The sequence below is a fragment of the Phacochoerus africanus genome, chromosome 6 (assembly GCF_016906955.1).
Source record: "Phacochoerus africanus isolate WHEZ1 chromosome 6, ROS_Pafr_v1, whole genome shotgun sequence".
Taxonomy (NCBI): domain Eukaryota; kingdom Metazoa; phylum Chordata; class Mammalia; order Artiodactyla; family Suidae; genus Phacochoerus; species Phacochoerus africanus.
This window is the reverse complement of record NC_062549.1, coordinates 55,280,967-55,353,055: the sequence shown is the minus strand read 5'-3', so window position 1 is coordinate 55,353,055 and position 72,089 is coordinate 55,280,967. Positions and strand designations below refer to the sequence as shown.

The 72,089-nt window shown below is 37.8% G+C and overlaps 2 protein-coding genes and 1 pseudogene across 2 annotated transcripts in view; all 3 read right to left on the bottom strand.

Moving 5' to 3' along the window:
• Positions 1 to 2,075, bottom strand: part of LOC125128669 (fatty acid-binding protein 9-like) — a 3,932-nt gene extending 1,857 nt beyond the window's left edge. The window contains exon 1 of the mRNA XM_047782857.1: positions 1,971 to 2,075. Within this exon, the coding sequence (XP_047638813.1) occupies positions 1,971 to 2,043 (73 nt within the window). The 5' untranslated portion in view covers positions 2,044 to 2,075. The remainder of the gene's footprint in view (positions 1 to 1,970) is intronic.
• Positions 2,076 to 16,856: 14,781 nt separating this feature from the next.
• LOC125128806 (fatty acid-binding protein, adipocyte) lies at positions 16,857 to 21,440 on the bottom strand. The gene is made up of 4 exons (XM_047782957.1): positions 21,287 to 21,440; positions 18,477 to 18,649; positions 17,538 to 17,639; positions 16,857 to 17,067 (listed from the first exon to the last, which is right to left on the bottom strand). The coding sequence occupies exons 1-4, from the start codon at positions 21,357 to 21,359 to the stop codon at positions 17,017 to 17,019; spliced, it is 399 nt and encodes a 132-aa protein (XP_047638913.1). The 5' UTR covers positions 21,360 to 21,440; the 3' UTR covers positions 16,857 to 17,016.
• Positions 21,441 to 62,082: 40,642 nt separating this feature from the next.
• The window catches only part of LOC125128668 (fatty acid-binding protein 12-like), a 16,151-nt pseudogene continuing 6,144 nt past the window's right edge, over positions 62,083 to 72,089 (bottom strand).

Here is a 72,089-nt window from a genome sequence, read left to right as displayed (position 1 = left end):
GAATTCAAACACAGTTTTTATTTTTAATTGTGCAAGAATTTTAACACACTTTTTTTTCTTAAAAAAAAAGAAATGCAGTTTTCATTTTCATCTAATCTACTCTGTGTATGACTTATTATAAAGTCCAAGCTTCACTCGTATTTGCAGATAAAATTCAGAGCTGACCATGTAAAGAGGAGGTAGGAAACTGGACAATTTGGCTGAGAGCCTGGCCGTGTTGTTCAGGTTGGGGACAGTCCATTGCTGAACTTGACTCAGAGTAGGTGGGCAGAAGGGCTGACTCCCATCTCTGAGTATTGATATAGAACTCAATTTTACACTCATTCTTGGGCTGACTACAGAGAAGCAGTGTTATCTGTGGGTGACAGAAGAGTGAGAAATAACGTGGCCAAAACCCCGGGCTCCAACACTGCCACTTGTTAGGTTGGCCATGGTATTTCCCTTTGGTAACTTTCAGCTTTCTGAACAGTTAAGTGTGGATAACTATGGTACTCACCTCAGAGGCATGTTGAGAGAGTAAATGATGGGACTTAGCCTGGTAGAATCAGATAGTAAGTGCTCAGCTGTTATTTTCTCTTGCATTCTGCTGAAGCCCACCTCTCAATCAAAACATGGCTACTTTTGCCAAAGCCCCACGTTTCTTCAATGCCTCCAAACTTATTTAATTATTTATTATTTTAAAAAGTGTTTTTAACTCAAAAAAATGGTCTATAAATCCATGAAGAGATAGGGAATTATATTTTTTATTATTTCCTGAGAGAGTTTATACTAAATAAAAAGGAACACATATTGTATTATGAGCTGATTGACTTCTGATTATGTATTGATCAATTTAGTCAAGTTTAAAAAAAGTAAGATTAAAAAATTCTTGACTTAATATACAATTGATTAGAAGGGGGGTTCTCTGAGTTAAATATTTTAAATTATTTAATTAAATATTAAATAATTAAGGTTCTTCTAGCTTTAGTAAATGATTGTTTAGTTATTACAGCTCTGAGTTATCATCAATAATATTTATTCAATTGAATAGGAGGAACCAAAGCATGCATGCAGTTTATGCTTTTGAGAAATACCCAATAGTGAGAAATTCCTTGAGTAAAAATGTTCTAATTCTCTAATAAAACATTTGAAATTCTTCAACATAATATTTTTAAATATCTCCCACATGTGTCAGAACTGTAAAAATTAACCAACTAGAAATTTTGTTTGTTGCTATTGCTCTTTTGAAGTTATAACTTAAAGAAAACTTTGAGGGAGTTCCTGTTGTGGCGCAGTAGAAATGAATCTGACTAAGAACCATGAGGTTGCGGGTTTAATCCCTGGCCTTGCTCAGTGGGTTAAGGATCTGGCATTGCCATGAGCTGTGGTGTAGGTCGCAGATGTGGCTCAGATCTGGCATCGATGTGGCTGAGGTATAGGCCAGCAGCTGTAGCTCCAATTGGACCCCTATCCCGGGAACCTCCATATGCCATGGGTGTGGCCCTAAAAAGACAAAAGAAAAAAAAAAGAAAACTTTGAAACAAATTGAGTTGATAAATTTAATTACAGATAGGTATTACTGTCTATAAGTGTGAAGCTGGAAAGACCTATTTAATGAAATGACCACGCTAAAAAAAAAAAAAAAAAAGACTCTCATAAGAGTAGGATGAAGTATTTTCTAAAAGGATAAATTATTTAACTATATGAATAATAACTAGAAGGAAGTATAGTTAAATTATTTAACTATATGAATAATAACTAGAAGGAAGTATCTGTGAGCCTAGTATTCCAAATAGAGATAAACGTGAGTAATAAAAAAAGGAAAAGTAGACATAAACTTTGTTAATCTCACTTGAATATACCCTGGAATCACAAAAAAAAAAAAGAGAGAGAGAGAGAGAAAAGTGTAGAAAAATTTATTGTAATGTACAAACCCAACCGCATCACAAAATGCATTACCAGTTTTTGAATATTGTAGTGGTATTTCTCACCTAACTCTTTCATATATTCTTCAAAATTTTCACTGGATACCAGCTTCCAGGTTCCCAAGAAATGCTCAATCATGATGAAAGCTTGCTAAGAAGAGGTTCTCACAACCAAAAGACAAAGAAACTTAGGCAATACTTTGCTAGCAGTATCTTAATTTAAAAGGCGTATTTATCATGTGACTTCTGAAATGGCCAATGAGCAGCAGCTAAAGCAAATATTCTAGACACCAGCACTTACTCGCTTTATTTACCTCCAAATAGACAGAAAATTAACATTTTAAGTTAAATTTAAGTCAATAATTATAGCTTCTAGCAAAGAGACTTGTAAGCTAATGGTCACCAGATAAATATTACTTGGAATGGAGGCAATTTTCAATAGACATCAGCATTTTGAACTATGAATGCTGAGTCAATCCTGTAAGAATAGCCCAACAAATGCCTAATGAATACCTGACTGAGGTGTTTTCCCACCTGACCCTTGTTTGGACATCCTTGCTTGGTCCACCTCAGCTGTTTTTTATTTGGACAAGTCACAATGCCAGAGTACCTTCTTCATTAAAATAATATCTGTCCCTCCCTTCCTTGCTGGGTTGATGAACTGATATTAGTTAATGTAACTTAAATGTCTGTGACTGGTTGGAGTGAGGTGTAGGGTATTATGAATATTATCATTGTTGTTAATCGAGAGTAATTGAGGACTTGGAAGAAAAATAACAATTATCATTGATGGTGTTTTGTAATTTAAGTCCTAAAAAAGAGAGGAAGCTGATGCTTGTTAAATTCACCTTTTAGACTCATAAGGAAATCTTGATGTTAAAATATACTACTTTAAATTGTGAGGGGAAGTTTTAAGGAGAAATATGGTATTTTAATATCTGTGTTCTAAAAGAAAGACAAAGGCAACAGATAATTTAAATATCTGTGGAATTACTTCTGAAATCATCTGCTACCCAAGTAATGGAAGTAAACCTTGCAGGTACTCCCTTTACTAAGAAGGATTGGACAGGCAAGCTCTGGATTTATATCACACCCTTGTTTTGAAGAAGGCTGGAAAATTAGAGTGCCAGGCACCAGAAGAAGAATGTTCACACTATTACCTGCCTGCTTCAGATATTTCTTTAAGTCAAAGAACTCTTCATTCAAATCACCTTTTTGTGGAAAAAAAAATTTTTAAGAGGTTGGTGGTTTGGCACCACAAAGTTATATTTTAAGTGGGATAAGGAATTTATTTTGATAAAAACATACAAAGAAAAATGTATGATGCAGTATCCTTATAGATGAAATGGTTATTAAACTATCTGCGGGGCAAACCAGAGGGAACAAAAAGCTAGAGTTAGTTTTAGGAAACTGAGATCCAGGCTGAAAATAAGTGCCTTAGCAGTTAAAAGTATACTCAGAAGCAATGTTCAATTAAAGAATTGACTAGATCTTGCTTTACTGGGTGTATGTGTGTACACACATACAGTATATGTATACTCTATATATGTATATTCTCTCATATATATATATATATTCTCATATATATATATAAATTCTCTCATATATATATATATATACACTCTCTGCTTAAAGATGGCCAGCCTGCCTGCCTGTGTATGTCTGCGAGTAGGGTAGTATGACAAAGATCCCCAATTAGTGTAACCACCTTTGTTCCAATTATTCCACCATTTGTTGATTCTAAAATAAATCCTGTGGCCCATGAGACAAAAGAGAAAGTTAAATTTCTGGCTTTGATAAAATTCCCTCACCCCAAGAGAGAACCAGAGGGGCAGTCCCCAGCCTACCTATATTTCTGTTAAATTTTGCTTTCTCATATGATACATTTTTAATGATTTTATTTTTTCCATTATAGTTGGTTTACAGTGTACTGCCAATTTCCTACTGTACAGCAAAGTGACCCAGTCACACATACATATATACATTCTTTTTCTCACATTATCCTCCATCATGCTCCATCACAAGTGACTAGATATAGTTCCCAGTGCTATACAGTGGAATCTCATTGCTTATCCACTCCAAATGCAATATTTTGTATCTATTAATCCAAGATTCCCAGTCTATCCCATTCCCTCCCCCTTGGCAACGGCAAGTCTATTCTCCAAGTCCATGAGCTCCTTTTCTGTGGAAAGGTTTATTTGTGCTGTATGTTAGATTTAAGACATAAGTGATATCATATGGTATTTGTCTTTCTCTTTTTAGCTTACTTCACTTAGTATGAGAATCTCTGGTTCCATCTATGTTGCTGCAAATGGCATTATTTTATTCTTTTTTATGGCTGAGTAGTATTCCATTGTGTATATATACTGCATCTTTTTTTTAAAATATTTTATTTTTTTAATTGTTTCCCTAATACAATTTTTTTCTACTGTACACCATGGTGACCCACTTACACATAAGTGTACACATTTTATTTTCTCACATTATCATGCTCCATCACAAGTGGCTAGACATAGTTCCCAGTGCTACACAGCAGGATCTCATTGCTAATCCATTCCAAAGGCAATAGTTTGTATCCATTAACCCATATATACTACATCTTCTTAATCCATTCATCTGTTGATGGAGATTTAGATTATTTCCATGTCTCAGCTATGTGAATAGTGCTGCAATGAGCATACAGGTGCATGTATGTTTTTAAAGGAAAGATTTGTTTGGATATATGCCCAAGATTGGGATTTCTGGGTCATACAGTAGTTCTATATTTAGTTTTCTGAGGTACCTCCATACTATTTTCCATAATGGTTGTACCAATTTACATTCTCGCCAAGAGTTTTGGAGGGTTCTCTTTCCTCCACGCCCTCTCCAGCATTTGTTATTTGTGAACTTACTAATGATGGCCATTCTGACTGGTGTGAGGTGGTATCCCATGGTAGTTTTGATTTGCATTTCTCTAATAATCAGTTATATTGAGCATTTTTTCATGTGCTTGTTGGCCATCTATTGTATGATGTTTAGAACTGTTGCACTCATGTTACCAACTTAAAGTTGAGACAAAAACTGAGAATGGGGCAGAGTGGAAAGGAGAGAAAAATTCAAAACCAGTTTATTTCTGGAATCCTTACTGGAAGAATTCACAAATTCCATGATTATTTTTATCTGAGTTTTTACTTGCAGTTTAAGCCTTTGTATATAGCTCCACCTAAATTAATTTGGACTCTTAAAACCAATTCCCCCATGTATTGGGTGATATTGGCCTTGTATACAGCATCTCCCATCTCTCCAGATCCAACTCAAACATCTTTGAAACTGGTTCAGACCTGGTTGATCCCTATTCTGTGCACAACTATACTTGCATAGAAATATCTTAGAGAACTTTTCTCGAAGCATGGCGAGTTACCTTCCAGCTGTCCCCTGAGCTCTTTTGTGAGTGCACTGAGCAAAGGAAATATTTATTATTCACTTCTGTATCCCTAAAACAGTGCTTGGTATATTGTATGTGCTCAATAAATGTTTTGTGAATGAATGACCAAAGGAATAAACAGTATTTTATTTCATTTTAACTGACACCTTCCCTCATCACTAATCTTAATCTTTATAACAGTGAAGAAAGACAAGGTTTTAATACATCATTCTCTCCTGAGCTGTTCACATGACAGGCCTTTTTTCTGGTCATTAGCTGTTACAGGGACTATCAGACTCCTTTCATCCTCCCTCAAGGTCTCATTTTTATCATACAAGTCTCCCTTCTTAAATGAGAAAGTTCTCTCTGGTCCTGCCACCACTATCACTAGCCTTTGGCATTTTTGTTTGATTAATTTTTTAGAATTAAAAAAAGCACCATTTCCTCCAGTAAAAAATAAATAAATAAATAAATAAAATTAAAATGTTCTTAATTGAAGCTATGGTGTAGGTCACAGATGAGACTTGAATCTGGCATGGCTGTGGCTGTGGTATAAGCCAGCAGCTGCAGCTCCAATTTTACCTCTAGCCTGGGAACTTCCATATGCCACAGGTGTAGCCATAAAAAGAAAAAGAAAATGTTCTTAATTGATAATCCCAGCAAAGTCACTAGAATACCATAATTTTCTATAGAACCATTATGTGTCTTATTTTTGTGACAGTTTGAATGCTTATTTCTCCATTATCTCATTTTTTCTATGTTTCTCCCATATCTCATTTTCTATATTGACTTTATTTCTTGTGACATTGTAGATATTAAGTACTTTTTAATACATTTTAATTTGGGGATGATACATTCTCCTCTGGTGAGGGAGATTGGTGAAGTTAAATGTACTAGAATCTACAAAAGTATTCAGAAATATGTCATAATTTATTGCTGTACATAAAATATTTTAGCTGGAGTCACACTAGATTTTTTTTTCTAATTATATACTGTGGTAGAATACACATAACAAAATCAACTATCCTAAACATTTCTAAGTGCACATTTCATTGGCATTAAGTGCATTATGTTGTTGTGCAGCAATCACCAACATCTACCTCCAGAACACTTCATCTTGCAAAACTTAAATTCTATATGTATTAAACAATAACTCCCCATTCTACCTTCCACCCCAGCCCTTGGCAACCACCATTCTACTTTCTGCCTCTATGATTTTTACGACTCTAAGTACTTCATGTAATTGGAATCATGCAGTATTTGTGCATGTGTTCTCGTGTAACTGGTTTAGTTCACTCAGCATAGTCTTCCAGGCCCATCCATGTTGTAGCCTATCTCATAATTTTCTACCTTTTTAACCCTTAATATTATTCTATTGTATGTAAATGCCACATTTTGCTTATCTGTTCATCTGTTGATGGACATTTGGATTGCTTCTACACTTACTTTTTTTCTTTTTATGGCTACACCTGCATCATATGGAAGTTTCCAAGCTAGGGGTCCAATGGGAGCTGCAGCTGAAAATTATATCACACCCACAGTAACACTGGATCCAAGCTGCATCTTCAACCTACGCTGCAGCTTGCAGTAATGCCAGATCCTTAACTCACTGTGCGAGGCCATGGATCACACCCAACTCCTCACAGTGATAACGTCCATTCCTTAACCCACTGAGCCATAATGGGAATCCATGCTTTTACATTTTTGGCAATAAATGAATAATGCTGGTATGAACATGGATCTATTTGAGACCCTGCTTTCAATTACTTTTGGGTATATAGTCAGAAGTAGAATTGTTGGATCACATAATGAATTTTTTAAAGTTTTGAGGAACTGCCCTACTGTTTTCCACAGTAAAATGGCAACTGTACTACTTTACTTTTCCATCAATGATGCACAAAATTCCCAATTCTCTTTAGCCTTAACAGCAATTTTTTATAGTCTTCATTTTAATGGGTGTGAGGCAGTATCTCATTGTGATTTTTATTTGCATAATCACTAATGATTAGCAATGTTGGACATCCTTTCATGTGCATATTGGCCATTTACATGTCTTCTTTGGACAAATGTCTCTTAAAGCTCTTTGTACATTTTTGAATCAAGTTGTTTTTGTCATTGAGTTTTAGGAGCTCTTTGTGTATTCTGGATATTAATCCCTTATCAGAGATATGATTTTCAAATATTTTCTCCTATTTGTGAGTCACATTTTTACTCTACTAATAATGTATTCTGTTGCACAGAAATTTAAATTTTCTGGAATCAAATTTGTCTGTTTTTTCTTTTTTTGCCTTGCCTTTGGTGTTACATTCAAAAAAATCATTGCCAAATCCAATGTTGTGAAGATTTTGCCTTATTTTTTTTCTAAGAGTTTTAGAGTTTTAGGCCTTACATTTGGGTCAGTTCCATTTGAGCTAATATTTGCATATGGTGTTAAGTACAGCTCCAGCTTCATTCTTTTGCATTTGGATATCCAGTTTTTGTAATATCATTTGTTTAAAAGACCATTTTTTACCCATCGAATGGTCTTGGAACAGTTGTTAAAAATCATTTGCTCATATATTCAAGAATTTCTGTGCTCTCTGTTCTCTTCCTGGTCTATATATCTTTATACCAGTGACTTTTTCTTTTTTCTTTCTTTTTTTTTTTTTTTGCATATGGAGGTTTCTAGGCTAGGGGTCAAATCAGAGCTGTAGCCACTGGCCTACACCACAGCCACAGCAACAGTAGGATCTGAGTCACTTCTGCAACCTACACCCACAGATCATAGCAATGCCATATCCTTAACTCACTGAGCAAGGCCAGGGATTGAATCCGCATCCTCATGGGTACTACTTGGATTCATTTCTAATGCACCACGATGGGAACTCCCAGATTGTTCTGATTGTAGTAGCTTTGTAATACATTTAGAAATCAGGAAATATGCATTCAATTTTGTTTTCCTTTGTCAGGATTGTTTTGGTTCTTCAGAATCTCTTAAGATTCTATATGAATTTTAGAATTGGTTTTTCTATTTCTGCAAAGAACATCCCTAGAATTTTGATAGGTATTCCATTAAATCTGTAGATCACTTTGGGTAATATTGACATCTTCCAATCTATGAATATGGGATAACTCCATTTATTTATCTCTTTAAAAACTTTTTAAAACTTTTCTTTGTTTTCTTTGTACAAATATTTAATTTCCTTGGTTAAATTAATTCTTAAGTATGTTATTCTTGATGCTATTGTAAATAGAACTGTTTTCTTAACTTACTTTTTAAATAGTTCAACATAAATTTATAGAAACACAACTGATTTTGTGTTTGTATTCTGCTACTTGGCTGAATTTAATTCTTAGTGTTAACAATTTTATGGGAGGGTAATCTTTCTTTGTATAAGAGCACACCATCTGGGGAGTTCCCATTGTGGCACAGTGGAAATGAATCTGACTAGTATCCATGAGAATGTGGGTTCAATCTCTGGCCTCGCTCAGTGGGTTAAGGGTCTGGTATTGCCATGAGCTATGGTTTAGGTCTCAGACACAGCTTGGATGCCAAATTGCTGTGGCTGTGGATGAGGCTGGCAGCTGTACTACAATTTGACCCTTAGTCTGGGAACTTCCATACGCAGCCCTAAAAAAAGTAAAAATAAAAAATAAAAAAAATCACATCATCTGTAGATAAAAACAATTATGGCTCTTTCCAATTTGGATGCCTTTTATTTCTTTTTCTTCTCTAATTACTCTGCGTGGTACTTGCAGTACTACATTGAAAAAAATTGCAGGAATGGACACCCTTGCCTTTTTCCTTATCATAAAGGAATAACAAGTTTTACTATTGAGCATAACATTCATTGAGAATTCTTTATATATGGCTTTTATTATGTAAAGGTAGTTTTCTCCTATTCCTAGTTTATTAAATGTTTTTACATGAAAGAATGTTGAATTTGAGTTCCTGCCATGGTGCAATGGGTTAAGAATCCGACTGTGGCTGCTAGGGTCACAGCAGAGGCACAGGTTCTATCCTCAGATGGGTACAGTGGACTAAAGGAGCTATGGCACAGGTCACGGCTATATCTCTAATTAAATCCCTGACCCAGGAACTTCCATATGCCACAGGTGAGGCAATAAAATAAATAGAAAATGTCAAATTTTATCAAGTTCTTTCTCTGTATCAATTGAGGTAACTGTGAGCTTTTTTTTCTGCATTATTTTAATGTAATAGTATATTATATTGACTGATTTTCACCTGTTGAATCATCAATTCCATGAATAAATTCCATTCGAGATATTTTTTAGTGTCATTTTATTTATTTTTTATTTTTTTATTTTTTAACCCCACACCTCCCTGCTAAACACACATATGAACATGTCACCACGCTGCCTGGAAGCTTACCCTTTCCTAAAGAAACAAGTCCAACTCCTTAGCTTGGTCAACTGAGTCTTCCCAGGTGGATAAGTAGTGTCACTTTATTTCAACTTGAATGTCTCGATTTTTCCATTACTTTATTTATTTATTTATTTATTTACTTATATATGCTATTTTTTAGGACCTCACCTATGGCATATGGAGGTTCCCAGGCTAGGGGTTGAATCAGAGCTACAGCCAAAGGCCTACACCTCAGCCATATCTGCAAACTATACCACAGCTCACAGCAGTGCCAGATCCTTAACCACTGAGTGGTCCCAGGGATTGAACCCACATCTTCATGGATACTAGTCAGGTTCACTACCACTGAGCCACAAGCAGAACTTCTTCCATCACTATTGAAGGACAGTTTTACTTAATATAAGATTCTTGGTTGACCACATTTTCTTTTAGCAATTTTAACATGTCAGTCCCTTGCCTTCTGGCCTCCAAAGATTCCACAATCAAGTCTTTCCTAAAGGCAGTTTCTGCGGGTTAAATTTTTTTCTTTGAATGGATCATACTGTACTGTTTCTTTGTATGTCTTGTGATTGTTTTGCTGTTGAAAACTGGAAGTTTGAATTTAATAATGTGGCAATTTGGAAAATTAGATTCTCCTAATTTGGAGTATGGTTTGCTGCTTTTTGTGTTTGTTTTTTGATTGCTATAAGCTGGCTTTGTGCCAAGGGCAAGCCTAAGGTATCAATGTAAGGTCTTCTCTTATCTTCTCTGAGTATGCACAATGAATGATTTTCTTTCTTTCTTTTTCTTTCTTTCTTTCTTTCTTTCTTTGGCCATATCTGTTGGACAATGGAACTTCCAGAGCTGCAGTTGCTGACCTATGTCACAACCATAACAATGCCAGATTGTCAGATCTGAGCCACATCTGCAACCTACACCACAGCTCATGGCAACACTGGATCTTTGACCTGATGGGTGAGACCAGGGATCAAACCCACATCCTCATGGATACTAGTTGAGTTTGTTATCACTGATCCAAGATGGGCACTCCCACAATAACTTTCTAATTTCCTCTATATATGAAATTGCTTTTGAATTTCCTAGTCTTTTGTTTGTTTTTTTGAGGGAAGCATCTGTGGCCTGTGGGAGTTCCCAGGCTAGGGGTTGAATTGGAGCTGCAACTGCTGGCCTACACCACAGTCATAACAATGCAAGATCCTAGCCTATATCACAGCTCATGGCAATGCCAGATCCTTAACCCACTGAATGAGGCCAGGGATCAAACCTGCATCCTCATGAATGCTAGTCAGGTTCCCTACTGCTGAGCCACAATGGACCTCCCTTGAATCTCCTAGTCTTTAATTAAGGGTCCAAAAATGAGGAAAGGTAGAAAATGAAGGGAATGGAAATGTGCTGGCCCTTTATATGTCCTAGAAATCATTTCAGTTGGGGAAGGAAGGTGGATAACTTGCAATGATGGAAGGAAGTGCAATGATAGTGGCCACCATCTGTTGTGGATTGAGATGGAGTTGGTATATGAATGATGGATGGATTTATAACTGGTTTAAAGGTCAAAATTGTGTTTTCCATGTATACTGAGCCAAGGGGTATTCATTGATGAGTTATCAAAGTGGTGTGCCTTTCTCTCTCACCCAGAAATTCCCCACTCATAACTTCTGATTAATATCCTGTAACTACATGACCCAGAAGCCATATCTCAAATATGAACATCACCACCCAAAAGCCATCTCGGAGGGTTACACATCCTGAGTCAAAAATTCATTGTCTATTTTTCTTCTCTTCAACAAAACACCTAAGGGATAATTTTTGCAAGTGCCTCACAAACCCTTGATTATTTCTCCTGTCCAAGTGATAACTTAACCTTCTTCTCTTCCACTCAAGAAACAAACAAATGCAAGAATATAGAATAGAGAAAAGACAGTCCCTTTAATAAGTGGTTCTGGGAAAACTGGACAGCTACAAATGTAAAAGAATGAAATTAGAACACTTCCTAACACCATACATAAAAATAAACTCAAAATGAATTAAAGACCTAAATATAAGACTGGATACTATAAAACTCTTAGAGGAAAACATAGGCCAAACATTCTGACACAAACTATAGCAATATCTTCTCAGATCCACCTCCTAGAGTAATGACAATAAAAACAAAAATAAATAAATTGGACCTAATTAAACTTTAAAGTTTCTGCACATTGAAGGAAACAAACAAAATGAAAAGACTGCCCACAGAATGGGAGAAAATATTTACAAATGAATCAACTGACAAGGGATTAATCTCCAAAATTTATGAACATCTCCTGCACCCCAATACCAAAACAAACAAACAACCCCATCAGAAAATGGATAGAGGATCTAAACAGATATTTCTCCAAAAGGAGACGTACAGATGGACAAAAAAAACCACAAAACATGAAAAGATGTTCAACTTCAGTCATTATTAGAGAAATGCAAATCGAAACTACTATGAGGTACTACCTTACACCAGCCAGAATGGCCGTCATAAAAAAGTCTACAAAAAAGTAAATGCTGGAGAGGGTGTGGAGAAAGGGGAAACCTATTTCACTGTTAGGAATGTAAATTGGTGCAACCGCTGTGGAAAACAGTATGGAGGTACCTCAGAAAACTGAAAACAGAATTACCATTTGATCCAGCAAGCCCACTCTTGGGCATCTATCCAGAGAAAACCATGACTCGAAAAGATACATGTACTCCAATGTTTTTTTCAGCACTCTATACAATGGCCAAGACATGGAAACAACCTAAATGTCCATTGACAGAGGTGTGGTATGCAGATAAGGTACATATACACAATGGAATATTACTCAGCCATTAAAAGGAAAAAATAATGGCATTTGCAGCCACATGGATGGACTTAGAAATTATCATGCTAACTGAAGTTGGACAGTGAGACACCAGCATCATATGCTATCACTTACATGCAGAATCTAAAAAAAGAACACAATGAACTTCTTTGGAGAATAGATACTGACTCACAGATTTTGAAAACATTTATGGTTTCCAAAGGATACAGATTGGGGGTAGGAGGATGGGCTGGGGCTTTGGGATAGAAGTGCTGTAAAATTGGGTTGTGATGATCATTTTACAACTATAAATATAATAAAATTCATTGAGTTAAAAAAGAAAACAAATAAAAGAACAGGTTTATGACAAAATATTTTATAGGATATTACTGAATTTTAGTAATTTATTTTTAAAGTAAAACAATTCTTAAACTTTTGGTACTTCATTATTAGTAGTAACTTATGGCATATGTTTCAAGTCATAACAATGACTTAGGTGAAAATCACTATATGTATATTTTTTTTTGTCTTCATAGGGCCATATGCACAGCATATGGAGGTTCCCAGGCTAGGGGTCTAATCAGAGCTGCAGCTGCCGGCCTACGCCAGAGCTACAGCAATGCCAGATCTGAGCCCCATCTGTGACCTACACCACAGCTGATGGCAACACCAGATCCTTAATCCACTGAGCAAGGCCCAGGATTAAACCCACAAACTCATGGTTCCTAGTCAGATTCGTTTCCCCTGTGCTATGATGGGAACTCCAAAAATCACTATTTTAAGCAAGAGCTTAGTTCACCTACCCAAAGTTGATGCATGATTTTCAAGTAAAAACTAAAGTCAATGATGCTTTTTGGGTTTTGGAAGAAGTATTTATAAACCAAAAATTGTAGCTCAATGAGCATAGTGGTGGTAATTGGAGAAAAGAAGGAATATGCTAGCCGATTCTTTCACCTTATTCTTACTGTTTCTAAAGATGGAGTAAGTGTTTTTTTTCAAATCTACTTCAGGATATAGTTGGACTCTATGTCCACATATTCCCTTCCTAGAAGTCCATTTGATCCTACTGCTCTTCCTTTAAGAGTAGAATCTCCTGTATTTTTTCTGTATGGGTATGGGTAGAAGCAATGCCAATGAAAAACTATGGAGCTTCAAAGTGGTCCCAGTCAGGATAAATCAGATAATTGACACAGAAGATATGTTGTGTTTCTACAGACTTGATATTATGGCAAAAATGTAGAGAAGAAGAAGTTTATTCTAGTAAATTTATATTGCCTGGATTTTCTTCTTACTCAGTATTTCCATATCACTTCAAAAAGAGGAATTAAACTTGAATAGTGCATTTTGAAAAATAATTCACAAATACACATACCTGGAAGTGGCACTTTGTAAAGAAGTACCATTAATGTATGGAGAAGGCTTAGAAGGAGGGAGGAAGGAATTCTAGATGGGAAGAAGAAATAGAATAATTCACACACACACCAAAAAAAAAATACAGGAATTCCTGCTTTGATGCAACATGAATGGTGGCATCTTGGGAACCCTGGGCCACAGGTTTGATCTCTGGTGTGGCATAGAGGGTTATGGATCCAGTGTTGCCACTGCCAGGCTTGAGTCGAGACTGTGGCTCAGATCTGATGCTTGGCCCAGGAACTCCATATGCCACAGGGCATCCCCCCCAAAAATAAATAAATAAAAGAGAGAGAGAGAGAAACACTAAGGGGAGTTCCCAATGTGGCTCAGTGGGTTAAAACCCAACTAGTGTCCATGTTGGTGCAGGTTCAATTTCTGGCCTCACTCAGTGGGTTAGGGATCTGGCCTTGCCACAAGCTATGGTGTAGATCATAGATGTGGTTCAGACCTGGCATTGCTGTGGCTGTGGCAGAGACCAGTGTATGCAGCTCCTATTTGCCCCCTAGCCTGTGGACTTCCTTTTTTTTCCTTTTGGTGTAAGTGAAGAAAAGAATGTAGACAGAACAAGAGCAATGATAAAACTAAAAATTATAGATAAGAAAATGCATGTGTAAGACACATTTACATGACATGCTAAGGAGAACTGACCTTCTGCGGATGAAATGGGAGCCACCTAAAGGCTTTAATAATTAAGTGTCTAGGTCAGGTTTTCATGGTGTAAATATCATTCATCAAGTCTACATGGCTTGGAGAAGAGAAGAAAGAATAAAGACAAAGAGGGATATTTGTTAATAATTAAAGGAGAAAATGACAGTGCTATAGCAATGAGAACGAGAACCATTAAATTTTTTAAGTTAATAGATTCAACATGATTCTTTAATAAAATAAATGTTGCAGAGTGAAGAAGAAGTCATCTTCAAGGATGATTTTCAGATTTATGGAATAGACAATTGGATAAAACATTCTGACATTCCCCCAGATGTGGAAAGTAGAATAATGAGCAAGCTTTAAGAGTGGATTGAAGGGGGAAGTAACCATAAGTTTAGTGTAGAACTTGTTGAGTTGAAGTTCCTGAGACAGGCACTTGGACAACTTCAGCTATTTTCTTTTTACAAACTCTCCCTTCTCCTTGGATGATCTCATCATCATTTATGAATTGTTACTACTTGAATACTGAGGGATCCTAGATCTGTATCCCAGCCAGGATTGCTCTTTGAATATCAAATTCCTACATCTATTCCCTACTACATTTATAGACTTGAACTTTGAAACTCAGGTTTCTTACCTATAATTGGGAATACTAAATCCTTCTCATAGTATTATTTTAATAGTAAATTAGGTAAAGAATGCAAAGTGCCTAGACCATAGTAAGTGCTTAATAAATACTGGTTTACCAAGATTTTCTTAATCAATCTCTACAAATATTCTCTTTTTGAATTCTCCAATCCTTGCGTGAACCTAAAGTGGAAGTCCAACTGTCTTTTTTTTTTTTTTGAAAGGAAGCAAATTCTTATGATCAGAAATTTAATTCACCTTTTCTGTCTTCTCCATCTTAGTGTTATGCATACAGTTGGTATACAAAAAAATAATAAACTTATGGGAGTTCTCACTGTGGTGCGGTGGAAACATATCTGAATAGTATCCATGAATATATGTGTTTGATTCCTGGCCTCACTCAGTGGGTCAAGGATCCAGCATTGCTATGGCTGTGGTGTAGGCCTGCACCTGCAGCTCCAATTTGACCCCTAGTCTGGGAACTTCCATATGCTGTGGATGTGGCCATAAAAAGCAAAAAAATAAAATAAAATAAACAATAAACAATAAACTTATTTTTAAAGGAAACATCACAAACAGAATTGTATCAGTTGCAGGACATTCTTTCTGGCTTACTAGAAAATACATATGTGTGGTTTAGAAATGTCAGTCTATGTACATGGATCTCCAGTGTTCTGTAGTGGTGTTTCAAGGCTTCACAAAGTGCAGGAAAAAAAACACACACAAACACAAACATAAGAATGAACACACACCCCTATCTGAGAAAACTTATTCTCATTTTTGTCTGTTTTATATCTTGGGATTCCATGGAGATTTTATTTGAATAGAAAGTTCCAGAACATATTCACTCTTACTTGAATAAAAAGTTCCACTGGTAAGAAAAACAAGAGCGGTTTGGAAACCACTACAAGAACATTTGCATCATTATCCATTACGAGGCTGTCATTCCTTTTCTGGAATAAGCATTATTAGATTATTTAGACTTAACTCTCAAGAGATTTCAGGAGTAGTTTAGTTTACCAATAATTTTTTATTAAAACTTGTAGCTTAGAAAACTTTTTCTACATTCCTCATTGCTACTTTACTTCTCTCTCTGTTAATGTTCTAAGACAGATATACATGAAATGACAGCACTTGGGCCAGCTGACCATGAACTATTTCACACATGTAACAACTGCCTTAGGGGAATTCCTGTTGTGCCTCAGTAGGTTAAGAACCTGTGTCCATGAGGATGCGGGTTCAATCCCTGGCCTCACTCAGTGGGTTAAGGACCTGGCATTGCTGCAAGCTGCAATGTAGGTCACAGGTGCAACACAGATTCAGAGTTGCTGAGGCTGTGGTATAGGCCTGCCGCTGCAGCTCTGATTTGATCCCTAACACGGGCAACTTCCATATGCTGCCAGGACAGCCATAAAAAGAAAAACAATACAAAAACTATCTTAGGTCTCTGAGAGATAGTTATTTGATCCTAGTTATGCTAAAGAAGGACTTCACATTCAGTAATAGCACATATTTATCATTTCATACCTAAGATAATGGAAGATCCATAAACACTAATTTTTTCACCTTGGATTATTATTTAAAAAATCATATTCTACTGGAAACAAAGAAATTATACAATTTTTCTAGTCTCTTCACTGTTATAAGTAAGAAGTTATCTAACACAATGAATAAATCATTACATCGCCTTATAAATCTAAAAAGTTTTATTTAACCGACAAGCATATTGAACAAAATCAGTCTGGGGGAAAATTAGTTGCTTCCAAATTAGTGGAAAATAACAACATATGTCGGGAAAATACATCCAACAGAGTGCTGTAGAGTTCGATCCAAACTTCTGTACAATTTGGCTTATGCTCTCTCATAAATTCTGGTAGCCGTGACACCTTTCATGATACATTCCTAGACACAAAAATAAAGATTGGTAAATCCTCAGGACCAAGCCACTTAGTGTGTTGTTGTTATTTACTAATTGTCTTCTCCAATGGTGGGAAGGAAACGATATTCATCAAAAGATATTTGTCCTGGGATCCTCCCTATGCCTCATATTGTAATAAGCTAGGGAGACTGAAAGATCAAGATGTAAGTCCCACCCCCAGAGAAACTTACAATCTATATGTTGAGTGGAAACATAATTAGAAATGCACAGTACAAAATGGTTCATATTGGAAGAGGTTAGGTGGTGCTTCTGGGGGATAGTATGCCTGGGCTAAGCGTAAAAGCATAAAGGGCAATTGCCTGAGTGAAACCATAGTCTCAAAGAATAAACCTTTTGTACTACAATTGTGATTATCTGTTTCTCTGGGTAGAATATATCATTATGAGAGGACCTAGCAGTAGAATCCAGAACTAAGTAGCTTGAAGATACTCACCACCACCAACTTATCATCTACTATTTTTCTGTTTATGGTAGTTGTCTTTCCATCCCACTTCTGCACCTGTACCAGGGCGCCTCCATCTAAGGTTATGGTGCTCTGTGGGCATAATAAAAAGTGATTACAATAGTGGAGAAAAATAAAATTTAAAAATAGAGCAGCTTTATTTGGAGGAATATTTAGAGGTCATTAATAATTCTAAATTATAAGAAAATATTTCAATGAGAAAAAACTAAGTATCAAAAGCAACAGCATACACAATTACACATGATATAATAGTATACAAATATGCATTTGAAAAAACACCCGTGGGATTTCCCATCGTGGCTCAGTGGTTAACGAATCTGACTAGGAACCATGAGGTTGCAGGTTCGATCCCTGGCCTTGCTCAGTGGGTTAAGGATCAGGCATTGCCGTGAGCTGTGGTGTAGGTTGCAGAGGCGGCTTGGATCCCGCGCTGCTATGGCTCTGGCGAAGGCTGGTGGCTACAGCTCGAATTCGACCCCTAGCCTGGGAACCTCCATATGCCACAGGAGCGGCCCTGGAAAAGGCAAAAAGACAAAAAAACAAACAAAAAATACTGTGAAAGAACATAACAGATAATAATTTTATGTTGAGATAATAGTATTATAGGTGATTTTTTCCCTCTTTTCCCCCACTCTTCTATAAGCGTTTTCTAGCATCATTATTTTAATTCATTTCAAATACTGGTATGACAAAAAATAAATTACATCAGTCATTTTTTGAAATAATGACAACTTCATAAAAAGAGGTAAAATTCAACAACTAAATCTTAGGCAACATGGTTCAGATCTAGAAGTCAGGGATCTTTGGTCTATGAAGGAGTGATTTTCTTCCTTTTACAAGGTGGCTTCTTATAAGCAGCAGTCTTTTAGGAACCAGGATTTTACTCTGCTCTAGTTCCTTATTCCTCACCTTGACTTTCCTGTCATCTGCAGTGACTTCATCAAATTCCTGGCCCAATCTGAAGGCAATCTCGGTATTTTTAAAAGTACTTTCTGATCTAATGGTGATCATATCCCCATTCACAGTGATGATCACGTTGGGTTTGGCCATCCCAGCCACCTTCCTGGTGGCAAAGCCCACTCCTACAGTTGGGAAAAGAAAAAGAGCAAGTTTACAATTTTCTCTCACATCTTTATCTAAGAAGGAATGTGTGTGTGTGTGTGTGTGTGTGTGTGTGTGTGTGTGTGTGTGTGTGTGTGTGTGTGTGTAGATGGATGCACATGTGCATAAAAGGAGAAAGACATCAAGGGTTCCCCTGTGGCTCAGCAGGTTAAGAACCTGATGTTGTCACCACTGTGGCACCAGTTCAGTCCCAGGCCCAAGAGTTTCTACATATCACAGGTGAGACTAAAAAACAAAAACATAAACCAAAAAAACGGGGGAGGGGGAGAAAGTCTCCTGAGAGTTTCTTAAAGGTCTTATTTAAACATCTTCTGCAGGTAAATAAAGTAGGCTAATACTTAAAGAACACTTGAAGCATGATACGATGTAAGTCTATTCTTTAAATTTCCCCCTCAGGGTTTCAGAAACAACTTCTTAGGAGATTCATTGTTACTTTTGAACAAGAATATGTACAAAGATTCTACTGGAACATATGTTTCAAAAGCCGCTACACTCTCAATTAACTGGCCATCTCAACAATGAGGGCAACCACTTGTCACTCAGCTCATGACACACTTGGGCCACATTGACCTTGGCTTCTTAGTTAACAAAAATGATCTAATCCTGAGTCAAGGAAAGAATTCTCAGTAGTATTTTGGGGGCCTGATATAGAATTACTCAATTAAAAATGAATCTGTTGGGGTATCCAAAAATCCCATTTCATGGCATTTGCTGCCAAGTCTAGTTTTCTTGGCTTTTTCCAAATTACATGCAATGAAGATTTTGATTAATTTTGCCAAAACCATTTCCAAACAATATTTCCTACATTCATTACACTTTAGAATGATAAGGTTGTTCCCAATAAATTATAGAAAATATTAAAGAGGACTTAGGCATCGATTGTGAAAACTTTAAAATTTAAGAAATTACTGTTGTAGTAAGTTTAGAAATTAATCCTTTGATTCCCAATCACTTAAAATGGAAAACTCTCTTTAAAAGAAGAGGAATGTATTTTGCATGTGTGACAGGCATGGGATGAATAATTTACAGCCCATCACAGAGAGCACTACCTTGCTGACACTGCATATGTTATACAAAATTTATGATTGTCATAAATGTGTTGGATTAAAAAAGAAAACATGTACACAAATCTAAGCTGCTTCTTTGACTAAAGGCTACTAATAGATACCAAAGTTTAGAAACAGAAGGGATCAAGGAGGGGAATATTGTGCAGAACAAGCCATGGCAGCTCTGATTTAGCTCCTTGTCTGAAAATGGGAACAGGTAGAAAGATAATATGTTGCTTCATCAAGCCCTGGCTCTGCTACAAAATAAGACATCAAAGACAATGAATCAGCGTCGTGAATGGATGCAGAGTGGAGTGTGATTCCAGATGGGCGGAGCTTAGAAAAATCGTACTTTCCACTTTTTTGCTTCTGTCCTCATCTGGCTGATGAAGGCAATATCTGCTTACCGTAGGCAATCAATTAAAACAGCTAATTTCAGGACATAACTTTTTGTCTTTCATTATCATTAACACTTTATCATTTTAAAACAGCATGGTCTAAAATTTATATATAAATACTAATAGTGTAAAATGTTTCTAAAAATCAGCAGTTAAATAATCTCAGATCCTGGCATATCTGTATCAGTACATGTTAATTAGTTTATTGAATTACAATTAGTTGTTATTTTAGAAAGCTTGGTCTCATTCATGCTGAAGTCCCTGATTACCCTCTTGCCTATAAACAAAAAAAAACAGTAGTTAAAGACAAAAAAAATACACCATAAGGTTTAGAAGAAGCTTAACTCTTGAGATTTAGGGAGTACGCCATAACCCCTAAAGATATTGTGAAAAAAAGCCCCTCCCCAGTTTTCAGCCCCTGGATACACCTTGTTTATGATGAGGGTGGCTACCTGAGTGACAGATATCTCACCTCTCCCTTGCTTTGCTTCTGTCACTATCAGGGAACACACAAACAATGTCAACAGAGTCTCAAAACCCGAAAGCCTCCATTATCAACAATACTATGCCATCTCATGTAATTTTTAGTCAAATACTTCAGATCTTTAAGGAACATACTTTCTGAAATTAAGATTTTGTTCTCCCCTTAGATAGCCACACACTTTAATAGATTGACCTTAAAACAATCAAATAATTGGTTAACATATGTTACTCAAAAAATTACATTAAGATGACAGATACAATGCTTTCAGTTTCCAATGGAAAATACTGCATGCTAAGAAGTAAATATAGTTTTATTTCCAAGTTACTGCTTAGTTTATATGCAAAAGGAATGAAAGAACAAGAAGCAAAGAGCCAAGTAAGCCAAAGATACCCAGGTTTAGCAATCAAATAAAATCTTGTCATTTCTGCACATTATAAAAATTCATTTATATCCTTTTTCATATCAGTTCACCTTTAAGGAAGCATTAGTTGTGACTTTGGTCTAGAATGTTTCTAGAAACAAGTGATTCTCAGTTGTTACTTTATAGTCTCTATACAAAAAGCAGTATTTCATGTCTGGCTGGTGCTTCCAGAGTGAAAAACAGCCATAAATTACTCTTCCCCAGAGAAAAAGTTGTAAATCCAGCTATCCCATAATGTATTTCCTTACCCACTTCTTTCATGTAATCATCAAAGTTTTCACTGGAGACAAGTTTCCAGGTACCTACAAATGCATCACACATTTTGTGAGCACTCTAGGATTATTCTTCAAGGTGAGAAAGAAGTCGTAACCTTCAGGAAGGTGCAATGACTCTCTTCAGTCCAGATAACTTCCTTTTAAAGATGCCCAGAACATGTGATCTTAGGAGTAACCAATTAGGAACAATATCATATCATTTCCACCATTACTAGCCTCTGCAGTTTTTCTTCTGAGTCATGTTTTTAATAGAAATTTCTCAACTTTGGTTCTCCCTGGCAGCTGGTCATTGGACTTAGAGTACAACTTATTTTTAGCCGTTAAGAAAATATTTGAAACATTTTTGTTCTGACCATTTAGTGTTCAGTGCATTGAATTTCCTCCTATTATTTTCATACATATTTATCCCAGTGTGGAGTAGAGCAGGCTTATTATCATGGGGTAAATTTTGACTCCCTTTTCTGAAGTCTTTATTAAAATTACAATTGTGTGGTTCGTTAGAATTGAGGAATGTAAGAATTACCTTGAATATTAAGTTATTTGCAGAGGCTTTGGGGAACAGTTTTATCTTAAGAATTACCTGGCAATTAAAACAAAATGAGTAATGGCATTTCAAAGTACCCGAAGCTTCTCATTTCAAATATTTGGGATGGATTTAAAAAAAAAAGAGTAAATCCAATTATCCACTGTGAATCTGGACAGTAGATTTAATTAATAATGATAATTAAACCTCAATGAGAGGATGATGTTGCTTTTTACAGACCCCTTAAAAAAATAGACCCCAGCCCAAAACATACTTCCCATACTGAGAAAATTCATCCAATTCCTGAACTATATCATAAGCTTTAAATTTATCCAGAGCTCAATGGTGTTGCTTTCCTTAAAAATAATGAGAAGTGGTTTGGTCACAAGCCATCAAAATCTAATTTCTTTCTCTCACATGGTGAAGTATTCCTGAGGATGCTTTTCTAAAATAATTATGTATTTCAGCCCCCTTCCCCACTTCCTGCCCTGTACCAGAATGATGGAAGATATTCACATAAATGTACCCAAATTTCAGGAAAGAAAAAAACAAATTAAAATATTACAGAGTGGTGAATCTCTACACCATGTATTCAACTGAGCAGTATCTGCATCAAAGAATTGATTTGTCAGTATCCTGAAATCTTCCCAGAAATATTTGAGACAGAGCCTTCTGTAAACCACAGGATTTTCTGGAGGAAAGCAAGTTGCTATAAAAAATTGATAAAGTCATGTTACAATAGTAATTTTAAGTGTTGCATATGTTAATGGCACAGTAACATATGTTCGCTCACTCAGGACTGTTGCTTAGAGATATAGACTGTGGCTGGTGTACGTTTCCCCATGGGCTTTTGTTATTATATATTCATTGAACAAGAAAATAAAAATGGGGAGTTCCCATTATGGTTCAGCAGTAACAAACCTGACTAGTAACCATGAGGACTCATGTTTGATCCCTGGCCTCACTCAGTTGCTTAAGAATCCGGTGTTGCCAGGAGCCGGGGTGTAGGTCACAGACACGGCTTGGACCCCACAGTGTTGTGGCTGTGGTGTAGGCCAAGCTGTGGCTCTGATTTGACCCCTAGCCTGGGAACTTCCATATGCTGCAGGAGAAGCCCTAAAAAAGCAGGGGAAAAAAGAAAAGAAAGAAAGAAAGATAGGAAAGAAAAATGATCAGTCTTCATCCAGGGATAACAATGTTCTAAACTAATAATGGCTTTTATTTTTTGTTTGCTTGGTTTTTAGCTTATGTTCTAAGACAATTGTTTTTAGAGAAGTTTTAAGTTTACAAAAAAAGTGAGAGGAAGTACAGAGATATCTCACATACACCCTGCCCTGACACAAGCATAGTCTCTCCTATTATCAACATCACTCACTGGAATGGTGCATTTTTTCCTAATGATGAACCTACACCAGCACATCACAATCACCCCAAGTCCATATTTTACTTTAGAGTTCGCTCTTGATGTTGTACCTTCTATGTATTTGGACAAAAGTATAATGACATATGTGCATCCTTATAACATCATACAGAGTATTTTTACTGCCTTAAGAACCCACTGTGCTTTGCCTGTTCATCTCCCTCCCACACTCCTGCTCTCAACCCCATCAAACCACTGCCATTTTTATTCTCTCCATAGTTCTGCTTTTTCATATATTTGGGAGCATACAGTGTGTAGTAGCCTTGTCAGATTGGCTTTTAACACTTAGTAATATGCATTTAAGTTTCCTCCATGTTTCTTCATGGCTTAAGAGTTCATTTCGTTTTTAACACTGAAGAATATTCCATTGTCTGAAAGTACTACAGTTTATTCATATATTCAACTATTGGGGCCATTGTGGTGGTTTCCAAGGTCTAGCAATTATCAATAAATCTGCTGTAAACATCCACATGCAGGGTTTTCTGTTTGTTTGTTTGTTTGGGGGTCTTTTTGGTTTTTTTGGCCACCCCTAGGCATATGAAGTCCCTAAGCCAGGGATCAGATCCAACCCGCCATTGCAGCCTAAGCTGCATCTGTAGCAACTCCAGATCCTTAACCCATTGTATGGGGCCAGGGATTGAAGGTGCATCCCAGTGCTCCAAAGCACTGCCCATCCCATTGCACCACAGTGGGAACTCCCACATGCAGGTTTTTGGGTGGAGATAGTTTTTACTTTCTTTGGGTAAATACCAAGAAGCATGATGGGGTACGAGACTATTTAGTTCTGTAAGAAACCATCGCACTGGCTTCCAAATGGGCAGCACCATTTTACATTCCCAGTAGAAATGAATGAGTGTTCTGTTGCTTCACAGCCTCAGCAGCACTTGATGTTGTCAGTGTTGTAATTTTGGCCATTTTAACTGGTGCTATCTCATTGTTTCAGTTTGCATTTTCCTGATGACATAATGTGGAACATCTTTTCATATGCATATTGGCCACCTGTATATCCTCTTTGGTGAGGTGTCCGTTAAAGTCCATAGACCATTTTTTCAATTACGTTGTTTCTTATTTTTTAGTTTGAAGAGCTCTTTGTACATTTTGGATAACAGTCTTCTTTCCAATGTGGTTTTTGTAAATATTTTTTCACAGTCTGTAAATAATGGTTTATTTTTCAAAATATATGCTGGTTCTTTACTTTTAATAACAAACTTCTTCAGACAGATTTTCAAATGATCATCACATTTGAACATATGTGTATTGTGAGACTGCTATTTAAACATTTTTTTAGAGATGGGCTATTCAATACTGTAGTCTCTAGTCACATGTGGCTCTCAAATACTTGAGACATGCTAGTGTAACTGAGACATTAAATTTTTATTTCACTTAATATTTTTATGCTTTCTTTTATTTTATTTTTTTTAATTTTTTTTTAATTTTCCCACTGTACAGCAAGGGGATCAAGTTATCCTTACATGTATACATTACAATTACATTTTTTCCCCCACCCTTTGTTCTGTTGCAACATGAGTATCTAGACAAAGTTCTCAATACTATTCAGCAGGATCTCCTTGTAAATCTATTCTAAGTTGTGTCTGATAAGCCCAAGCTCCCGATCCCTCCCACTCCGTCCCCCTCCCATCAGGCAGACACAAGTCTCTTCTCCAAGTCCATGATTTTCTTTTCTGAGGAGATGTTCATTTGTGCTGGATATTAGATTCCAGTTATAAGTGATATCATATGGTATTTGTCTTTGTCTTTCTGGCTCATTTCACTCAGTATGAGATTCTCTAGCTCCATCCATGTTGCTGCAAATGGCATTATGTCATTCTTTTTTAGGGCTGAGTAGTGTTCCATTGTGTATATATACCACCTCTTCCGAATCCAATCATCTGTCGATGGACATTTGGGTTGTTTCCATGTCCTGGCTATTGTGAATAGGGCTGCAATGAACATGCGGGTGCACGTGTCTCTTTTAAGTAGAGTTTTGTCCGGATAGATGCCCAAGAGTGGGATTGCGGGGTCATATGGAAGTTCTATGGATAGATTTCTAAGGTATCTCCAAACTGTTCTCCATAGTGGCTGTACCAGTTTACATTCCCACCAGCAGTGCGGGAGGGTTCCCTTTTCTCCACACCCCCTCCAGCACTTGTTATTTGTGGATTTATTAATGATGGCCATTCTGACTGGGGTGAGGTGATATCTCATGGTAGTTTTGATTTGCATTTCTCTTATAATCAGCGATGTTGAGCATTTTTTCATGTGTTTGTTGGCCATCTGTATATCTTCTTTGGAGAACCGTCTATTCAGATCTTTTGCCCATTTTTCCATTGATTGACTGGCTTTTTTGCTGTTGGGTTGTATAAGTTGTTTATATATTCTAGAGATTAAGCCCTTGTCGGTTGCATCATTTGAAACTATTTTCTCCCATTCTGTAAGTTGTCTTTTTGTTTTCTTTTTGGTTTCCTTTGCTGTGCAAAAGCTTTTCAGTTTGATTAGGTCCCATGGGTTTATTTTTGCTCTGATTTCTATTGCTTTGGGAGACTGACCTAAGAAAATATTCATGATGCTGATGTATTTCACTTAATTTTAACTAAAATTTAAGAAAGATCTTGATTAAGTTATTGTAGAAATTTTAAATAGATGTGTAAGAATTTGATTATGAGTCTACCTTTTCAGCTATAAATTTTTCTCAAAAATTTTTTATGTTTTTCTTACATTGCTTATATGTTGAAATAACAACATTTTAGAAATATTGGGTTAAATAAAATATATTACTAAAATTAATTTCACCTGTTTATTTTCTAATTTCTTAGTGTGCCTGTAAGAAAATTGTAGACTACATATATAGCTCATGTTATGTTTCTATTGGGCAGTGCTCTTTTAGAATACCATGACACCAAGGTTCATTTGTTTATTCAGCATGAATCATATGTAATTTGCTAGCCACCAGAGATTCAATCATGGGCAAGCCACAGCAGGCTCTTGCTTGCCGTCATGGAGCTTACAGTCTAGTACTGGAGAAAATAATATACAAAGAGATAAGTAAATAAACGAACCTAAGTGTGTGTTTTATAGAAAACAAAGCAGAGTAATCTGAGCTAATGACCACTGGACATTGCAGTCCAAGAAGGTCAGTCAAAGGAGGTGGACAACTGATCTGACACTTGAATGATGAGAAAACGACACCTATGGAAAGACCAGAGAAAAGAATGTTCCAGACACAGAGAAAAACAGGAGTTTCTGGTTCCATAACTTGTTAATGAGAAGTTTACTCAAACATGACCACCAATAGAAACCATGACAAATGTATAGATATATATTCCTGTAAACCATGACAAAAGTATAGATATAAGTTCTTGGCGATCAGAATCTAAAGTCCCTTAAGGAAGGGGCTTTCATCTATATTTTTCACTGATGAGTATCAAGTAATCAAATATTCAATAAAATTCATAAAGGAAATCCTAGTTAGGTAGGCTAGTGAGAATTCAGCAAAATTTTCCATAAAAATACTGCAAGAACATTTCTGCAGGCTAGTATCTTCATGTCCATATGTCAACATGTTTAGTGTCTGATCATTGTTGGGTGCCTGATCAACAGCAGAGTTGAGATTTTTAGAAACAACCACTAGCTCCTGTAATGATTGCATATTAAAAAAAATAGTAGTAACCCCACAATGAAGGGTCTTGGCAATGAAAGAATTAAAATGTGAGAAAGTAATTGAGTTTACATGAAGGAATTTCATGTTATCAGTTATGTGGAGTAACAAAATAGGGTTAACAGAATTACTTACTTGAAAAGATGTTGTCTTTAAGAGCAGCTCATTTTTTGTTCCAAACATATAGGCCATCCTGCGGAGTGCTGATATTTTTTCCATGCACAAGTCCACTAAGTTATGTATCATGTAAGGTAGAGAATTCTTTCTAGACAATCGGTTGTCCAGAAATTTAAAGCAGAAACCCATACCTCATATTTTCTGTATCTGCTCTGCAGTATAACTGGGAATACAAGAAATAGTTCCTGCATAATTTATCTTCATCTCAACTCCTAAGACTTTCTCTTGCTGTATAAATAAGGTAGACTGTTCCCTGACCTAATAACCATCATCTTTCACCCCAGCATCCAATGGATTGGAAGTGAGGAAAGCGGTATATGATAAAGAGGATCACACTAAAAAAATTAATGTCATGCAACCTTGTGTTCAACACTCTTTAAAGAATATCAGTGTGTTAAGAATCCAGCATTGTCACTGCTGTAGTGCAGGTTTGATCTCTAACCCTACCGCATGCTGTGGGCATGGCCAAAAGGGGGGAAAAAAAAAAAGACTATTTTCCCTTTGTTTTAATGAAGAGAATTCAGACTTAACCTAGTTCCATTACATAAAGCTCACAATGACGAATATTTTCACATTTTTTTTTCAAATCTGCTATGTCCAAGGCGCTATGCTAGGTATGGTGCAGAAATGTAATAATAAATAACACATGATTTTTGCCTTTCTTCAGTGATCCAATTTCTCATTCTAGTTACCATCCTGGGAAAAAAACATACTACAATATAAAATCTTTTTATATATTTTGCTTTGACAAACATTTTATATGAATTATTTTTTTTTTTTGCACAAGCGGTTCTTGATGCTCTCCTAAATTTTTTTTACACATTTAGCATTTTATTAGCATACGATGTGTAAAAGATGAGTAACACTTTCATCTCATTCCCAGTCCTCCCTCCGTCCTAACTTCCCTTCTCCATCCTGAACTGTATCCCATCTCTAACTTAAAGTTTCTAGAACCTTACTCATTCACCAAATATTTGCTGGATTAATGTATTAATGAACAAAAGGAATGAGGTATGGATTTAGGGTATGAAATCATGTTTCATGCTTGTTTATGAATTTTGAACCAACAAACCTCAAATATGAGTTTTGCAAAGATACAGCAGCACTAGAAAGGGTGTATTATAAAGAGTGGAGTAGGCAGATGTAAATCTCCTTACAAGGCAATAGTTAAGAGATGGCAAGGGGCTGAGCAAAACAATGACAATGAGATAGTGGAGGGTGGTGGAAGAAATTGAGAAATGCTATAGGAGGGGTATGGGAGGCTCTTTCTTCTGGAGGAGCCTGGTCTCCATAAACAAGGTACATGGGAGAAAATAACGACTGTTTAGGAAAGTAATTCCCATAGGGAAGACTATGCTTTTGTTCACAAATATTCAAATACAACATTCAAATGCACATACAAAGCCCTTTCCTCAGAGCTGTGGGAAGGGGTCTTCAGTGCACAGAGTCTTGCTTTGCTGGGAAATGTGGGAACGGGGGATGTGATCCCTAATCCTCAATGCTGATGGGGACGGGACAGGCACTCTCTGGTTTGGGCCAACTGTCTTGCACTTTGCTCTACAATGGACAGCGTCCATGGAATGCATCCCTCTGACCTTTGCCTGTGTTTATTTCTTTTGGAGGAAATGAGGGTATTTTCTCTGAAAATTTTTAAGTTCAAGAGGAAACATACCCAATCACTGGATAATAAAGAGTAGGGACAAAGCCCTGATGAGAGGGAGTGTTTTCACAGCATGTGGGTGGTAGGTTAAGAAAGAGGTCATGCCAAGGCTCTTTTTTTTATTGAAACAAAGTTTCTATATGAATGCATATCATTGCCAACATTTTGGGGTTTGTCAAGAGTTCTAAGATGAAATTCTGACAGGAAATTTAGGCAAGCATCACTTGATTCTCTCTCCCTACAAACTGCTGGGAACATCTCAGATGAAATTTGTTTTATATTTCCTAGGTCTTACATTATTTTACATAGAGGCAACATAAAGGTACCCCTATATTAGTTTGTATACCATTCATTGAACACATGTTCATAGTGATCGATCATCCAGTCTGACTTCAAAATGGTGGTTTTGGAAAGAGTGAGTAAGCCAGTAGGCTATGGGTCAGTTAAAAAAGTAGTGGTTAATTACAGGCTTGTGTTGTGGCTTCAAGCATGTTGCATAACTTCCTCACTTGCCCTCTTACTCATAAAAGGCATTCTTCATCCATAGTCTGGTAGGCGTTAAGTAGGAACCAACTAAAGAGCTAGCAAAGCACTTTCTGAATGTAGAGTGTGCCCTACTTTGTCTTTATTTGATAAAGCAAGCATCATGATGAAGAACTGACTCTAGGCAAAAATGAAAATATTAACTAGGAAAACCAGAAAGGAATGTACAAATGAATCGGAAGACGTCACCAAGAAAATGTTCAGGAGGACAGACAGAAACACACGTACACACACCCAAGTTTGTTCTCTTCTGGCTGTGAGCTCTTTGGGGGCTAGGGATTATAGTTTATTCACCCTTAAATACTCAGGCTTGGCACCCTGTGTAACTTAGCGGTTTTAGAGCTCATTGTTGAATTAGGAGGAAATCGATTAGAGTGATTTAGATCATATTAAGATATAAGTGACAGATAATATCATAATATTACTAGAAGTATTTACATCTTTTAAAAAGATTCTGATTAACCCCTCAAAATTGTTTGTGACAGAATCAGGGGAAATTTTTAGGGTTGGGGTATACCATAGAGCAGAAGAACCAGTCTGGACCCTTGAAGCTGTAGTAATTATATCAGCTGCTACTTATGCTTATAAGAATGCTTTTCAATTCACAAAGAATGACCACCACACTCTGTCTCTTCTAAACTTCTGTTCATATTCTCACTTTTGCCAGTCTCAGTCCAGCTAGATTTTATAAGCTTTTTAAATTGTCCACATATTGAGTTTTAAATTAAATAAACAGAGTTACAGACAAAGAAGATAGTCAGCTATGTATTCATTGCATGTCTAATAGGTACCAGTCTTTGTGACTGATGCTCTAGCACAAGAATGAGTAAAATGAGCAGGGAAGGCATATGAGAATTTTGAGCTTCTTGAAAAAGAAGGATGTGTATCCAGAGTGTTTCTGGCCAGCAGTTGGCATAGTTTTGGGTGCATAATAGGAAACATTATTTTGGAAATAATGTTTGAGAGAGAAGTAAAAAGAAGCCAGGGAGGAGGAATACAAAAGGGAGAAAAGAATAAAAAGAAGGAGAAGAGGGGTAGAGAAAGAGATTGATTGCATGCTTAGGATGAATATGTGCACAGCCTGTGGTTGTAGACAAATGAGAAGGATGTGCTGGAATGAAAAGATTAGATGGTAGCAGTTGCCACAATAGGCACTAACTGTGAGACTTGGTGCTGATACAGACTCAAAACGATTTTGTTCTGCTCATCCAAGTACGATTTTGGTTACAAGGAAACGCTAAGAATGCTTTCTGGGAGGCACTTTTGCTGTGGGACTTCCCTCCAGTGAACTCTGATCAAGTAAGAAAGCACAAATGTCAAGCATCTGTGAACTTTATTTGCCATCTGGGTGTTAACTTCCCTCTCTCACTGGGTGAAATGTACATTCCTGCACTTATTCAGGAGTTTGCCAAGATTCTCCAAATCTAGATATGATTACCCTTGCTACAAGATTCTTGATAATGATTTTATGCTATAAAAGACACTATCATTCTTTAAAATGTCTTCACTTTGTCAAAAATTTTATTCAGTGAACACTAAGATACTTGTGACATTTTTGTTGTTGCCTTAATAACTGTGTTTTATAAAAGAAAGATCCATGAGCTCTGGAGTTAAGACATGCTGAAATCCTGTTTCCACTATTCACTAGCTTGTGACTTTTGGCCAGCCAGTTAATTTCTATGACACTCAGCTTTCTCATCTGTAAAATTGGGAAGCTATGTTTGATGGTATTGTTTAAATTAGTGCTCTTAAATGTCAGATATTTTCTATGTTGCTTAGCATAGCATACTTGCACATGTTGCCTAGCATACACCTAACTTGACAGGTGGCAGCTAGTACTTATAGTAGTAATAATAATAATAATAAAGAAATTCATGAAATTCAAAAGGAGTTTTCTTGATATCCATGATTCAGAACAAGAAATTTCTTTTTTCTCAAGAACATGGTACCATTAACATGATACTGTGTCAACGCTCCCTTCCTTTTGTTGGGATAAATTTTCCTCCCCAAATGGAAATATTTAATGTTTGTTTAAAAATTAATAAGTGCTTGATTATTAAAAATTCAAACATTATAGATATAGAGGAGAAAGAAATTATTCCATTCTCCAGATCACCACCTTTACTGATTCAGTGAATATTCTTTCAGTCTAGACACATGAAAACACATGGAATGTGAATATGAATTTTTACTAAAGAAATTGGATATGGAGTTCCCATCGTGGCTCAGTGGTTAACGAATGCGACTAAGAACCATGAGGTTGCGGGTTCGATCCCTGGCCTTGCTCAGTGGGTCAAGGATCCAGCGTTGCCATGAGCTGTGGTGTAGGTTACAGACAAGGCTCAGATCCCGCGTTGCTGTGGCTCTGGTGAAAGCTGGCAGCTACAGCTCCGATTAGATCCACAGTCTATGGGAGCAGCCCAAGAAATGGCAAAAAGACAAAAAAAAAAAAAAGAAATTGGATAATATGTCAAGACTTTGAACACACATGCTCTTCCATAACTTTAGTCTTCACTTAGTAATATACCACAGTCATCTCTTCATGTCAATGAATATAAAGACATCTCATTTTTAAATATTGCTTCCAAGTATTCCATTTAAATATGTGCCATATTTTAACCAATACTTCCACTTTTCGTTGTTAAAAAAATTTAGTGAACAAACTGGTATATATGTGTCTTTGTCTACTTACATTAATACTCCTGTAGAATAAATGCCTACAGGTAGAGTTGAAGGACCATCGAGTATGAGCATTTTAAATGTTGATTCATATTATTGAATTGCCTCCCCCCAAAGAAGTTATGCCCTTTAAAGTCCTACCAAGAATAAATGATATTATCTCTTTCTTCCCAGTGGAACTGGCTTAAAATAGGGCTTGAAATTAATGGGATTTATCATTTGGAATAGTCATGAATGGCCCAAGGTGAGTAGACAGCAGAACTCAAACTTGCGTATGAGACTAACTAACCATGATCATCAAGGGCCTGGCTTAGAAAAGGCAAACAAATTAGATGAAAAAAATGAACATTATGGACAAACAGTGTGTATGCTCTTCTGCTTAAAAAAAAAAGAAAAAGTGTAAGACATTGAAGCAACATCTCTTCAGAAGGCTTAAAGGAGATGGTTGGACTTTTCCAGTTTGAGAGAGGTGGAGCACCCATCCTTTAAATGTATATTTTCACCTGTTTTCAGAATAATGAGGCAGGAAAATTACAGTGACTATGTTTTAGTCAGAACTATTCTTTCAAAACCAATCAGGACCTCACAAAATATAGTTTTTCCCTTTGTGATATCTGGGTGGTTGAGAATTTGCTCTTATAGTTCCCAATGAAGGTAATTTTCTTTATCAGTATGTTCAGAAAGCATGTTTGAAATATTCTATTATTCTGGGATTAAAAAAAAAACAACTGATTTTGAGAGTTCCTGTTGTGGCACAGTGAGTTAAGAATTCAACTGCAGCCACTCACATTGCTGCAGAAGTGCAAGTTGAATCCTGGCCCCAGCACAGTAAGTTAAAGGATCTGGAATTGCTGCAGCTGCAGCTTGGATTCAATCCCTGGCCTGAGAACTTCATATGTCAGGAATGAGGCCATAAAAAAAAATTGTGATTATAATTCTCTTGGAATGCTTATTCCCTTTAATATATAGATATTAGAGATTGCCTTACACAGATTAAAGACTGTGTTGCATGAGTGGATTTATCAGTCAGAGAAGTAGACTAGGAATCCCAATCAAATTAAGTGCAAATCTGCAACAAATACATGACGATAATCAAAAGTGCATTTAGAAATGCTATAAAATTTGGTTGTGATGATCATTGTACAACTATAAAAGTAATTGAGTAATAAAAATGCTATATTAAAAAAGTGCATTTAAACAGTGTTGGAGTTCCTTTAACATAGAAACAGAGTGAAAACTCTAGTGTAAAATTTGATTTAAAATTTAGGAAAGTGCAGATCGTGTTTCCTAACATTTTGAACTCCATGCCTAAGGATGCACCTTCGGGACCACGTGCCCTTTTGTTAACCTTCCCCCATCCCCCATTGTTGTGTACACCATGAGGCTGCCTCCTGATCATTAGTACTATAGAGAGCAAGGATTCAACCAAGAAGAATTGTTTTGCTTACACAAAGGCATCAGTCACTCTTCAAAGGCATATCAATGAATACAAATGCTGAAAACCTCCTTTGAACTAGTATTAAAAATTGCTACTAGTGTCAGATATTGGTAAATGAAAACCTCAAGGTAGCAACAGTTTCAACTCATACAAATAAAATCAACCCCTTGATCATTTCTGAGTGAATTAACCATTAGTATATGTGTGAAGAATCATGAGTTACTTTGACATGGTTTGATTTTTTTTTCAAGGATTTCTCTCATCTCTTCCCCATGCTCCCAGAGAAATCATTTTAATATTTTGGTTGTTTTGGGAGGTTGTAATTCATTTATGCATTGAAGTCTGTGCTTTTTCACATGATCATTGAAGCTTTTATTTTTAATATGTTTGTCATTGCCCTGAGATATTCCCTGGAATATACTTATGTTCCTTAGAAAGGTCCTAATTATTTATTCTTAAATCCTCAAAGAAAGTTCTGGCTTAAGGAAAACACTGAATGTGAAATACTGTTTTTCTTAAAAAAAATTTTGCTTTGCCATAATGTGTATGAGTTTTATAGTATATGCAAACTATTACATTTAGAATGGATAAGCAATGAGGTCCTGGCTCTGTAGCACAGGGAACTGTGTCCAATCACTTGTGATAGAACATGATAGAAGGTAAAATGAGAAAAAGAATGTGTATACATATATGTCTGACTGGGTCACTTTGATGTACAGCAGAAATTGACAGAACATTGTAAATCAACTATAATCAAAAATTTTAAGAAAAATTTTGCTTTGCCATAATGTGTATGAGCTTTATGAAAATATGTTTCTTTCTCTTACCTGCTTTTGCCAAATTAATGGATCAGCATCCTTTCAGCAATATTAACAGGAAAGACCATATACTCATGCATTCCCAGGGATGCCAAAAAGTTTCCCTTCATCCAAATTTCTTCGGGGTTTTGATTCCTAACTGCCCTTAAACTTGGAAGCAACTATTCCAGCTCTTGCTCTTTTCCCTAGTTATCTTGCCAAATTCCACAAATGTCATTCTTGCTTCCTTTCAAATCACGCCCAGGGACATTGTCCTCACTTTTTTTCTGGATGGCTTTTTACCCCTTGTCCTTTGACACACTTCTAAGTTTCTCAGGGCTACAGAACATGGACTATTTTAAATCAATGACACATTCTCAGTTCCCAATATTCATGTTTTTTTTTAATTATGAGACATATATTGTCTGTATTCAAAAACAACATTCTATTTTTAAAAATCACAGAAGAGTAGTCCAAAGTGTAACCTAACTATTTCATAGATGCAAAAATATCTGGAACATAAGATCTTAGTAAACATAGATCCTCAAAAGTACATTATTCCTTCTAATTGGTGGATACTTGCCTAATAACATGATCTGGAACTGCAAATGAAAAAAGAAAAACTAAATATAGAAAAGAAGGCATATAATAATTTTACACCTAATATATAGGCTCTACTTTTTAATGTTTTAAAGTTAATTTTTACAAAAAAAAATCCTTTTACCCTTTATGGAATATAAGATATTCTTTAAAATTTTAAGATAGAGGAGAGAGGACAAGATGGCGGAGGAGTAGGGGGACACGCTCGCCCTCTCCCACAAACACAACAAAAAAAGCACATCTACAGAATAAATGACTCGCACAGAACAGCAACCAATCGCTGGCAGAGGAACCTAAACTCCAATAACTGGCAAGAAGTTCGTGACATTACTGGGCAGAACCGGAGAAAAGAGGAGAGTGAGAGAAGGTAAATCCGAGCGGGACGGGCGCTCCCGAAAGGGAACTGCGGAGGAGAAAGGGATCCCGCAGCCTGGAAAGTCACCTACTCGGGGGAAAGATCAAACGAACCGGAGGAATCTCCAGATGCAGAGAAGAGTGTAGCAGTAAGTTGGAGTACGGAAAAGCCGATCAAGAACCGAACGGACCATCTAAACTACGGGCACAGTCACCAAAAATTGAGACGCCTGGGTGGGGGCTGGGCACCGAGTCCTCGGCTCCAGAGGTTAGTCCCCGAGAACGGGCTGGGGGGGGCGGGGCAGAGAGGAAACTACTTGGGAGGTCTAGAAACCATTTGACGGGGCAGAGACTGCCTGGGAGACTAGAAAACAAAGCTGTTTCAGAGAAAGGGAGCAATACTCTAGGGGCGGGGAAGTGGAAAGCCGCATCAGAGGGAACCTGGGAGAAGAGCCTGGTCTGCGCCCGTGCGAGGGAGGGGAGAGAAGAAGGGTTGGGTCCCCATAGAATACACCCCACGCCACAGCAAGCTTACAGGCCCGCTAGCTAGCTGAAAGCTGTGCTTCCCAGTGCATCCCCTCCCCCCACCCCAACCACCCCCTACTCTCGCCGAACCTGGGGCTGCCTCCAGTCCAGGAGGGCTGGCCTCAACAATTGCCTGAAGCCTACCACCGCAGGGGCTGTCCCTGCACAGGCCTGCTTGCCCTTTGGAGGGGCTACACTTCCACAGAGTAGCACCAAACACCACCAGCCCCCAAGAAAAGGCCTACAGCCCAGAAAAGCTAGAACAAGCCTAGCCAGGCCTTGAATAGATCTGCCTAATTTTCGGACGGTTTTTCTGAGTCAGGCTGCCGCGGGGAGGAGCCTCTTGGGTTTCCAACGGCCCTGCTACCCGCCCAAGCCCCCAGGGGGTGCCCCACTCCCACGGAATAGCTGCTCAGCACCACCAGCCCCCTCTAGGACCCCCTGCAGCCCAGAAGAGCTGCAACAAGCTTGGCCAGACTGTGAAAAGATCCGCCTACATTCGCAGGCCAGTCCTTCTGAGTTGGGCTGCCCTAGGGAAGAACCTCTTAGGTTCTCAGTGACCCAGATAGCTGCTCCAGCCCCCAGGGGGTGCTGCACTCCTGAGGAACAGCTGCCCAACACTGCCAACCCCCTGCAATAACCCCACAGCCTAAAAACACCAGAGCAAGCTCTGCATGACCAAGTGAAATCTGCTACCATCGCAGTGTGGACCTCCCAGTCCTGTCTGCCCTCAGGAAGTCCTCCTTTGCTTCAAAGAAACACTGTTAGCTCCATCAACACTCCAGAAAAGCCACACTGCCTCAAAAAAGATTGACCAACAACGCCAGCCCTCAGGAAATATTCCACGGCAGTGACAAGGCAAACACTGCCCAATAACGGAGAGTACAACTCCCTCAGGAAAAAGAAAACAACAAGCAAGATGAAGAAGCTGAGAAACCACCCCCAGTCAAACCAACAGGAGAACTCACCTAAAACAGTCAACAATGAAACAGATCTCTGCAGTCCAGCAGACCTGGAGTTCAAAAGAGAAATAGCGAAAATACTGAAGGAATTAAGAGAAGATATGAACAGTAATGCAGATACCCTAGAAAGGAACTAGAAAATATAAGGAGGAGCCAAGAAAAACTAGAACATTCATTTGCAGAGATGCAAACTGAACTAAGGGCAGTAAAAACCAGAATGAATAATGCAGAAGAACGAATCAGTGATATGGAAGACAGAATAATGGAAATCACTCAATCTGGTCAACAGACAGAAAACCAAATCAAAAAAACTGGAAAGCAATATAAGAGACCTATGGGATAATATAAAGCAGGCCAATCTACACATAATAGGAATTCCAGAAGGAGGAGAAAAAGATAAGGGGATGGAAAATATATTTGAAGAAATTATCGCTGGAAACTTCCCAAATCTAAAGGATACTGGGTTCAAGATACAAGAGGCACAGAGGGCCCCAAACAAACTGAACCCAAATAGACCCACACCAAGACACATCATAATAAAAATGGCAAAAGTTAGTGATAAAGAGAGGATCCTAAAGGCAGCAAGAGAAAAACAGAATGTTACCTAACAAGGGAACCCCATAAGAATATCAGCGACTTCTCTACAGAAACACTACAGGCCAGGAGGGAATGGAAGAGATATTAAAGTGCTAAAAGGAAAAATATGCAACCTAGAATACTCTATCCAGCAAGAATATCATTTAAAATAGAAGGGGAAAAAAAATTTTTTCCAACAAACAAACTTAAAGAATACTGCAACACAAAACCCAGGTTAAAGGAATATTGAAAGGGCTTCTCTAAACCAAAAACAAGGAAGGAAAGGGAAGAAAAAAGAAAAAAAAAAAAAGAAGAGGAGAAGAACTAGGACTGAGGACCACAATCAGAGAGCAGTCACTCAAATAAGCCAGCATACAGATTTAATCATGAACATGCTTCAAGAAAATCAAATTAAAAAGAAAAAAATAAAAAAAAGGTCATCAAAACCATAAAATGTGGGCAAGGGATGTTAGGAAGAAATAACCCTTTTTGTTTGCTTGTATGTTTCTCTTCTAATTTTAATATAGTAATGAAGTGTTTGAACTAACAGGACCTCAGGCTAAACACACAGTTATGGGAAGGGGTTAGCATACTTAAAAAACAGGGCAACCACAAGCCAAAACCAAATATTGCATTTGCAAAAAATGAAAAAAAATACATCAAGCAGATAATAACAGACCATCCAACCAAAAAAAAAAAAAAAAAAGAAAGGAAGAATGGAGAACCATAGAATCAAACTGGAACATGAGGTTCAAATGGCAATAAATAATCATCTATCAATTATCACCTTAAATGTCAATGGACTGAACACCCCAATCAAAAGACACAGAGTGGCTGAGTGGATAAAAAGGCAAAAACCTTCAATATGCTGCCTACAAGAACTCACCTTAGGACAAAAGATACATATAGATTGAAAGTGAAAGGGTGGGGAAAAATATTTCACGCCAATAGACATGACAGAGGAAAGCAGAGTCGCAACACTCATATCAGACAAAAAATAGACTTTAAAACAAAAGACATAAAAGACAAAGAAGGACATACTTAATGATTAAAGGATCCATCCAAGGAGAGGATGTTACTATCGTCAACATATAGACCCCAAATACAGGAGCCACCAGATCATACAACAAATATTAACAGACATAAAGGGAGATATTGATGAGAATACAATCATAGTAGGAGACCTTATACCCCCTCACATCAATGGACAGATCCCTAGACAGAAAACCAAAAAGCACAGAGATCCTAAAGGAAACAATAGAAAAGTTAGACTTCATTGATATCTCAGGACACTACATCCAAAAAAAGCAGAATACACATTCTTCTCAAATGCTCATGGAACATTCTCAAGAATCGACCACATATTGGGACACAAAGCTAATCTCAATAAATTTAGGAGCATAGAAATTATCTCAAGTATCTTCTTGACCACAGTGCCATTAAATTAGAAATCAACCATGGGAAAAGGAAAGGAGAAAAAACCTACTACATGGAGACTAAACAACATGCTACTAAAAAACCAAGGGTCAGTGAGGAAATAAGAAGGAAATTAAAAACTACCTTGAAACAAATGATAAGGAAGACACCACCGCTCAAAATCTATGGGATGCTGCGAAAGCAGTGCTCAGAGGGAATTATAGCGATACAGGCCTTTCTCAAAAAGAAGAGAAAGATCCCAAATGGACAACTTAACCCTCCACCTAAATGAATTAGAAAAAGAAGAACAAAAAAAAGCCTAAAGTCAGCAGAAGGAAGGAAATTATAAAAATCAAAGAAGAATCAATAAATAGAGACTCAGAAACAATAGAGAAAATTAATAAAACCAAGAGGTGGTTCTTTGAAAGGTCAACAAATTGACAAACCCCTGGCCAGACTCACTAAAAAGAGGAGAGAAAGAACCCAAATAACCAAAATTATAAATGAAAAAGGAGAAATCACAACGGATACAGCAGAAATACAAAAAACCATAAGAGAATACTATGACCAACTATACGGCAACAGTTTGACAATCTGGAAGAAATAGACGATTTTCTAGAATCTTACAGCCTGCCAAAACTGAAGCAAGTAGAAACAGACCAACTGAACAGACCAATCACTAGAAATGAAATTGAAGAGGTCATAAAATCACTCCCTACAAATAAAAGTCCAGGACCAGATGGCTTCACAGGTGAATTTTATCAAACATATACAGAGGAACTGGTGCCCATCCTCCTTAAACTCTTTCAAAAGGTTGAAGAAGAAGGAATACTCCCAAAGACATTCTATGATGCCACCATCACCCTCATTCCAAAACCAGACAGAGATACCACCAAAAAAGAAAACTATCGCCCAATATCTTTGATGAATATAGATGCAAAAATTCTCAACAAAATCTTAGCCAACCGAATCCAACAACATACCAAAAAAATTATACACCATGATCAGGTTTGGTTCATCCCAGGTTCACAAGGATGGTTCAACATATGCAAATCAATCAGCATCATACACCATATTAACAAAAAAAAAGTCAAAAATCATATGATCATCTCAATAGATGCAGAAAAAGCATTTGACAAAGTCCAACATCTATTCATGATCAAGACCCTCGCCAAAGTGGGTATAGAGGGAACATTCCTGAATATGATCAAAGCCATTTATGATAAACCCACAGCAAATATAATCCTCAATGGGGAAAAACTGAAAGCCTTCTCACTCCAATCTGGACCAAGACAGGGATGCCCACTCTCACCACTGCTCTTCAACATAGTTTTGGAAGTCCTAGCCACAGCAATTAGACAAACAAAAGAAATCAAAGGCATCCATATAGGAAGAGAAGAGATAAAACTGTCACTGTATGCAGATGACATGATACTACACATAGAAAACCCTAAGGACTCAACCCCAAAACTCCTTGAACTGATTCATAAATTCAGCAAAGTAGCAGGATATAAGATTAACATTCAGAAGTCAGTTGCATTTCTGTATACCAGCAATGAAATATTAGAAAAGGAATACAAAGATATAACACCTTTTAAAATTGCACCTCACAAAATCAAATACCTCAGAATACACCTGACCAAGGAGGTAAAGGACTTATATGCCGAGAACTATAAAACTTTAATCAAAGAAATCAAAGAAGATGTAAAGAAATGGAAAGATATTCCATGTTCCTGGATTGGGAAAATCAACATTGTAAAAATGGCCATACTACCCAAAGCAATCTACAGATTCAATGCAATCCCTATCAAATTACCCAGGACATTTTTCACAGAACTAGAACAAACAATCCAAACATTTATATGGAACAACAAAAGACCCAGAATCGCCAAAGCAATCCTGAGAAACAAAAACCAAGCAGGAGGCATCACTCTCCCAGACTTCAAGAAATACTACAAAGCCACAGTCATCAAAACAGTGTGGTACTGGTATCAAAACAGACAGACAGACCAATGGAACAGAAGAGAGAATCCGGAAATAAACCCTGACACCTATGGTCAATTAATCTTTGACAAGGGAGGCAAGAACATCAAATGGGAAAAAGAAAGTCTATTCAGCAAGCATTGCTGGGAAACCTGGACAGCTGCATGCAAAGCAATGGAACTAGAACACACCCTCACACCATGCACAAAAATACACTCCAAATGGCTGAAAGACTTAAATATACGACAGGACACCATCCAACTCCTAGAAGAAAACATAGGCAAAACACTCTCTGACATCAACATCATGAATATTTTCTCAGATCAGTCTCCCAAAGCAATAGAAATCAGAGCAAAAATAAACCCATGGGACCTCATCAAACTGAAAAGCTTTTGCACAGCAAAGGAAACCCAAAAGAAAACAAAAAGACAACTTACAGAATGGGAGAAAATAGTTTCAAATGATGCAACCGACAAGGGCTTAATCTCTAGAATATATAAACAACTTATACAACTCAACAGCAAAAAAGCCAATCAACCAATGGAAAAATGGGCAAAAGACCTGAATACACAGTTCTCCAAAGAAGATATACAGATGGCCAACAAACACATGAAAAAATGCTCAACATCGCTGATTATAAGAGAAATGCAAATCAAAACTACCATGAGATATCACCTCACCCCAGTCAGAATGGCCATCATTAATAAATCCACAAATAACAAGTGCTGGAGGGGGTGTGGAGAAAAGGGAACCCTCCTGCACTGCTGGTGGGAATGTAAACTGGTACAACCACTATGGAGAACAGTTTGGAGATACCTTAGAAATCTATCCATAGAACTTCCATATGACCCCGCAGTCCCACTCTTGGGCATCTATCCGGACAAAACTCTACTTAAAAGAGACACGTGCACCCGCATGTTCATTGCAGCCCTATTCACAATAGCCAGGACATGGAAACAACCCAAATGTCCATCGACAGATGATTGGATTCGGAAGAGGTGGTATATATACACAATGGAACACTACTCAGCCCTAAAAAAGAATGACATAATGCCATTTGCAGCAACATGGATGGAGCTAGAGAATCTCATACTGAGTGAAATGAGCCAGAAAGACAAAGACAAATACCATATGATATCACTTATAACTGGAATCTAATATCCAGCACAAATGAACATCTCCTCAGAAAAGAAAATCATGGACTTGGAGAAGAGACTTGTGGCTGCCTGATGGGAGGGGGACGGAGTGGGAGGAATCGGGAGCTTGGGCTTATCAGACACAACTTAGAATAGATTTACAAGGAGATCCTGCTGAATAGCATTGAGAACTTTGTCTAGATACTCATGTTGCAACAGAAGAAAGGGTGGGGGAAAAATATAATTGTAATGTATACATGTAAGGATAACCTGACCCCCTTGCTGTACAGTGGGAAAATAAAAAAAAAATTAAGATATTCCATTCTTAAAATTTTTACTGCTATTAACTTTCCTCCTAGATTCACATAATTACTACTATTTTACAATAGGATCAAGAAAATAATTAGAAAATCATAGAATTATGCTGCTGTCGCTGAATTGGAGTGAATTCTATTTATTTTACAGTTAAGAAAATAGATCCCCGGGAGTTCCCCTCGTGGCGCAGTGGTTAACGAATCCGACTAGGAACCATGAGGTGGCGGGTTCGGTCCCTGCCCTTGCTCAGTGGGTTAACGATCCGGCGTTGCCGTGAGCTGTGGTGTAGGTTGCAGACACGGCTCAGATCCCGCGTTGCTGTGGCTCTGGCGTAGGCCGGTGGCTACAGCTCCGATTCAACCCCTAGCCTGGGAACCTCCATTTGCCGCGGGAGCGGCCCAAGAAATAGCAACAACAACAACAACAACAAAAAAGACAAAAAAAAAAGAAAATAGATCCCCAATATGTTGTATGGCTTGTCCTAATTCACACAGACAAAAATTCAACGAGCATCACAATGGATTTCTTTTAGTTTTATATGTATGCTCCTTTCCATACTGAAATTTTATTTTCCCAGTTTTATTCTATTTACACTAAATTTTAGTCCAATGTACATCATGCTAGAAGTTATAATAATCTGTATTGAACACATCGAAGAATCTCCTTAGGTTTTCTTGATGGTCTTGTCTCTTGAATCCTCTGCCTGAGCTTCCACAGCAACCAGGACAGTAGAACATAAAAAAACACCGCATTCCTAGAAGGATTGTGGATCTTGGTGTAGGCCTCAAAGGCTTTAAGAATGCAGGGATTAGGGTCTCCATCATATCTCTATGCAATTTACCTATGTGTCTAGCTCCTGGAAAAACTAGATGCTTCTTGGCTGTTGATGATGGACTGCCATCGACCTAAGCAGATGCCATCTCCAAACAAAGCTGATGTGCCATCTGGGATATTTTTACTGAATCAGCCAAGCATGTTCAGAGATCTAGGTGGGCAGGCACTGTCAGGTGGGGCTTCGAGGCAGGTAGCAGGATCACAATGACAGGGCATTGCTTGGGACTCAACCAGGAGGCTGATTAACAATAACAAGACCCAGGAGTTCCCATCGTGGCGCAGAGGAAACAAATCTTACTAGGAACCATGAGGTTGCGGGTTCCATCCCTGGCCTTGCTCAGTGGGTTAAGGATCCAGTGTTGCCATGACCTGTGGTGTAGGTCAGACACGGCTGGGATCTGGTGTTGCTGTGGCTCTGGCATAGGCCGGAGGCCACAGCTCCGATTGGAATCTCCATATGCCATGGGTGTGCCCCTAAAAATACAAAAATACAAAAAAAACAAACAAAACAAACAAAAAAACAATAACAAGACCCAGCCACTGGAGTAAGTTCATCAAAGCAGTCTACAGAGTAGGCACTGGGTCCCAGAAACAAGGAGGAAGCCCAGTTTCTAGAATCTAGACACCGATGCTCTGGATACTGGGCTGGGAGATGTGGCTAAGACAATGCAGTCTCCCAGTGAGGACCAAGATGGGGCTTGTGCTTTCTGAAGACAGCAAAGTTGAAACTCCAGGAAAGAATGAAGTGATCTCAACCACAAGGAGCAGTATGAGTGACCAAGGCCCAAACAGGTCATCATAACTATGCACAATTCCCACCCTGCCTCCCCTGATTGAGTTTGAAGATGATTTTTTTTTTCTGTGTATTTATTTCTTTACCTATGTATTTTCTTTTAATGTCTATCTTTTACCAGCTGCTAGTATTACTTTTATTAATGTTAATAATCATAACATGAAAACATGGTTAAGTCTGTTAGAGAGATTAGACTTTAAAATACATAGTAATATAGAGTAATAGGTGCCTGGGTTCAGGTAGGTACAAGATTCAGACAGAATAATAATCTTACTTGGAAAGGTCACAAAAGCCTTGACAGGTTGAACCATGTTCTAGCTTAAGGTTGAAAGTTGAAGAGTCCACCAAATAGTCACGAGAAGTATATTGCAGGTAAAGGAGTTTCTTCATACTTTGTTAATCAAGATGAAATGAGAGGGTGGAAATATACAAAGGGGCTACATGACAAATAGCATTAGATCCTTTGCAGAAGAGTCTGGATTTTAAGCTACAGAGATTTGAAGATTTTTAAGCCACTGAGAAACACAGTTTATCTTTTACAAAATTCACTCTGGCAATACTATGTGAGTTGAGACTGGAATCAAATTGGAAAGGGGAGACAGGCAAGCCAGGGGGACCCCAGAAGGAAGAAGACTAGCGAGGAATTGTTAAAATAAATCAGGAGGTAGGGGATGAGAATCTGTTTTAGCCTGTGCTCTTTTAATAATTTATTTTATTGACCTATAGTTGATTTACAGTGTTGGGTTAATTTCTGCTGTATATGAAAGTATCTTTTTCATGTTCTTTTCCATTATGGTTTATTACAGGATATTGAGGATTATTCTTTGTGCTATATATACAGTGAGACCTTGTTGTTTATCCATTCTATATATAATAGCTTGCATCTGCTAATCCCAAACTCCCAATCCATTCTTTCCCCTTGTCAACCACAAGTCAGGTATCTTTGAATTTGTTTCTGTTTTGTAAATAAGTTAGTTTGTGTCATATTTTAGATCCCACATATGTGATATCATAGGGTATTTGTCTTCCTCTTTCTAATTTACTTCACTTAGCATAATAATCTTTTAAGTTCACCCGTGTTGCTGCAAAAGGCATTATTTCTTTTTTTTTTTTTTTGGCTCATACTCCATTGTATATACTATTCATCCATTCATCTGTTGATGGACATTTAGGCTGTTTCCATGTCTTGGCTCTTGTAAATAGTGCTGTAATGAACACAGGGGTGCATGTACATTTTGAATTATAGTTTTGTCCAGATATATACCTAGGAGTGGGATTGCGGGATCATATGGTATCTCTGTTTTTTGTTTTTTAAAGAACCTCCCTATTGTTTTCCATAGTTAGCCTGTGGTTTTTTACCTGGGATTCTCTGATCTTAATCCTGAGCAAGATACCTCTGGAATCCCTGCACTGTCCCTGACAGTCAGCCCCTCCACCCTCACACTCTCTGGCACTGATGCTGCCCATGCACAGGTTGATATGATGTTTGGAAGACTTCTGGAACTGAACCTGGATGAGCAACCACTGAGTCTCTCAAATCTTTGCCCTTCTGCTTCTTTTTTGGTAAACCTTGAATGGAGCAGTGTTTTCTTTTCTTTTCTTTTTTTTTTGCTTTTTAGGGCTGAACCTGAGGCATGTGGAAGTCCCCAGGTTAGGGGTCAAATAGGAACTGCAGCTGCCAGCCTACACCACCACCACAGCAATGCAGGATCCAAGCCGTGTTCTCAACCTACACCACAGCTCACAACAATGCCATATCCTTAACCCACTGAGCAGGGCCCAGGATCGAACCCAAATCTCTCACAGATACTAGTCAGATTCCTTTCCGTTGCACAGCAATGGGAACTCCTGAGTAGCATTTCTTAAAGTGAAATACACTGACCACCTGTTTCAGAAATCCATGGGGAGCTTATTAAAATGGCTATTTCTAGTCTCCTCCAGCAATCAGAATGCTTTGGTGCTGGACATCAAATCTGTACTTTTTGCAGTCTCCCCAGGGGAAAATGACTTGAGAAGCCCTGCAAGAGACCACTCTATACATGGTTCTTAAACTTAATGAATCATCTACCTGACTTGGGGAACTTGTAAAGAGTAGACATTGAGGCCCCATCCTTCCAAAAATCAGAAAGCCTGGGGTCGAGTAGGGTCGAGTCCTTGCCATAGCCAGAGCCCTCCCAGAGGCTGAATGCTAATCAGCTTTGGGAACCATGGCCTAACATTGCCTTCCTCGTAAATTACCCTTTGGCTGCTTGAATAAATGAAATAATTAGTCCACAAGCCTTTCCTTGTGTAATTACAAAGGGAGGGCTGAGTTGCCAGTTCCTTGAATTGAATTACCACAGAAACATTTTCAAAAGCAAAGAGGCTAAGATGAAAGTGGAAGGTCCTTCTTACAACTTACTGCCATGAAAATGTGGCTTTGGGAAAGAATAGCTACCAATGACCACAGCACTTCTTAATTTGTGCCTGACAAGGTGCATATTAGGCAGAAAACCACCTGACAAAGAATCGCCTTTGATCTAATCACTTGTATCTGAGCCCTTCTCCAGCTCCCCATTCATTTGCCTCAGGAGTCTAAGGGAACGCGCTTTTACAAAGTAATGGCTGCACTTCCAGTTCATAAAGCAAGAGGTCATCACTTTTCAACACTTGCTCATCTGCCAGGGTGTGTGAGGATTTGAGGGCCTGAAAATGATCTAATCCAATGATGGACTTGTTTAAGCTGGGGTAAGAATCAGGGTAGAATAAGAACTTTGGATGAATTAAATAATAATAATTATAGATATTTTAAAAGAGCAATGAAAAAACACCTTCTTGGGTCTTGTTCACCATATCAGAACCCACGTCTAAGGACTGCAGTAGAGACAGTTTATGTGACTTAAAATGAGATGAAAGGGTTGAAGGGGAGGAGTTCCCTGGTGGCTCAGTGAGTTAAGGATCCAGCAAGGTCACTGCTGTGGCTCAGATTACTAGCCTGGGAAATTCTGCATGCTGTGAGTGCAACTAAAAAAAAAAAAGAGAGAGAGAGAGAGTTGAAGGGGAGAAAAAATCCTACAGAAAGAGAACATTATGCCACTAACGATCACTTAAACTGAATCTGGCTTCACTACTTATTTTTTTCCTGGGTTAATGAATTATACATGGGATTGACTATGAAAGCTCTATAAGAAACTCTGTGAATACATGGAAGGAGACCCAACCAGCTTCAAAATGATGAAAGGATGCTCTTGGAAAATTGTTCAAGGGAGTAATGATAACAACTCAAAAATTTTGCTTTAATTTACCATGGTCGCATTAGAGTCTACTTAGGCAGACTTCCAGCAAGAGACCTTTTAGAAATGTGCAAGAACAAAAGAAGGTGAGATTTTGCATAAGGTAAAATGTGAGCCTCCTCATAATTTCCACTGTTAAACACTCACATAAAGAGAATAACCCAAGAACACACATGAACTATACTTTCTACCACCCTGGAGACCAAGAAGATAATTTATTTTGAAGCATAGCCCTGCCAGTGATAGGACCACTCACCCATATGGCCTGGAAATTCCAGAAAAAATCTTTGAAAGAAAAATCCTCCTACTGTCCAGAAATATTCATCCATCATTATTGGGCAAGGACCATCAGGAAAGACAAGAAAAATTTCACTGAAACACCGTCACTTGAGCTGAGTACTGCAGGATAACACAAGTTTGCCAGAAATGGAGGTCCCATCGTGGCTCAGCCTGACTAGTATCCATGAGAACAGGGTTTGATCCCTGGCCTCGCAAAGTGAGTTAAGAATCTGGCGTTGCTGTGTGCTGTGGTATAGGTCACAGAGGCAGCTTGGATGCTGAGTTGCAGTGAACGTGGTGTAAGCCCGCAGCTGCAACTCCAATTTGACCCCTAGCCTGGGAACTTCCACATGCTGGGGTGTGGCCCTAAAAGCAAAAAGAAAAAAAAAGAAAAAAAAAAGAGTTTGCCAGCAAGAGGAGGAGTAGGGCATCCTAGGAGTGTGAATAGGTAGTGATTTTTTTTTTTTAAAGTACATATTGGGGTTCGATGGTGGCCTAGCTCTCAAGGATCCAACGTTGCCACTGCTGTGGTGCTGGTTCCATCCCTCGCCTGGGAACTTCCTCATGCATGAGCAAGGCAAAAAAAAAAAGAAAGCAAGCACACATTTGAGTGCCAAAAATTGTGTGGGAAGGTGAGGATGAGCCCACAAGTTGTCTGTGTTTGCAATCTACAAGTGTGGATCTGGAGCTTCAGGTCAGTTGAAGGCATTTGTCAGCAACTGAAAAAACATCAAGTCTCTCTAGCAGGGGCGTCATTTGGGAAATCAGATACAAGTTTTCACTAGGTGATTCTAGCAGCAGAGTGGCTTAGTTTAAGGGGTGACTGGCAAGTATGACTAGAGATCAATGGGAAGGCGAATGCAATTAATTCTCTAAAAGGAAAATAAAGGGAGAGTGAATTAGGATGGGCAGAAGGGGAGCACCAGAGGTGAAAGCGATTTGACTAGGATAACTTAGAGGGTTTTTTTTTTTTTTTTTGGTCTTTTTGCCTTTTCTAGGGCCGCTCCTGCGGCATATGGAGGTTCCCAGGGTCTAATCAGAGCTGTAGACGCCAGCCTACACCAGAGCCACAGCAACACAGGATCTGAGCCGCATCTGTGACCTACACCACAGCTCACGGCAACGCCGGATCCTTAACCCACTGAGAGAGGCCAGGGATCAAATCCTCAACCTCATGGTTCCTAGTCGGATTCGTTAACCACTGAGCCATGATGGAAACGCCCATAGAGGGGTTTTTTTATCTGTTGATCTGTGGCTTTTCATACTCCCCTTCCTTTACTGTTGTGTCATCGTTTGCTGTCACTTGCTTTTTTTCAAAAACTCTGTCCTCTTATCTCCTGCTCCCATATGCTGATCGTGGTCTCCCTTCTCTGAAACAGCACTGCACTCAACACATCCTGGCTTAACATCTTTTGTAAACATGTGTGAAACAGGTCTTTTCCCCCTGCTTTGTCTCCAGCTTTGAATGTTGCAGCCTATCACTCTGCTTGGGATCCCAACCAGTGTGGGAAGTGGAGCCAGACATACATCCTTCCCATCCACCACCTTGACTTCAGCCCTCACGGGATAAACTATGAAATGCAAAAACTTCAAAATGACCCTTTATTTTTTTTCAAAATAGCTGGATCCCAAATGAGATCCAAATGAGATATACCAGTAACACTACCTTAGCCCCCCTACTATGGCCTTTTTTTAACTTCCCCACAGCGTTGTCTTTCCCAAGAAGAAGACACACACAAGTGCCCAGACCTCTTCATCCTACAGAAAAAGAAAAAGAACAAAAGGAACAAACCACGTACAATTCCTTTCAACACTCCCATCAATTGTTTCATGGCTTAGACTTGGGGGAGTGGACAGTCAGGTCATTATTTTCTGGTGGCTCCATGCTCCAATCAATGTCAGGGACCAAAAGATGATAGGAATGAGGATGGGATTTTCACCTCCCTGGGAGCAGGGCTGAGGATCCAACTGTACTGTAACTGCTATGGTGGCTTACTTATCATGAATATTTAATTGTAGTCAAATTAAGTGTGTTGAAGTGAATTCTCATGATAAATTTTTTAAAAATTTGTGTTGGTCCTCACAGTTTTATAGAGAATTTCCACACTGTCTCCTTCTGTTTTTTCATAATCTTGTAACATAATCACTGGAAGCCTTACTAGTCCTTTTACATAGATGATCATTTAAAATGTGGGTTAAAACAAATTAACCAAACACCAATAGGCAGTAAGAACTCAAGCTCAGGGGGTTTTGACTCAGTATTCTAGTCTCTCCAACATTCCTAGGTCTCCTAGGAGCATCTTATTATGAGAATTGTATTGAGGAGCCTGGATCCAGATACAGGCAGAAAATTTTAAATTTGGGGGCAGTGATGACAGGCCTCCACTCTCTGCCCATAAAGGAATTTTTCTTTTTTTTTGCTATTTTAGGGACACACCTGTGGCATATGGAGGTTCCCAGGCTAGGGGTTGAATCAGAGCTGTAGCCCCTGGCCTACAACAGCTACAGCAATGTGGGATCCGAGCTGTGTCTGCAACCTATTCCACAGCTCATGACAACGCTGGATCCTTAACCCACCAAGCAAAGCCAGGGATCAAACCCACATCTTCATGGATCCTAGTCATGTTCTTTAACTGCTGATCCACAAAGGGAACTCCAGAATTTTTTTTGTTTTGTTTTTAATTTATTTTTTGTTAGGGTACAGTTGTTTTACAGTGTTGTATCAATTTCTGCTGTGCAGCATAGTGACACAGTCATATATATATATATATATATATATATATATATATATATATATGTTCTTTTTCTCACATTATCTTCCATTATGGTCTGTCCCAAAAGACTGGATATAGTTCCCAATGCTATACCATAGAACTCCATTGCCCATCCATTCTAAATGTAAGGAATTTTTGAAAACTAGGAACATGGGAAGAGTAGTAGCAATGAAACAAACCAAATATTTGTCCATCTACCCAGAGTTGATGACAACTTATCAGGATTAGTCTTAAGAATACAACACAAGATGTTCTCTGATTATCTATTCTATCAAAGCACCATCTTCCAAATGAGATTCTTGCATTTGGAGACCATCTGAGTGTCTTGTAAAAAATGAAGATCCCTGTCCCATCCCCACTTATTGAGTCAGACTCCATAAGATTTGAGCCCAGAAATCAACATATTTAAAAATCTCTTGAAATTTGAAACCCATGGACTTGAAGAACAGATTTGTGGTTGCCAAGAGGGAGGGAGTGGGATGGACTGGGAGTTTGGGGTTAATAGGTGCAAACTATTGCCTTTGGAATGGATAAACAATGAGAACATGCTATATAGCCCTGGGAACTATATCTAGTCACTTGTGATGGAGCATGATGGAGGATAATGTCAGAAAAAGAATGTATATATATATATATATATATATATATGTGTGTGTGTGTGTGTGTGTGTGTGAGATTGGGTCACTTTGCTGTACAGTAGAAAATTGACAGAACGCTGTAAACAAACTATAATGGAAAAAATAAAAATCATTTAAGAAAATAAAATAAATCTGAAAAAAAATTTAATGAAATTTTGAAAAAAAAAAATCACTGGACCAAGGATTGGTCACCTCATCTAACCTCTCCAGATATTTTGGCTTCAGTTGTTTTATCTGCAAAATGGGATAATAAGCCCTTACCTCCTTCAAGCTGGGTAGCTAGATCTGATTATTTCTTCTTGTCCCTCAGGTTTGTAAAACTTGCCATTCAATTACTTCTTTTTCTCATCAGTTATTACTGATGATTCATTCTTTCTTCCTTGTGGCTACACCACTGCCTTTGCCCAAATTCCCTTCTCTAAACCCTTCTCTCATTTATAATCCATCCCCTCTGTGAAACTCTTCCCAAATTCTCCCCCCTGAGTTTACTCCCCTGTCTTCTCTGAACTCTAAGCATTCATGGTCTCAGCACTGATTTGGCTGAGGAAGCCATTGCCTTGTGGTGAACATCTTTCTAAATATAAAACAGTTTTATCACCACTTTATTATACCTGTTCAATCATCATGAAATAGATCCTCAGAATAGTCTGCTAAGCACAGATTTCAAGCTCAGTTTCTAACAGATTTGAAATGATAGAGCATGAGAAAGTGCGAAAAAAGAATGTACACATATATGTGTGACTGAATCACTTTGATGTACAGTAGAAAACTGACGATGCTATAAACCAGCTATAATGGAAAAAAATAAAACTCATTATAAAAAAATAGATTTGAACTCATAGGAAGTTGGGTTTCTTTAGCTAAATGCAGTTAATTCTCTAGTGTCTAGTTCTCTGGACACTTCAATTCACAAAGAGAATAAAATATTTATCTAAAAAAAGGAAATTTTCATTAAACTATTAAAAAAATGCTGAATTGTGGGAGTTCCTGTTGTGGTGCAGCAGAAACAAATCTGCCTATTATCCATGAGGACGAGGGCAGTTCTCCGGACTTGACTAACTTCCTCATTCAAAATGAGTATCATTAGCTTAACTTTATATTTTCTTTAATTGCCTGAATAGGGAACTATTAATGAAGTGTGCAATGGCAGGTTATTCTTTGGTCCCATAGTGGGTTTTCTTTGCTCTCTACATGATATTGTTTGAGTGTTCTAGAGGGACCTCTGTAGGAAAGGGAAGCAGGAAAGGATGGGGCCTAGAGGACAAATAAGGAGCTAAGAAAGCAAGTGATGTAAAAAATACCATTGCAGGAGTTCCAGCTGTGGCATGGTGGTTAAGAATCTGACTGCAGATCCAGCGTTGCCGTGAGTGTGGTGTAGGTTGCAGACGAGGCTCGGATCCTGAGTTGCTGTGGCTCTGGTGTAGGCCCGTGGCTACAGCTCCGATTCGACCCCTAGCCTGGGAACCTCCATATGCCATGGGAGCGGCCCAAGAAATAGCAAAAAAAAAAAAAAAAAAAAAAAAAAGAATCTGACTGCAGTGGCTTGGGTCTCTGTGGGGGTGCAGGTTAAGGGTCTGGCATTGCTGCAGCAGCAGGGTAAGTGGCAGCTATATTTCGGACTCAATCCCTGGCCCAGGAACTTCCATATGCCACTGGTGCAGCCATAAAAACAACAACAAAAAATACCATTCCATGGGCCACAATTTAGCAAATAGCTAGAAAACAATCAAAAGCTTATATTCAGGAGTTCCCATTGTGGTGCAGCAGAGATGAATCCAACTAGTATCCATGAGAATGCCAGTTCGATCCCTGGCCTCACTCAGTGGGTAGGGGATCTGGCATTGCTGTGAGCTGGGGTGTAGGTTGCAGATGAGGCTCAGATCACATGTTGCTGTGGCTGTGGTGTAGGCCAGCGGCTACAGATCTGATTAGACTCCTGAAAATTTACATGTTCCATGGGTGCAGCCCTAAAAAAGCAAAAAAAAAAAAAAAAAAAAAAAAAACTTTATATTCAGCAGCATTGTTCTTCTAGGGAATTTCTAGTATTCACCATCCTGAAACAGTATTGGAAACAAAAGTTTGTTAGTGGATGAGTCCATCAAGCAGTAGCAAATATATAGAAAGTCAAAAGATAAGAATGGCCAAGATAGCATAAGACACTGAACTCACCTCCTCCCACAAGAACAACAAAATTCCAACTCTTTACAGAGCAACTAACAGTGAGTACAACCTGAAGACTAGCAGAAAAGATCTTCTACAACTAAACAAACAAGGAACCAGTGCTAGTCCAGGGACCTCTGGCGCCACACAACCAGTTGTTGGCCCTGCCCACCAGCTGGTGAATGTGAACCCCAGGACCCAGTCTCACCCACTAGTAGACCCCCTGGGCCCTGGACCCACCTGCCATTGTGCTGACTCTAGCCCTGGAACCATCATGGCTCTACACTAAACCATATTAGGACCAGGTCCTCTCATAAGAAAGCTGGAACAGCACCAGGACCCCCTCCCACCAATGGGCCAACACCTACTCCAGGACCTCAGAGGCCCACAGCCAGAGATCCAAGGACCTAACCTGCCTCTCACCAGGCCAACAATAGCCCTTGGACCACCTTGGCACTGCAGCCAACAGTATCAAGACCTGGCCCACCCACCAGCATGCCTGCATTACCTAGATATGGGCCCCAACCAACCCACCAGCAGGCCTAAACCAGCTCCAGAAGAACTCAGACTGCTCAGCAAGCTGCCATGGGATCTGACTCCATAAACCAATGGATCAGCACTCTCCCTGGGACAACAGTTTCCATAGCTGGCCAACTCATGACCCAGCCTGGTCCACCAGTAAGTTAGCATCAGGAATGGGATTCCCCACAGCCAGCTGTGCCAGGACCTAGTCCCTCCTACCAGCATACTGCCTATGTTTTATTCTGGATGTTTTATGGTTTCAGATCTTACATTTAAGCTTTAATTCATTATGAACTTATTTTTGGATACGGGGTGAGAAAGTAGTCCAGTTTGATTCTTTTGCTTGTCATTGTCCAGTTTTCCCAGGACCACTTGTTGAAGAGGCTAACTACTCCCTATTGTATATTTTTGCCTCCTTTGTCTTTGACATCAGTTTTAGAAATATTTGTTTGGATGTCTCCTCAGGCAAGGGAACCAAAAAGCAAAACTAAACAAATGGAATTACATCAAACTAAAAATCTTTTCCAAAGCAAAAGAAACTATCAATCGATCCAAAAGGTAGTCTATTGAATTGGAGAAGATGTTTGTCGTCAATTTATCCAATAAAGAATTTATATACAAAATATACAAAGAACTCATACAATTCAACATCAGAAAAATGCACACCCCAATTAAAAAGGGGGAAGAGGATCTGAATAGACATTTCTCCAAAGAATACGTACAGATGACTAACAACCATGTGAAAATATGCTCAGTGCCTCTAGTCATCAGGGAAGTGCAAATCAAAACCACAACGGATGTCACCTCACACCATCATCAAAAAGTCTACAAACAATAAATGCTGGAGAGGGTGTAGAAAAAAGGGAACTCTCCCACATTGTTGGTGGGATTGTGTAATAGCACAACCACTACAAAGAACAGTATGGCATTTCTTTAAAATAACAAAAAATAGAGCTACCATATGATCCAGCAATACCACTTCTGGACATATATCCAAAGAAAACTCTAATTCAAAAATATACATGGACCCCAATATTCATTGCAGGGCTATTTACAAGAGCCAAGACATGGAAGCAACCTAAATGTCCATTGACAGATGAATGGATAAAGATGTGGTACATACATGCAATGGAGCATTGTTCAGCCATAAAAAGAATGAAATATTACCCTTTGCAGCAACATGGATGTAATTAGAGATTATCATACTAAATGGAATAAGTCAGAGGAAGAAAAGTATCATATGATATCACTTATATGTGGAATCTTATTAAAAATGACACAAATGAGGAGTTATCATTGTGGCTCAGCAGGTTAGGAAACCCAAGTATCTATGAGGATGTGGGTTCCATCCCTGGCCTGGCTCAGTGGGTTAAGGATACAGTGTAGCTGTGAGCTGTAGTGTAGGTCTCAGTCATGGTTGGGATCTGGTGTAGGCTGGTGACTACAGCTCCGATTCAATCCCTAGCCTGGGAACTTCCATATGCCATACCTACTACCCTAGGAAGACAAAAAAAAAAAAAAAAAAAAGAAAGAAAAGAAAAGAAAAAAGATACAAATGAACTTACAAAACAGAAACAGATTCATTAACATAGAAAGCAAACTATGTTACCAAAGGGAAAATGTGGGGGAAGGATAAATTAGGAGTTTGGGATTAGCAGATACACACTACTATATGTAAAATACATAACCAACAAGAACCTACTGTATAGCACAAGGAACTCTACTCAATATTCTATAATAACCCAACTGGGAAAAGAAGCTGAAAAAGAACGGATATATGTATAACTGAATCACTTTTCTCTAAACCTGAAACTAACACAATACCGTAAATCAAGTACACTTCTATTAAATTAAAAAATAAATGTAACACAGGAAAATAACCAAGTAAATAAATAAAAATAAAGGAAAAAAGGAGAGAAAATACAGCAAATAAGAGGTTTTGGCAAGAATATAGAGAAAAGGTAAGCCTCATGCACTGTTGGTGGGAATACATATTGGTGCAGCAGCTATGGAAAGCAGTATAGTGATTCCTCAAAAAGTTAAAAATAGAACTATCGTGCAATTCAGTAATTCCTAGATATTTACTCCAGAGAAATGAAAGCATTCTTGCGATGGTCTATGTCACAAATATGTATAACAGTTTTATTTGTAATAGCTGTGTAATATCTCTCAAGAAGTGTTCAAAGGAAGATTTGCTTGTACAACTAGGTATTGATAAAAATGATGGGAGGAAAAGACTAGAAAGTCAGCACCACCGACAATCTTGTAAAGCCTCTCTCCCAGAGAAGAAAATATATTTAAAAAGTTGAGAGTCTGGGAAGATAAAAAGGTTTTTTTTTTTTTTTTTTAAAGACACATAATACAAATCAATTGATCAAATAGTGCGCTATTAGAAAAAAGGGGATTGCTTGTGACCTTTTATCCTGTACACAGCACCACCTAGAGGAAAACCATAGAAATGCTATTTCATGTGCAGTAGAGACCAATTCATTCATTTATTCAACCTTCCTTTAGCATTTACTTTGCATTTCTAAATATACCTAGCATCATTCTAGGTACTTGGGATACAACAATAAACCAAAAGTAACAATAATAAAAAATACCTACCCTCTTAGAGCTCATTTATAAAGAAAATCAGCTTTGTTTTTAAATAATTTGTAGTCATGTAAATTCATTATATAAATTTTTAAAAATGTAAGAATTCAGAAGACTTTGTGTGGAAAATAAACGTAAAAGACTACAGTGTATTTTTTCTTTTTAAGTGGTTTTTCTCATAAAGAATTTGCATAAATCAGTGTTTATTTTTGTACAGCTCCATACTCAATTCTAAGATTGTTTAAAATAAAATGTATGCTTTATCCCTTTTTCAAGACTGAGGTATATATCCACCCCAACTTCAGGACTGTAGGCTTCTGTGGACTCACAACTGTGACCCTATCCTGGAATGACTGTACCCTTATATCAACCAGTCATTGGATTGTAGTTGCTCCTACTTCCTGACAAGTGTTTAAACTTGGGAGAGGGAGCTCTTTGTAGCCAAAAGCAATTTTCAGTCTTCATTCCTTTTACTACTTTTGTCTGGATATGTTTTATGTCTTCAAGTTCACTAATATTTTCTTCTGCAGTTTCTAATTTGTGCTTAACCTATGCATAAATGTTAATTTCATATATTGCATTTTTTCATTGCCAGAAGCTTTATTTTCCATTTATCCTCTCAGTATGCTCAGATTTACATCAAATCCTTAAGCATCTCAGCATATATGTAAACCTCATTTTATTGTGATTTGCTTTATTGCACTTTGCAGATACTGTATTTTTTTCACAAATTGAAGTTTTACAGCAATCCTACACTGAGAAAATCTATCAGAGCCCTTTTCCAATGGTCATTTTTAAAGTGTTGTAGTTTACTAGAATAAGCACTTTTCTTTGGCAAACATTGTAAGCTATTTCCCTTTACTCCAATCCTCCTTTGGGATTTTCTTTCTAATCTCTATAACGTAGATAAAGAAGTCATCAAAGGTAATACAGGAGGGGGGAAAATTAACAGAATTGGGCAGATATCACAAAGCAATGTGGTTAGAAACAAGTCCAAACATATCAAAAATACAGTAAATTTAATTGTTCTCAAATTTTCATTTAAAAGATTGTGATTATCATTTGGGGGCAAAAAAATCAGCTATATTCTTTTTTCTTTTTTATTAAAATATAGTTGATCTGCAATGTTATACCAATTTCTGCTGTACAGCAAAGTGATTCAGTCATATGTGTGTGTGTATATATATATATATATATATACACATTCTTTTTAATATTATTTTCCATTTGATCTCAGAAGATTGGGTATAGTTCCCTGTGCTGTACAGTAGGACCTTATTATTTATCCATTCTAAATATAATAGTTTGCATCCACTAATCCCAAACTCCCAATCCCTCCCACTCCCTACCTTTTCCCCCTTGGCAACCAGAAGTCTATTTTTTATGTTTGTGAGTCTGTTTCTGTTTTGCAGATAGGTTCATTTGTGCCATATATTAGATTCCACATATAAGTACTATCACATAGTATTTGTCTTTTTCTTCCTCACTTACTTCACTTAGTAAGAGTATCTCTAGTTTCATCCATGATGTTGCAAATGACATTATTTCATTCTTTTTTATGGCTGAGTAGCACTCCATTTTATATAAGTATCAAATCTAATTGCATTATTGTTTGTTTTTTCTTTTTACAGCTGCACCTGTGGCATATGGAAGTTCCCAGGCTAAGGGTCAAATCAGAGCTATGGCTGAGGCCTAGGCCACAGCCATGACAACACTGGATCCAAGCTGTATTTGCAATCTATCCTGCAGCTTGTGGCAGCATCAGATCCTTAACCCACTGAGTAAGGCCAGAGATCAAACCTGAATTTCTCCGAGACTATGTTGGGTTCTTAACACGCTGAGTCACAATGGAAACTCTCCAATGGCATTATTTTTTAAAGTATTTACACTGTTTTTTCAGACATAATGCTATTACACACTTAATTGACTACAATATAGTATAAATTTAACTTTCAAATGAATTCAGAAACCAAAAACTTTGTGTGACTAACTTTATTGTGATATTTGTTTTATTATGGTAGTCTAGAAGCCAACCCACAAATCTCCAAGGTATGTCTGTATTTATTGATTGATATGTTTTAAAAAAATTTTAAAGTCTGAGTCTGCTAGTTGCATCAACTCTGTCATTTCTGGATCTGTTACTATTTACAGGGTTTTTTCCTCTTTTTTATCTCATTTTCCATCCCCTTTTCTTGCTGTGTTTAATAATTTTTTATTTTTGGATGCATGTATCTAGTGAATGTAACAATGAGTATCTGAATGGTGTCTTCATTTAAAGGATATTGGTCTTTGTTCCCACAGGAATTTAAGTTACTAGCAGATCAGCTTGATCCTTCCAAGGCTCTTTTTAGCCTTTGTTAAGGTGGGTCTAACCTCCCCCTTATTCTAGGAATAGTTTATCTCTAGTACCAAGACTCTTCTGGGGTATCTCTGAATGTTATTCTCAAATCAAATACCAAAGTACTCCACTCTGACTAGCCCAGAACTTAAATTTCCTGGCTTGTATGAGGTCTGTGAGTTGTTCAGTTTTCATCCCTTTGCTTATTCTTTCCCTGACCTCTGAAATTTCACTCTGTGCATATGAGTAAAGACGCTGCCAAGAATTAAGAAGACCTTGATTACAGATTTCTAGAGTTCTTTTTTTTTTCTGTAATCTTTCCTCTATAGAACGCTGCCCCACATCTTCCAGCTACCTCTCCCTACCTTCCAATTTCTGTCTTCTCAATGCAGCAAGACTACTGTACTCTTTTTTGTGATTCCCCCTTTGTGCATTTCATTGGTGAATTATTCCCAAGGGGAAAAAAAAAATACTGGGACAATGATGGGGTTTCCCCTCAAGTATTTCCCTTCTCTAAAACATCACGGCCTGTATTTCCTGTAAATTCAATATCCAAAAATAGCTCCTCCATATACTTTTCCCAGTGTTCTAGCCATTTATGGTGCAAAGGTAAGCCCAAATCCTTGTCATACAACATGGCTAGAGTAAAGTCTCCAATTTTCTTTTTAACTCACTCGCTGTGCCATATAGTGTGAATGCAATCTCATTTTGTAATATATACCTCCATTTTTATGACATGGCTCTTTAAGAACATATATTTGAGGTCTTATTGTAGGCGAGGGCATTGCTTTTTCTCTTGACCAGTCCTTAAATAGTGGGAATGGAAGTGAGTGTTGGAAATAAACTTGAGAAGAGATGTCGATACCCATCGGAACAGCATGCTGCCTCTCTATACTCCCACATTTGTACAGGAAATGATAACTCTGTAAGAAACAAATGAACAAACAAAAAAGTGAAGGGCTGTACTGCAACAGAAGAAAGGAGTTGGAATCTAGATTGAAAATTATGCCAACTCGAGTCATTCTAAGTCAACAAGGGGGGCTTACCAGGACTTTGCTATTTCAAAACACATTTCAGACTCTCCTCCAGGGAACAGACAAAATAAAGATTGCCAAACACAAGATGTTACATCTTGCATTAACAGCTCCTATATTCCATATTTGATAAATTTGTGCTTGGTATTTAAGGGTCACCATTACCAAAAAATGAAGTCCCAATACTTTATTATAGGCATTGAAATAATGGTTATAATACTCCTGAAATTAAATTATTCTCACATTCCTTCTCTACCCTTTTGTAGCCCCTCGATACATTTTTTTTGTTTTTTTTTTTTTGTTTTTTTGCTTTTTAGAGCTGCACCTGCTGCATATGGAAGTTCCCAGGCTAGGGGTCAAATCAGAGCTACAGCTGCCAGCCTACTCCAAAGCCACAGCAATGCCAGATCTGAACCAAGTCTGCAACCTACACCACAGCTCATGGCAACGCTATGTCCTTAACCCATTGATCAAGGCTGGGGATCAAACCCACATCCTCATGGATACTCGCCAGGTTCATTTCCACTGAGCCACAGTGGGAACTCCCATTTTTTTCTTAAATTTTATTAGAGTATAGTTGATTTACAATGTTGTGTTAGTTTCAAATATATGGCAAAGTAAATCTGTTGTACATATATCCATTCTTTTTCAGTTTCTTTTCCCACATAGGTTATTATATTATATTGAGTAGAGTTTCCTGTGCTATACAGTAGGCACTTGTTGGTTATCTATTTTATCTATAGTAACCTTCAACATGTTTAAAGTAAAAACACATAAATAGAAATAATCCTGGCTTTAGTCATCATCTCAGGAGTAATGCTGTAAGCTTTAACTTTTAGTTCAAAACCTTTTATCCAACTTCAGTGTCCTTAGTGATTGAGAGCAAAGCCTTTAATAATGAGGTAGGCTTGGGTCCCGGATATGGCATTAGTGTCTCCATAATCTTAGAAGCACTTATTTAACTTCTCAGTCTTAAATATAAATGAACTGGCACATTGCTCAACACATAATAGTCATTCTTTACTAGTGAGAGCAAGTAGAAATAGGAGTTACTGCCGTGGCGCAGCAGAGAAGAATCAGACTAGGAACCATGAGGTTGCAGGTTCAATCCCTGCCCTTGCTCAGTGGGTTAAAGATCTGGCATTGCCGTGAGCTGTGGTGTAGGTTGCAGACACAGCTCAGATCTAGCATTGCTGTGGCTCTTGTTCGGCTGGCAGCAACAGCTCCAATTAGACCCCTAGCCTGGGAACCTCCATATAACACGGGTGCAGCCCTAGAAAAGACAAAAAAGAAAAAAAAAAGAAAGAAAGAAAGAACGAAAAACAAGTAGAAATAACATAGCAGAGAGATTTTAATATAGGGAATTATCAAAGCTGGTATTAGAGAACTAAAAAAATCACATGGAGATAACATAGAGGTGGTAAACACAGGACTTAGCTACTATCCTTATGGATGTCGGAACAAAGGAAGGGGGGTGGGATTTTATAATTTAACAGCTTGGAGGATAGAGTTCCCATTGTGGCTCAGCAGATTAAGGACCCAGAAATCTCCATGAGGATGTGGGTTCAATCCCTGGCCTCACTCAGTGGTTTAAGAATCCAGCATTGTCCAGCTGCACCTCTGATTAGACCCCTGGCCTGGGAACGCCCATGTGCCACAGGTGTGGCCATAAAAAGAAAAAAGGTAAAAATTAAAAGTTTGGAGGATGCACCCCATGAATCTGGGACTCAGACTTCTGAGTGAATTGTGTACTGCTGAGCTGGTGTTGGTAACCCTTGAGTATATGAAGAGATAAGGCTGGGGTAGTGTTGAGCTTGCCTCATTTGTTTCCTTCTCTCTGGGATTACTGTTCTATTTCTTCTGAAGTTTTACATCTTAAAAAAAAACTGTTTTATATAATGTGTAAGTTTTTCTGTTGTTTCTGACCCTTGCTACTCCATCTTGACCTGAAAGGAAGCATCTAACGTTTTCTAAAAATATCAATTAGCCACTTTGGAAAATCAGTTCAGTTGGTTTTTCACTCCCTGTTTAGTTTTCCAGTGAATTTATGAAATCAGACAACTCTTTGGCAGAGTTTAGATGTAGCATCACTTAATAACATGTACCTTTCTAAAATCTAAGACCAAAAAGTTTTAGATCCAGGAGTTCCCATTGTGCCTCAGTGGTAACAAACCTGACTAGTATCCATGAGGATAAGGGTTCGATCTCTTTCCTTGCTCAGTGGGTAAAAGATTCCTGCGTTGTCGTGAGCTGTCGTATAAGTCTCAGACATGGCTCAGATCCCACGTTGCTGTGGCTGTGGTGTGGGCTGGCAGCTGCAGCTCCTTTTCAACCCCAAGTCTGGAAACTTCCATATGCCATGTGTATGGCCCTAAAAAGACATAAAAAAAAAAAGAGTTTAAATCCCTTAGTTTTCTCCTTCTTTCAAATTCACTCTATCAATAAATACTGTTAAATCTAATTTGGAACTATATCCCAAATTATACTACTTCTTGCTGTCCCCAGTGTCTTCTCCATTGTGAGGCACATCATTATCCCGTACCTGGAATACTGTTTCCACTTCCTGATTGATCCGGTAAATACCTGGCTCATTTTCCAACTGCCTTTTCATAGCTTTACTCAAATGTATTTTTCGTTCCTCTCAGCAGGACCTCAGCTATGGTCCTTCAGACTGCCAGAGGTAGTAGGTTCCAGTAGCTACAACTGATTTCAGTTCAGTTTTCCAACCCACTCAGAACCAACCTCATGGCACCACATCAAAGAAACCAGCCTCAGCCTTCTGGGGGCTCCTCCTCAGAAATCTGAGTCCCAACCTGGCTCTCCTGAAGGTGGCTATCGGCAGACAGGAAGTGAGTGAGTGATGGTTTCTAGAGCTTTCTTGGAACATGAGAAAGGTAGATGGAATCGTGATGGGGTTCTGGAACTTCTCACACAAACAAGACTTTGCATTCATCTGTTTTACACATTAGGGCTCTGTATACAATTGATTTGGCAAAAGAGTTCATTGATTGTGGGGAGGGGATATTTGAGAACTGTTAACCAAAATTGTCAATACCTTTTTCAGGGAATGCGAAGAAGTGCTCATATCACAAAATAATTGCAAAGAAGTGCTCATATCCAAAATAATTTTTTTTTTGCCATAAGATTTAAAAGAGTCTCTTTCTGTCAGCAAAATAGTTATGTTTGCATCAGGTGTTGGAGTGGATTCAGTAAAATCATTTTATTAAATGTCAAATCTCATCAACAATTCTGCTCAAAGTAAGTTTGGACTAGTAACCTCAGTTTTCCTTTCACTGGGTCTACACACAATTCCAAATGGTCTACAGCAATTGCTAAGGGCAAATCCGCACCACACACCAGAGGTCAGCCATAACTGGGACAACCATAGATAAGACCTTGTCACCTTCTCGTCAAGGGCACCTTGGTTTTCCAGTCTCTTAAATGAGAAATTCTATTTTATGTCCTTAGAGCCCTGCCTACTGCTAATTTCATCATTCCATGATTGCTCCACACTGTGTCAATGTGAAAATTTCCCAAATTCATAACAAGTAACAATATTCTCAACTGATTCTTATATGTAATTCTCATCTACAAATGCAAAGCTAAAATTTACTAGACCTTGCATTTCTCTTAATCAACTCCTCTGTTCTCAGAATCGTAGATTTTATTCCCTTTATTTAGTGCGTTGAGCAAGAATTTCCTGAAAAATCTGTCTCATACAGGTGATAGATTAGTCATGGTTTGTACGTTTTCTGCTTTTTAAATCTTCAGTTCCCGAAGGTAATCTTTCTAATCAGTTGAAGGCATGAGAGTTTAGGTAGGACAGGTTTCTCAGGCTTTACAAGATCAGGTTAATGGTTTTAACTATGCATTTGTTTATCTGACTTATTATTACATAGACTCTAAAAGAAACGCTAATAATTTTCATCTTGATTTCTGGGAGAGGCATTCTGGCACCATGATTAAAGAACATAGACTTAGAGTCACAGAGACCTAGTTTTGAAATTTGACCCTGGTGTTGATGAGTTGAGGAACTTCAGGCAAAATATTTAACCTCCCTGAATTTTCATGTATAACTTTGATAATACTGTACAGAAGAGAAGATGAGGTTTGCATACAAAATGCCAAACACAGTGTCTGACACCTAATAACGACTCAAAAAACAGTATGCTATTATTATTGTTATTTTATTTTCCATCTGAGATTATTATCAACTGAATTATTCAAATGGAACATCATGTTCCCAAACGGATCTACTGTATAGAAAATATTCAACCCTGTGAGGAGGGGGCCGGGGAGGGGTGGATTGGGACTTTAGGATTAGCAGATGCAAACTATTATATACAGAATGTATAAACAACAAGTTTCTACAGAATAGCACAGGGAACTATATTTAATATACTGTAATAAACCATAATGGAAAAGAATATGAAAAAGAATGTATATATATGTATATGTACCTGGATCACTTTACTGTAAACCAAAATTAACATTGTAAATCAACTATACTTCAATAAAATAAGTTAAAAAAACTATTCAACATTAACTCCACAGTTTAATTAAAACTAAAATCTTCCCTTTCTATCAGCAGCTTTCTGATATCTATTCTAGTAATTTGTCCAAATCTGAATCAAAGTAGGTGAATTTTTAAACCCATTTTTTAGAAAAAAAATTTTAAAAACTCTTTTGAAACTTTTTTTGATTTTTCAAAAAGAGTTTCCCAGTTTAGGAAGTACAGGTCAGGTTATGCCTCTCTAGAAATAACTCCGAATACTTTAAATTTCCTGAATGATGATCAATGACTTGCAGTGAATGGGTGCAAACCCTATGGAGGCTGCGGCACAGGGGACCACAGCCTTAAGACAATGTAAAGGACACAAGGGCCCACCGTACTTCTCCATCCAAACTGCTGTCCTCACCCTTGCTGCTTCTGTCTCGCTCATTGCTAATACTCTTTCCCCCTGAGCAAGACTATTATTCACCCAGAAAGTGGTATTAGATCTTCCTTTCCACGTGGAAACATTTGCTTTATAATCTGTTACAGATCTTCAGCTTACGATCTGGTTATGTCCTTATAAACTCATAAATCAAAAATGCATTGAATATACCTAATCTATCCAATAGCATAATTTCACCTACACTACCTTAAATGTACTTACACTTTTTTTTTCTTTTTTAGAGCCACACCTGTGGCACATGGAATTTCCTGGGCTAGGGGTCAAATCAGAGCTACAGCTGCAGGCCTATGCCACATTCACAGAAACACTGGATGGGAACCACATCTGTGAACTACACTGCAGCCTGTGGCAATGCTGGATCTTCAACCCACTGCATGATGCCATGGATCAAACCTGCATCCTCATGGACACTATGTCATGTTCTTAACATGCTGAGCCACAACAGGCACTCCAGAACACTTACACATTTTGCCTACAGTTGGGTAAAATCATCTAACACAAAGCCCATTTTATAATAGTGTTGATTATTTCATGTAATTTATTGAATACTGTGCTGAAAGGGGAAAACAGAATGGTTGTGTGGGTACAGGAGAGCTGTGTATGTTGGCGGTTTCCCCTCCTGATCCCATGGTTAAGAGAGCTGAGCCTCGCTGCCCTGCCCCGCATCACAAGAGAATCAAACTGCATTTCATGAGCCTGGGGAAAAGATCAAAACTCAAAATTCAAATGTACAGTTTCTACTAGATGCATATCTCTTTCACACCTCTATAAAGGTGAAAAATTGTATGCAGAAACATCCTAAGCTGGGGACCGTCTGTATTTCTAAATTCCCTGAGGTTGGATGCTGATGTGGTACTTTCCACCAGATCCCTCCTTTCCTGAGTCAGTCGAGGACAGTGGACAGGACTTAGCTCCTCACATCACCAGTTTTTCTGAAGCTCCTGGTCCATGGTGAAGGTGCAGTAAATCCTGAATTACAACATCATTTTACAGCAATGCTATGTCTTGTTGGATGTGATTTTCGGCAGATTGCCCAACCACACCTGAGGGATACTCCATGTCCAGCAGCCAGAGTGGATGACTTTCTATTTTAATGATTCTCAATCAGGTAAAGAGGTGGGAAGAATGTAGGCTTCTCACCTCCCCTTAAAACTTTTGCTTGCTGCAGGGGTGCATGTGCGAAAGAGATTTTTTTTTCTTTCATATCATAATGAAGGTTCTTTTATTCTTCTTTTTAAATTTTATTGACATATAGTTTATTTACAAGGTTGTGATCATTTCCACTGTACAACAAAATGATTCAGTTATACATGTACACACATCCATTCTCTTTCAGATTCTTTTTCCACACAGACTAGCACATGATTTTTTTTTTGTCTTTTTGTCTCTTTAGGGCTGCACATGAGGCATATGGAGGTTAGGGGGCCATGGGTCGAATTAGAGCTGCAGCTGCCAGCCTATGCCACAGCAACGTGGGATCCGAGCCACATCGGCAATCCACACCACAGCTCACAACAACAAGGTATCCCTAACCCACTGAGCGAGGCCAGGGATCGATCCAAAACCTCATGGCTACCAGTCGGGTTCCATTAACCACTGAGCCACTACGGGAACTCCAACATGATTTTTTTTTTTTTTTTGAGTACCCTAAAGTCTCTAAACTTCATCAGATTGTTGACAAATAAAATCACATTAACATCAATATCCAAACACCATGCTCACATTTGCATAGGACTCTAGCTTTTGCAAAGTAGACCCCCGTACCCAGCTCCAGGTGTTCCCAGGAGCTACTGGGGTGTCCTCTGTTCTGTTGGTACTTGATACTTATCCCTTCACCACAAGACTTCCTATACTTCTTCTGCTACTGTGAGACCACCTGTTACCAATACAGACAAGCAACCTTAATACCAAAGACAGAAATACTGTTTGTGAAGGTCCCATAGCCACTGACACTTGAGGTGTCAGAGCAGAACTGGGTTCCTTGCCAGTGAGAATTTTCTTTCCCGTCTCTGCACAGCAAACAGTTCCCTGAGTGCTGCCCTATAACTGCCCATGGGGCCTCTTCAGTCTCTGCCTGGACTCCTCTCTCAGTCCAGGCCAAGCAACTCTGAAATCATTTTTCTATACCTTCCATTTTCTGCATCATTTCCATACACCAGAAATAAACCAGCACTTCTCTCACTTCTAAGGAGCACCAAGATCTCCTCTAGATCAATGCAGTGATCTAGAGGAGAGGAACAGTGAAGGGCCATGGAGTTCAAATGATCAGACTCTGTTCTTACCTGGACTGAGTTGTGGCATCCTGCCACACATTTTAAGATCAAGGGGAGCTTGTGTACTTCTTAGTTTGAGGTGGTGTTACACTCAATTCATCATTATATATCGTGACCCTGTTTCTATATAAATTCCCTTTGTCATGATTGGGGGTTAAATAATTAGAAAACATGGATTCTGGTTCCAGTTCTTCCTGAAACCACTGGGGTGATATTGACGTGTAGTTTGCTAGTATGGGCCCCTTCCCTGATCTACAAGGTAAAGTAATCAGTCCACATGTTTTATAGAATTCCTCTCTAGCCTAAACTGCATGAGGTTGGGTGCTAGTGAAAAAGAATATTTTCCTTTGTGTTGGCTTTCAGTGATGGAGGTAATGGCTATGGTGTTCTCTGTAAAAATAGTTTAGTATTGTATTAGATTGTCAGTTATTGCTCTGGTTCCAAACCCATTTATTATGAGATATAGCTGAAATATAGCTGAGATACAGCCTGTGAGTCACTCTATGTCCCAGTTAGTTTACTATAAATCTATACTATTTTCCCAACATAGTGTAGATCATGTTAAATTTAAAGGATTGACATGCTGAATGAGAAAAATATCAATACGAAGTGCATCCCTGCATTCAACTGGAGGTATCACCCTGGTTTCTCATAGCTGTAAGTGCAAGGTTTTATGTGAGACAGGCATACCCAAAATGCATACCCAAAAGAGCAGCCAAAATTGTAGATGTTTGTGAAAAGGCTCTCTCATGATAGCAATCATAAAATTTTAATTTAAACAGGTGTGGTAGTTTGGATCATGCCTGAGTCTGAGTTTATCTCTATTCTCTCATATGTCCAAGTGCAGATAACATTGTTCACAGTACTTTCCTAGAAGACAAGCAAAAGAAAGATATTTCAGTACTGTTGGGGAAAATGACACTTAGAAAAATGCAAAGTGACTACTATCCATCCAGACATTCCTTAAAAATATGGAAGAGAGATTTATATAGATAATTATAAATAGCTACTATTTGTTGCTGTGTGATTTTGCCATATACACATATATGAGATTTGACACTAACAAAACAGAATGTTTTACTTATATAAAATTAATATTATACTTAAAGTAAGAATGTGTACATATATCACTATTACATATTATAAATTGTATATGTGATATATGGTATAAAATGCATATATGTGTGTGTATATAAACAAAAAAGGCATATTTGTAGGAACTTGAAATCTTTTTTTTAAATGGCTGCATCCACAGTGTATGCAGAACTGACCAGGAAGTTCCCAGGCCAGGGATTGAATCCATACCACAGCTGTGACCTACACTGCAGCTGCAGCAATGCCAGATACTTTAATCCTCTGCAGTAGGCCAGGGATCCAACTCATGCATCTGCAGTAATGAGAGCTACTGTAGTAGGATTCTTAACCCACTTTGCCTCAGCAGGAATTCCAGGAACTCGAAATCTTTATTAAAATATTTTAAATGCCTACATGAGGCATTTTTGTAGAGTTTTACATATTCTACATTTTTTCAAATAATACTTTATATTAATATAGGGTTTTATGATTTTCAGAGCACTGATATATACATGATGGTATTCAATTCTCTCAAATGATACCATGAAAATATTTTCTACATTTTGAAGGCAAGAAAACTGAATCTGAGAAAGGATAAATGACTTTTCCAAAGACACATAAGTACTGAAGGCAGAGGTGGAAATTCATGTCTTCAGACTCTGAATCTAAGATTCTAATGAAATATAAAACCTATCCGTTTAGTGGTTAATGTCATTATAGGAAGCAAAAAAAAATTATCCTTATTCCACTTCTTATTTATAAGGAAATATACTCTTTATTGCTAAACAAAAAATATCCCTACTTTAAGAACTGAGGATAGATATTTACAGAAGAGTTAGCACCTATTCTTCTGAAACTCTTCCAAAAAATTGCAGAGAAAGGAATACTCCCAAGCTCATTCTAGAAGGCCACCATCGCCTTGACACCAAAACCAGACAAAGACACCACACACAAAAAGGAAAATTACAGGCCAATACCTCTGATGAATATAGAAACAAAAATCCCCATCAAAATATTAGCAAAAATTTATGCTGGAGATGCAAAAATTCTTCAATATATGCAAATCAATTAATGCGATATACCATGTTAACAAACGGAAGAATAAAAATCATATCATCATCTCAATAGATGCATAAAAATCTTTTGACAAGATTCAACACCGATTTTTGATAAAAGCTCTCTAGAAAGTGAGCATAAAGAGAACCTACCTCAACATACTAAAGGCCATATATGACAAACACACAGCTAAAATCATTCTCAATGGAGAAAGGCTGAAAGCATTTCCACTAAGACAGAGAACAAGACAAGGATGTTCACTCTCACAACTGCTATTCAACATAGTTTTGGAAGTCTTAGCCATGGTGATTAGGGAAGAAAAAGAAATAAAGGAATATAACTTGAAAAAGAAGAAGTAAAACTGTCATTATTTGAAGACAACATGATATTATATGTAGAAAATCCTATAGATACTACCAGAACACTACTAGAGCTCATCAATAAATTTGGTAAAGTTGTAGGATACAAAATTAATACACAAATCTCTTGCACTTCTATATACTAACAAAAAATAAGAAACAGAAATTAAGGGAGCAATACCATTTACCATTGCATTAAAGAATAAAATACCTAGAAATAAACCTACTCAAAGAGGCCAAAGACTGAACTTTGAAAACTATTAGATACTGATGAAGGAAATTGAAGATGGCATGAACAGATGGAAAGAAATGCCATGCTCCTGAATTGGAAGAATGAACATTGTCGAAATGACTATACTACCCAGGGCGATGTACAGATTCAGGACAATCCCTATTAAACTACCAATGGCATTTTTCACAGAAATAGAATAAAATATTTTTAAATTTATATGGAAGTACAAAACACCCCAAATAGCTAAAGAAATCTTGAGAATGAAAAACAGAGCTGGAGGAATCAGGCTCCCTGACTTCAGACTGGATTACAAAGCTACAGTCATCAAAAAAATATGTTACTGTCACAAAACAGAAATACAGATCAGTGGAACAGGATAGAAAGCCCAGAGATAAACCCATGCACCTATGATCAATTAATCTACAACAAAGAAGGCAAGATTATACAATGGAGAAAAGAAAGCCTCTTCAATAAGTGGTGCTGGCAAAACTGGACAGCTACATGTAAAAGAGTGAAATTAGAACATTCTCTTACATTGGGCACAAAAATAAACTCAAAATGGATTAAAGACATAAATATAAGGCCAGATACTATAAAACTTAGAAAATAAAATCAAATAAAATGAAAATAAAATGAAACAAAAATGAAAATAAAAACAAAAACAAATGGAACCTAATTAAACTTCAAAGTTTTTGCACAGCAAAGGAAATATTTTTTAAAAAAAGACCACCCATGAAATGGGGGGAAAATCTTTGCAAATGAAGTGACTGACAAGGGTTTAATCTCCAAAATATGAAAACATCTCATACAGCTTTATATCAAAAAAAAACAATTAAAGAATGGTCAGAAGATTTAAATAGACATTTCTCCAAAGAATACATACAGATGGCTAAAGACACATGAATAAATGCACAATATTACTAATTATTAAAGAACTGCAAGTCAAAATTACAATGAGATGTCACCTCATACCAGTTGAAATGGCCATCATCAAAAACTCTACAACAATAAATCCTGGAGAGGGTGTGGAGAAAAGGGAACCTTCCTACACCGCTGGTGGGAAAATAGGTTGGTGCAACCACTGTGGAGAGTAGTGTGAAGGTTCCTTAAAAAACTAAATACAGAACTACCATATGATACATCAATCCCACCTCTGAGCATATACCTGAAGAAAATAATAATTCAAAAGGATACATACACCACATGTTCATTCCGGGACAATTTACAATAGCCAAAACATGAAAGCAACCTAAATGTCCATCAACAGAGGACTGGATAAAGAAGATGTGGTACATATATTCATTGGACTATTACTTGGCCATAAAAAAGAAAAATAATGCCATTTGCAGCAACATGGATGGATCTAGAGATTATCATACTAAGTGAAGTAAGTCAGACAGAGAAATACAAATATCATATGAGATCATTAATATGTGGAATCTAATAAAACTGATACAAAAGAACATATTCACAAAACAGAAATAGACTCAAAAGATTTTGAAACCAAACCAATGGTTACCAAAGGGGAAACATTGGGGGAAACACTGTATACACCCTTAGGCAGAACTATTTTATATCATGTCTAAAATTAACTTTTCATTTATTTTGATGGAGGTGGAGGTTTGAGAGAAGAATCATGAACATATATCACCTCCACTCTGTTGAAGTAAGAAAGATGACCATCCTTAGAGGGAGGTGGATAGACTCAAAAATGTACAGACTTTGGAATTAAGCCAACCTGATTTAAATCCCAGCACCATCACATTTTTCCAGCCAAATATCATTAGAAGTCTGTGTCTGACTCTCAATTTTCTCACCTATTAAATGGACTAAATAATTGTACTTCAAAGAACTATTGTGAAGATGGGGCAAATAATAAATGAAAACATGAGGACATCATGGTAGCTGCCATGTAGTTTTTACTTGTGTCAGTTGATCCAGACATCAAACACACACCACTTAAGCTTTACATCTTAAGTTCAGATTTCTTTTTCATGCTTTTGTTTTGGTGTTGATCTGGAAACCTCTGAGAAATTAATCCTGGTGTGGAGCAGAGGATTAGCAACAACTCTCAGTTCCTGCTGAAATCTCTCCTGCACAAATACATGCTTGTTTTGTCTTTACACCAATCAAAGAATTAGGCAAGAAAATTTTTTAAATTCTATTTTTTATTCTCAATCCTTGTATATTTTATAATCTTTATGATCATATTTTTCTGCCAATATCTCACCCCACTCATTCTTATAAAACAAGAGGAAAAGAAATTACATTCAGTCCCACTGTTTCAGAATAAGCTATTTGAATTATTTTATATATAGGTGTTAGAGTAGGTGAGAAAAATAATGAAAAATACTATCCACCAGCTTACTCCTTTTGGTGGTCTCTTTTCCATCCTAGTCCTAAACCTGAATCAAGGAGTCATCATCTGAAGTTACCATACTCTGGAAAAACAGACAAGACCAAATTAAGCTCAGATAGATCATTGTATTTGAACTTTAAGATTTTATTTGGTGCCAACTTCTTTTCAGCAGTTGTATTACTCTCAGGTAGTTCAGAATGGCATCTACAATTCCATTTATTTTACAACTTTGTCAACAGTAAATTTGTTGGATGATTCTTTTGTGAAGAAAAAGTTTTATGAGTACAAAAAATATCTCGATGAGTAAGTAAAACTTTTGAAAAATATTTTATTGCATAGGCCAAGCCTTTGTTTTGTGTGTGTGAAAAATCACAAGTTTCAGCTTTAAAAATACATGGGTGAATGCCGCGGGTGCGGCCCAAGAAATAGCAACAACAACAACGACAAAAAAAAAAAAAAATACATGG

Coding starts and splice junctions, on each gene's coding strand:
- LOC125128806 (XM_047782957.1), bottom strand. CDS start 21,359: ATGTGTGATGCATTTGTAGGTACCTGGAAACTTGTCTCCAGTGAAAAC. Junction 18,650..21,286: donor TGATTACATGAAAGAAGTGG/GTAAGGAAATAC, acceptor TCCCAACTGTAG/GAGTGGGCTTTGCCACCAGG. Junction 17,068..17,537: donor TAGATGATAAGTTGGTGGTG/GTGAGTATCTTC, acceptor TTTTGTGTCTAG/GAATGTATCATGAAAGGTGT.